The sequence below is a fragment of the Primulina eburnea genome, chromosome 5 (genome assembly GCF_022965805.1).
Source record: "Primulina eburnea isolate SZY01 chromosome 5, ASM2296580v1, whole genome shotgun sequence".
NCBI classification, from domain to species: Eukaryota; Viridiplantae; Streptophyta; class Magnoliopsida; order Lamiales; family Gesneriaceae; genus Primulina; species Primulina eburnea.
The window spans coordinates 27,797,626-27,863,939 of record NC_133105.1 but is presented as its reverse complement, the minus strand read 5'-3'; the positions used below and the strand labels follow the sequence as shown (position 1 = coordinate 27,863,939).

Below are 66,314 nucleotides of genomic sequence, written 5' to 3'. Positions count from 1 at the left end.
TTGCTTTTGGTTAAGCCTATTTTGGGTCCCTGGCTGATTGGTGGCGACTCTAATGTCGTCAGGGATGTGTCTGAGTGCTTGGGCTCCCGTGTGGTAGGTTGCTACCCATGGAGGAGTTCAACAGTGGCCTGATCGATGCTGGTTTTGAGGGGTCTTCGTTCACTTGGACGAATAAGACCATTTGGAAGCGGTTGGACAGGGTCTTGGTTTCTGTTGATTGGGGAGATCATTTCAGCTCGATTCGGGTTGAACATCTCGCTCGTACTGTCTCGGATCACTGTCCGTTTTTGGTTACCGCTCCTATTTTTTCCCGTGGGCCGAGCTCGCTTCGCTTCCAGCGTATGTGGGTTAGGCACCATGGTTTTTTGCAGACTGTGAGGCATAATTGGAATCTGCCTTGCAGTCTGAGCGGCATGCCTCGGCTTTTTGCCAAGATGAAACGTCTCAAGCATCAACTCCGGTGGTGGAATCGGGATGTTTTTGGTAACATCTTTGATGGACTCACTGAGGCTGAGAGAGCTGTTCGTTCAGCTGAGGCTGTCCGTGAGGCCGACCCTTCTGACGCGAATTGGATTTCGCTGTCCGATCGCAATGAGGATCTGGCCCGTATCACCGCCATGGAGGCGGATTTTTGGAAACAGAAAGCGGCTTGCCATTGGCTTGAGGATGGTGAGCGGACACCAAACTCTTACATAATATGGTGAGGAAAAAGCGCGTGGCGAATAAGATTTTCCGCATATGGGAGAATGGGGTCTGCCTGACGTCTCAGGATCTGATTCAGCAGTCGGGAGCCTTATTTTTCCAGGATCTTCTTACCGGGGAACCCTCTGCGCTCGATTGCCCTGATTTTTTGCGTTTTCCCTCGGTTATCTCCACTGTGGAGAATGATGGTATTGCTGCGATTCCCTCTTTGGAGGAGGTCAGCGCGACCGTCTTCTTCATTCACCCTGATAGCGTTGCTGGCCCTGATGGCTTTTCTTCGGCGTTCTTTCAGCATTACTGGGAGATTGTCCATCAGGATGTTTTTGGTGCTGTTCTTGATTTTTTCCAGGGTTCTCCTATGCATCAGGGTTTTAACGCCACCACGATCACTCTGATTCCCAAAGTTGAGGGTGCACGGGCTTGGTCAGACTTCCGTCCGATCAGTCTGTGTAATGTCACGAACAAGATCATCTCGAAGTTTTTGTACCCTCGGATGAGGGATGTGATGGAGAGACTTGTTTCTCCGAATCAGAGTGGCTTCGTTCCGGGTCGGATGATATCTGATAATATTATCCTCGCCCAGGAGCTCACTCACTGCATTACTCTTCCCACTCATGGTGGTAATGTCATCTTGAAGTTGGATATGGCCAAGGCCTATGATAGGGTCCATTGGCATTTCCTATTTGACGTTTTGAGACATTTTCGTTTTTTAGAGCGTGTTTTTGGCTTTGGTCTCGGCCCGTATTTCCCATTGTCATTTCTCGTGAACTTCAATGGTTCTCTATCGGGGTTTTTTGGTTCCACCAGAGGCCTCTGGCAGGGCGATCCATGGTCTCCCCTTCTCTTCATTTTGGGGGCGGAGTATCTTTCTCGTGGCCTTGACCGCCTCTACCTGCAGCATCCTGTGCTTAGGTATCGTTCTGATTGTGATATTTTGATTTCCCATCTGGCTTACGCAGATGATGTCATTATTTTTGCCAGTGGTGGGTCTCGTGGTATACAACGCCTTGTAGATTTTCTGTATCACTACGAGAACTGTTCGGGGCACCGTGTGAATGCTGCCAAGATTTCTTTGATTTTGCCTCCGAGGTACTCTGGGCGCCTCCGCTCCAGGATTTTGCGCATCACCGGGTTCGCCGAGGGTCGTCTGCCCCTCAAGTACCTCGGAGTTCCCCTTTATCGGGGTAATCGGACATGCTCCCTTTTTGAGTCCCCTCCCACAATCTGTTCGTAGGAAGTTAGAGGGCTGGGAGACTCGGACCCTCTCCCTGGGTAGCCGCATGACCCTTGATACGCAGCGTGCTCCTCTCCATGCCGATTTATCTGTTTCAGGTGGTTCAGCCACCTCTGGCTGTCATGGAGAAGCTTGAGCTGGCATTCCATGCCTTCTCTGGGGATCGAGACCCTTGGAAAGGAAGTGGTATTGGGCCCGGTGGTCCCGGGCTTGCCTTCCCGTGCTTGAGGGGGGCCTTGGATTCCGCAGATTGAAAGATCTCGTGGAATGTTTTTCTATAAAATTGTAGGTTCAGATTTCGGCAGGGCTCCTCTCTTTGGGCGAGATTCTTTTTTCGGAAGTATTTCCGGCTGGATGCTCCTGCTTGTGTTCCTGCCTGTGGTTCTATATCCCCCATTTGGCGTCGTCTCCTTAGGATCCGCCCTCGTGCGGAGCCTAGCATTTGCTGGCGCGTTGGTCTTGGAGATGTATCCATTTCGGATGACACTTGGTTCGGGGACGTTCCTTTGTCCTCCCGGTGTGTGGTCCGTGGGGGCCGTGATGTCCGGGTATCTCATTTTTTGTCTAAGAGGGTCCTGGGATTTTGATCGCCTTTGTGCGGTATTTGCTCCTTCATTGCCGAGGAGATTGTTTTGATTCCTGTTCTTTTGGGAGAGCCTGACCTAGCACGCTGGATCCATAGCTTTGATGGTGCTTTTTCAGCGAGATCTGCTTGGGAGCTGATCCGTCAGCGTGCTCCGTCATCTGATATCTTCCGCCCGTGTTGGGGGAGCTGGTTGAGGCCTACCATGTCGTTCTTCCTCTGGAGATTCTGGCATCAGTGGCTCCAAGTTGATGAGGTGCTCCAGCGCCGGGGTTTTGCGTTAGCTTCGAGATGTCATTGTTGTGATATGTATGAGACATTCACACACATATTCCTTCGCAGCCCGGTAGCTCGGTCTGTATGGCGTTTCTTTGGCACCGTTTTTCGGGTCCGTATTCCCGACACTGAGGATTTCAGTTTGTTCTTCAGTGCGTGGAAGAGGGACTTGGTCTGGTCCCAGGAGGGCCATGTCCGTGAGTTTCTCTCCTGCATTGTTCTGTGGTTCCTCTGGTCTGCGTGATGATGCTAAGCACCGTCATCTCCACGTCTCTGGGAGACGGTGAAATACCAGATTTTGTCTTACCCACATCTCGCCCACTCTGCGCGTACTGTCAAGCCCAAAAATTGGCTGGGTGTGTTTCATGTGGCGAGATCGATGGGTATTTCGGTTGCTCTCCACAGATTACATAGGACGGCGATTGTTCGCTGGCTGCGACCGCCGTCCGGGTGCTTCAAGCTTCATGTGGATGGGAGCTCGCGTGGTACATCTGGTGACTTTGCTGCTGGTGGCGTTGTTCGGGATGATTCCGGGAGGGTTGTGCTCTCATTCACCGAGTTCATTGGAGCTGGGTCTTCTCTCCGGACTGAGCTTTGGGCGGTTTGGAGGGGGTCTCTCCTTTGTTCCGATCATTCTTTTCCCTCTTGGATCGAGCTTGATTCTCTGACTTCTATTTCAGCTCAGTTCGTTCCCGTCGATGTTGCTGGAGTCTTGACCACATTGTATCCAGGATTCTGGTCCTTTTAAGGGGGCGGTCTGTTCATATTTCGCAATATAGTTCCGGGAGGTTAATATTCGGTGGTTGATCTTGGCGCGAGGCCATACCCTAAGCCTTACCTAGGTTAGGTCTTCCTACTAGTACTGCTCGCATACTCCGGGCTTCCTCTGAGATTAGATAGCTGTTCCGTGGATCCATTCTTCTGTCTTTATTGTAATGTATATTTTCTTTGAGTACTGTTTTAGGGGGTGTTCTTTTCCCCCGTTTTGCTAGTCTGGTGTGAGTGGGTTCAGACACTCGCACACTACATGTTTGGTCTCCTCGGGATTGGGTGGCCTCTTGCACTCACCCTATTGGTGCTTTTCTTTGGTCCTCTCATATTCCTTGGAGGGCGTCTTCGTTAGGATTTTACATTCACATATATACATACTTGTTTCGCACGTTGGCCGAATGTTATGGTCGCTCTGGATGACATGTCTCAGTGCTTATATTGGCCAAAGCTACATTCATGTTGGGTTTTACAGGATCTAAACTTTTGCGGTGTGTGTTTGTTCCCCTGGACGCAATCTGCCTAACCCCCACCCCCCCCCCCCCCGCATCCGATGGTGTTTTCCGGGGAAAAAAAACCCTAAACCCTAACCCTAAACCATAAACCCTAAACCATACCCCAGTTGCAAAAATGCTCTCAACCCCAAAAACCCGAAAAACCCCCTAAAAATCTCCCAAACTTGCTGTCACCGCCGCCATGCCGCCGCTCCGACTGAAATCCCGGAATTTACGGCCATTCTCGCGCCGGCGGTCTCCGCCGGCCCTTTTGCCGTCGCACCTAATCAATCGATTCACCTCTTCAAGGCGACCATGGTGTCCAAAAATCATGCAATTTGGTGTCCATTTGTCCACCTAATTCCGACATGGAAATTTATCCGTCACTGTTCACGCCGAGCTCGGTCGCGTTTTCTTCGATTCCGGCCACCTCCGGCCATGTTAATTTGATCGAAGGCCCGATCTTGAATCCCCTAGCTGAGACGATCTTAATTTCACTGGCCCCGTCCCAAACAAATGTCATCTCCGATCAGAATTTCGGATCTACCGATTTTCCTCCACAAACCCTAGGTGTGTCGCACTTAAACTCCAATTACTCCGGCATTGTAGCTCCAAATTTAAATTCCTTTCAGCCGTGTAATGCCCATACCATGGGTAATTGTTTGCCTCAATCAATTGCCAGAAATACTCCGGTGGTCGGAAACGCCCAATTTGTGGGTTTTCCATCCAACTCGCCTCCTTCAATCGTTCAATTGAACCCTCATCCGTCCGATTCTGCTGAATTGAAGCCCAGGTTTTGAGCTCCCCTTGATGTCACTGTCGATCGCTGCTGCTCAGGCCGGTGACTCGTGGGTTGACTCGGCCGTTCCCCTCGGGCCAACTCGGTAGTACACTCTTTGCCACAAGGTTAATTCTGTCCCGCCTACGATGTCTTTTCGAGACGTCTTATGACCACCGTCTCCTCGCACGGTGAAGAAAAGCTTTGAAGACCTGCGCAACTCTATGGATGCGATGCCTCCGCTGTCTCTTCGGGATGGTATGCCGGGTATCCGATTCCCGGATGAGGTAATCTCTTCTTTGATTGAACCCTTTAAATTTTCTTTGGTTGGTAATATCTCGGGCAATAGATCACTAGTTCCCAATTCTCAGATTTCTGTGGCTTTTTCCAAGATGGGACTAGTGCGGTCTTTTGATTTAAAATTCTTGCCCCGAGGTTTTCTTATTCTTTCCCTATCTTGTGAAGAGGATTATGCGCGCATCTGGGCACGGGGAATATGTATGTGGGGCCACTGGGGATTAGATTCTCTAAGTGAACCCCTGAATTTAAGTTGAATGAGGAATCTCCTGTTGCTCCAGTCTGGATCTGTTTCCCAGATTTACCCTTGCATTTGTTTGATAAGCGTATTCATTTTGCTCTCGCTAAAATTGTGGGTAAGCCGGTGAAAATGGGTGACCACACAGCCAATGCTTCTAGATGTGCTTTTGCTAGAGTTTGTGTGGAGATTAATGTTTTGGAGCCCCTTATTCAAAAGGTTTGGGTTGGTTGGGGAGAACACACCCAGGAGATTGATGTTATATATGAGAAAATCCCCGCGTATTGGATTGATTGCAAGATGCTGGGACATGCGACTAGCGTGTGTTATTCTCATGGGAAGAACCCCAGGCCTTCTAGACCTAAGCAGGCTGATCCTCTGCATCAGTAGTCTGCTGCTCCTTCAGTCCAAACACCCCAAGGGGGTGCCACTCCTGTATTCCATCCGGGACCCCAGCCCCAGCTTCAAGAAATTGGTGACGGTCCCAGACGAAGAAGGAGGAGGCGGTCAGTGCGTCGGGGTCCTCCAGCTGGAGTTCCCCCGTCAGGTCCTTCTGGTTCACATCCTCTTGCTTCGAACTCTTTTGGAGTTCTTTCCTATTTGCAGGAGACAGAGGTAGGCTCTGAGGAGCTTGGATTAGGTGTTCCTGATCCCTCTCTCGGTTTGAGTTCTCATTAGAAGGCCCCTATTTCTGACCGCCCTGAGGTCACGGTGGCTGAGGACGATGAGGTGTTCCTTATTTGGATTGCGTGGATGACCTTGGATCTACACGCCCGGATGTGGTGATTGTGTTTGTCACCCCGGAGGTTTGTATTGAAAATCATAGCAGTCACTCGGTCCCATCCTTTCCTGCATCCCCTGCTGATGCCACTTCTATACTGGACTGAGTTGATTGCTCGACAGAGACCCTCCATTCTTGAGATGATTCCCAGTCACATGTCGGCTGATGATTCTGATCAGGAATTTGATCGACATTTTGTGTCTGGAGTTAGCTGTGGGTCGGAGTGTAGTATTCTGGACACTGACATGTCCAATCCCGTGAAAAGAACTTAGGATGATTGTCGGCGATCGCGTAAAAAGCGATCGGATCCTTCTTCCACCTGTTCCCCATGAATTGCTTAATCGGGAATATCCGGGGACTTCGGGGTTCGGAGTCCCAGCAGAGGCTTCATGCCTTTGTGAAGGAGAAACATATTAAGGTTTTGGCTGTTTTGGAGCCCATGATTGATCTGGATCAGAGATACATGACTCGCCGTTTGGGGTTTTCTGGAGTCATCTCTAATCTCTCCGGTCATATCTGGGTATTTTTTGCTGCTGATGTGAGGGCGGAGTGTGCTTTTGATCATGCTCAGTTCCTTCACATCAGAGTCTCTGCCTGTTTCTTGCCGACAGAGATATTTTGTTCTTTTGTCTATACTATATGTGATTATGTTCAGCATAGGGATCTTTGGGCTTCTTTGCTTTTGGTTAAGCCTGTTTTGGGCCCCTGGCTGGTTGGGGGCGACTTTAATGTCATCAGGGATGTGTCTGAGTGCTTGGGCTCCCGTGGTGGTAGGTTGCTACCCATGGAGGAGTTTAAAACTTTTATTCTTGATTCTGGCCTGATCGATGCAGGTTTTGAGGGGTCTTCGTTCACTTGGACGAATAAGACCATTTGGAAGCGGTTGGACAGAGTCTTGGTTTCTGTTGATTGGGGAGATCATTTCAGCTCGATTCGGGTTGAACTTCTCGCTCGTCCTGTTTCGAATCACTGTCCGCTTTTGGTTACCGCTCATGTTTTTCTCCCGTGGGCCGAGCTCGTTTCACTTCAAGCGTACGTGGGTTAGGCACCATGGTTTTTTGCAGACTGTGAGGCTTAATTGGAATCTACTTTGCCGTCTGAGCGGCATGCCTCGGCTTTTTCCCAAGATGAAGCGTCTCAAGCATCACCTCCGTTGGTGGAATCGGGATGTTTTTGGTAACATCTTTGATAGACTCACTGAGGCTGAGATGCCTAGTTCGTTCAGCTGAGGATGTCTGTGAGGCCGATCATTCTGACGCGAATTGGACTTCACTGTCTGATCGCAATGAGGATCTGGCCCATATCACCGCTATGGAGGCGGATTTTTAAAAACAGAAAGCGGCTTGCCATTGGCTTGAAGATGGTGAGCGGAACACCAGACTCTTCCATAATATGGTGAGGAAAAAGCGCGTGGCGAATAAAATTTTCCGCATATGGGAGAACGTGGTCTGCCTGACGTCTCAGGATTGATTTAGCAGTCTGGAGCCTTGTTTTTCCAGGATCTTCTTACCGGGGAGCCCTCTGCGCTCGATTGCCTTGATTTTTCGGGCTTTCCCTTGGTTATCTCTGCCGTGGAGAATGATGGCATTGCTCTGATTCCCTCTTTGGAGGAGGTCCGCGCCACCGTCTTCTCCATTCACCCTGATAGCGTTGCTGGTCCTGATGGTTTTTCTTCGGCGTTCTTTCAGCATTGCTGGGAGATTGTCCATCAGGATGTTTTTGGTGCTGTTCTTGATTTTTTCCAGGGTTCTCCTATGCCTCAGGGCTTTACCGCCACCACGATCACTCTGATTCCCAAAGTCGAGGGTGCACGTGCTTGGTCGGACTTCCATCCGATCAGTCTGTGCAATGTCACGAACAAAATCATCTTTAAGCTGTTGTACTCTCGGTTGAGGGATGTGGTGGAGAGACTTGTTTCCCCGAATCAGAGTGGCTTCGTTCCGGGTCGGATGATCTCTGATAATATTCTCCTTGCCCAGGAGCTCACTCACAGCATTACTCTCCCCACTCGTGGTGGTAATGTCATCTTGAAGTTGGATATGGCCAAGGCCTATAATAGGATCCAGTGGCATTTCCTCTTTGACGTTTTGAGACATTTTGGTTTTTCAGAGCATGTTGTGGCTTTGGTCTCGGCCTGTATTTCCCATTGTTATTTCTCTGTGAACATCAATGGCTCTCTATCATGGTTTTTTTGTTCCACTAGAGGCCTCTGGCAGGGCGATCCATTGTCTCCCCTTCTCGTCATTTTGGGGGCGGAGTATTTTTCTCGTGACCTTGACCGCCTCTACCTGCAGCATCATGCACTGAGGTATCGTTCTGATTGTTGTATTTTGATTTCCCACCTGGCTTACGCTGATGATGTCATTATTTTTGCCAGTGGTGGGTTTCGTGGTATGCAGCGCCTTGTTGATTTTCTGCATCACTACGAGAACTGTTCGGGGCAGCGTGTGAATGCTGCCAAGAGCTCTTTGATTTTGCCTCCGAGGTGCTCTGGGCGCCTCCGCTCCCGGCTTTTGAGCATCACCGGGTTCGCCTAGGGTCATCTGCCCCTCAAGTACCTCGGAGTTCCCCTTTATCGGGGTAATCGCACATGCTCCCTTTGTGAGCTTCTCCTACAGTCTGTTTGTAGGAAGTTAGAGGGTTGGGAGATTCGGACCCTCTCCCAGGGTAGCCGCATGACCCTGATACGTAGCGTGCTCCTCTCGATGACGATTTTTCTGTTTCAGGTGGTTCAGCTACCTCTGGCTGTCATGGAGAATCTTGATCGGGCCTTCAATGCCTTCCTCAGGGGTCGAGACCCTTAGAAAGGAAGTGGCACTGGGCTCGGTGGTCCCGGGCTTGCCTCCCCGTGCTTGAGGGGGGCCTTGGATTCCGCAGATTGAAAGATCTCGTGGAATGTTTTTCTATAAAATTATGGTTCAGATTTCGGCAGGGCTCCTCTCTATGGACGAGATTCCTTTTCCGGAAGTATTGCCGGCTAGATGCTCTTGCATGTGTCCTCGCCCTTGGTTCCATTTGGCATCGTCTCCTTAGGATCCGCACTCGTGCAGAGCCTGGCATTCGCTGGCGCGTTGGTCTTGGAGATGTATCCTTTTGGGATGACACTTGGCTCGGGTACGGTCCCTGTCCTCCCGGTGGGCGGTCCGCGAGGGCCGTGATGTCCGGATATCTCATTTTTTGTCTGAGGGGTCCTGGGATTTCTCCTTCGATTTCCGAGGAGATCATTTTGATTCCTGTTCTTTCGGGAGAGCCCGATATGGCACGCTGGCTCCATAGCTCTGATGGTGCTTTTTCAGCAAGATCTGTTTAGGAGCTGATCTCTCAACGTGCTTCGTCTTCTGATATCTTCCGCCCGTGTTGGGGGAGCTGGTTGAGGCCTACCATGTCGTTCTTCCTCTGGAGATTCTGGCATCAATGGCTCCCAGTTGATGAGGTCCTCCAGCGCTGGGGTTTTGCGTTAGCTCCGAGATGTCAGTGTTTTGATATGTACGAGACATTCACACACATATTCCTTCGCAGCCCGGTAGCTCGGTCTTTTTGGCGTTTCTTTGGCGCCGTTTTTCGGGTCCGTATTCCCGACACTAAGGATATCAGTTTGTTCCTCAGTGCGTGGAAAAGAGACTTGGTCTGGTCCCAGGATGGCCATGTGCGGGAGTTTCTCCCCTGCATCGTTCTGTGGTTCCTCTAGACCGCGGACGATGCTAGTACCGTCTTCTTCCCATATCTGGGGAGACGGTGAAGTACCGGATTTTGTCTTACCTGCGTCTCGCCTACTCTGCGCGTACTGTCAAGCCCAGAAATTGGCTTGGGTGTGTTTCATGTGGCGAGAACGATGGGTATTTTGGTTGCTCTCCACAAATTACATAGGACGGCGATTGTTCGCTGGCTGCGACCGCCGTCCTGGTGCTTCAAGCTTAATGTGGATGGGAGCTCGCGTGGTATATCTGGGGACTCTGCTGCTGGTTACGTTGTTCGGGATGATTCTGGGAGGGTTGTGCTCTCATTCAGCTGAGTTCGAGCTGGGTCTTCTCTCCGGGCTGAGCTTTGGGCGGTTTGGAGGGGTCTTCTCCTTTGTTCCGATCATTCTTTTTTCCCTCTTTGGATCGAGATTGATTCTCTGAATTCTATTCAGCTCATTCGTTCCCGTCGATGTTGCTGGGGTCTTGATCACATTGTATCCAGAATTCTGGTCCTTTTGAGGGGGCGGTCTGTTCATATTTCGCATATATTCCGAGAGGGTAATTCGGTGACAGATGCGTTGGCGACGAGGGCCCATACCCTTAGGCACTTTACCTTAGAGTTAGGTCCTTCCCTCCCTAGGCACATTTCCATACTTGCTCGCTCGGATACCTCTGGGCTTCCCTACCTAAGATATAGATGTTCTTAGCTGTTTGCAGCCCTTCATTTAACCTGGATCCATTTCTTCGGTCTTTCTATATGTATATGTATATTTTTTTCTTTGCAGGTACTGCTATTTAGGGGGTTTCTCTTTTTCCCCGTTTTGCTCGTCTGGTGTGAGTGGGCTCAGACACTCGCACACTACATGTTTGGTCTTCTCGGGATTGGGTGGGCTCTTGCACTCACCCTATTGGTGCTTTTATTTGGTCCTCTCATATTCCCTGGAGGGCATCTTCGTCAGGATTTCACATACATATATCTACATACTGGTTTCGCACTTTGGCCGAATGTTATGGTCGCTCTGGATGACATGTCTCTGTGCTTATATTGGCCAGAGCTCCATTCATGTTGGGCTTTACATGATCTATATTTTGCGGTGTGTGTTTGTTCCCCGGGACGCAACATCCTCGCAGCTTGTTTCTTCAGGGTTCTATTCACATTAGGGCTTTTGACTTGGGCTGGATCGCGGTCTCCATTTTGTGTTTTGACTGCATTTGCATAGTGGCTTTCCAGTCGGACAATATTTTGTTCATGGGTTCTTGTACAGTTGGCAGAATCCTAATTTTGACAGATTGGACTTACCAGGGTGATGACAGATTGGGTTTACCAGGGTGATGGCTATGGGATGAGAATTTCTGCTTGGCTTCTATTTTCATCTCGCAGTCATCATTTTGTCTTCCTCAGCATGTGGGGTCATTAGCGCTGCTTATCTTTGTTTAGTTTTTGGCGCTCATTAGTAGTATTTTAGGGTTAGTTTTGCCTTTGTATTTACTTCCCTAGATTGCTTTGTTTTTACGTTTCTACTGCTTTAGCCTTTTTGAGGAGGTTTTGGTCTTATCCACCTCCTCTTTTAGGTTTTTTTCTGTATTTTGTTACTGTTTATTTTGGGGGTATATACAGGTAGGGGTCTGCCTAACCCTTCCCTACACCCCCCCCCCGCCCCCCCCCCCCCCCCCCCCCCGCATCCGGCGGTGTTTTCCGGAAAAAAAAACCCTAAACCCAAAAACCCTAAACCCTAACCCCTATACCCGAAACCCTGAAACCCCAAACCCTTTAACATCAAGGGTTCTGTCAAATGGAGGGGGAAGATAATTCATGTCTATAATTGATGATTACTCACGGAGGGTATGGATTTATATCTTGAAAAACAAAAATGAAGCACTTGAAAGATTCAAGCAGTGGCTGGTTTTGGTTGAGAACTAGTCAAACAAAAGGCTAAAGAAACTCAGAACAGACAATGGCTTAGAGTTTTGCTCAAAAGAATTCAATGACTTTTGCAAACACAAAGGTATATCAAGGCACTATACCGTCCCATACACCCCTCAGCAAAATGGACTGGCCGAGAAAATGAATAAAACTATCCTTGAAAGGGTAAGATGCATATTGGCACACTCAAGAGTTCCAAATAGTTTCTGGGCAGAAGCAGCAACCACGGTGTGTTATCTGATCAATAAGTCTCCCTCTGTCCCATTAGGATTCTTAACACCCATGGAAAAGTGGTCTCATGAACCGTCACTACTGGATGATCTAAGAGTCTTTGGTTGTGCTGCATATGCACATGTAAAGCAAGGAAAGCTAGAACCAAGAGCAATCAAATGAATCTTTCTAGGATATCCTGAAGGTGTCAAAGGCTACAAACTTTGGTCTATAGAACCAGGAAACCAAAGGACCATAATCAGTCGAGATTTTACTTTCAAAGAAGACAATTTTCCTTACAAAGATGCAACTCAAACTGATGAGTCCTTAGTAAGACAAGACTATCCAAATAACACAAAGTTTGAGGTGGAGCTATCTGATAATCCTCAACTGACCTCTTTAAAGGACACATCTGTTGACACTGAATTAGAAGGATACATGACACAGATAACCTGGAGCACTATCAGCTGGCAAGGGACAGAAGCAGGAGGGTCATTAAACCACCAAAAAGGTTAGGACATGCAGATCTTGTCTCCTATGAATTCTCAGTTGCATCACAAATAGGTGATGATGATCCAGCAAACTTAAAAGAAGCCATGAGTTCTGATGATAAAGAAAATTAGTACCAAGCTATGAAGATGGAAATGGACTCTTTGAAGAAGAACCATACCTGGGAATTGGTTACAAAACCTTACAACCAAAGGATAGTTGGATGTAAATGGATATTCAAAAGAAAGGAAGGTATACTTGGAGTTGAAAAACCAAGATACAAGGCTAGATTGGTTGCCAAGGGCTTTTCTCAGGTAGAAGGAATAGACTTTCAAGAAGTCTTTTCACCTGTGGTCAAACATAGATCGATAAGGACTTTACTGTCCCTAGCAGCTAAGGAAGACATGGAGCTTGAACAATTAGATGTAACTACAGCCTTCTTTCATGGTGAAATTGAGGAATAGATATACATGCAACAACCACCTATGTTTGAAGTCAAAAGGGAACCTCAACTTGTATGTATGTTAAAGAAATCACTCTATGGGCTTAAGCAAGCACCAAGGCAGTGGTACAAACGACTCGATGACTTCATGATAAGCCAAAATTCTCCAGAAACAATCATGACTGGTGCGTATATCACAAGATGCTAAAGTCACGAAGTACAATGTTCCTATTGCTCTATGTGGACGACATGATAATTGCTTGCTCAGACATGGAGGAAATCCTAGCACTAAAGGCAGATCTAAGTAGCGAATTTGAGATGAAAGATCTTGGACAAGCTAACTTGGCATGTAAATCAAAAGAAATAGACAGTCGAAGGAATTGGTCTTAATGCAACAAACATATGTGCTAAAAGTGCTGAATAGATTTGAAATGCAAAATGCCAAACCAGTGGCAGGCCCAATGGCTCTACATTTCAAACTATCATCACACCAAGCACCAAACTCGGAAGAGGATAGAGAATACATGGAAAAGGTCCTTATTCCAGTGCAGTAGGTAGCTTAATGTACCTAATGGTGTGCACTAGACCTGACCTTGCTTACGCAGTAAGTTTGGTAATTATATTTATGGCAAATCCTGGTGAAGAACACTGGAAATCAGTCACATGGATTTTAAGGTATCTTAACTCAGATTATGCTAGGAGTATTGACACTCGGAAGTCTCTAACATGCTACATATTCACCATCAATGGCACAACAATAAGTTGGAAAGCTAACTTACAGACAGTAGTAGCCCTTTCAACCACAGAAGATGAATATGTGGCAGTCACTGAAGCATTCAAAGAAGCTAAGTGGATGAAAGGTTTCATGGAAGAGCTTGGATACAAGCAAAAGACAGTAACTGTGTTCTGTGACAACCAGAGTGCCATACACCTCTCAAAGCATCAAGTTTTTCATGAGAAAACAAAGCATATAGATGTAAGGCTACATTTTGTGCGAAATGTGATTGAGTCTGGAGATGTTCAAGTCCTCAAGATTAGCACAAATGACAACCCGTCTGATATGTGCACCAAAGTCATAGGGACAAATAAATTTGAAACATGCAAAGATCTGGTCAATGTAACCAGATGCAAGCTGACTTAAGACAACAAGGCAGAAGGAGGTGCGTACACTGAAATTCTTGATTGCAGATAAGGTGGAGAATTGTAATATATCAGCAATCAAAAAAAATCCTTTTATAAAGCGGTTGGGAAAATCGGTTAAAACAACTATAAGTAGTTGGATAAGGGTGAAGGTTGAAGGCTTGCACTTGATCACCGAATATATTCTGGAACAAGCAGGTATAAAAGGGTGGAGTCATGCAAGGAAGATAGACACACATTATTCACCAGAAGAAATCGAACAAGGAGCAAGAAGCCATTCACACAAGGCACGAGAGTTTTTCTTTGAAATCCATAGAAGAGAATGGCTATGGATTGAGTGGTGATATTGTACTTAAAACTTGTTCATTTGTATACTGATTTAGATATAGTGGAAACACCTCCCGTGGATGTAGATCAGTTCTTGATAGAACCACGTAAATCTTGCGTGTCATTTCTCGTTCTTATTTTTGTTGGTTCGAAGCTACGGTTCTTAATTCAATTCCATTCAATCGTGAAGCTAATATACAAAGTACATTTAAGTTTTAAATAAAAGATTACAACAGAGGCAATTTGGAATCTCAGCTACCAGGATAGTTGATAGTACAAGCTCTGGGCATATCCTCCAAAATCTGGATAACTCTCTCTGATTGACCGTGGCTCTGGGGATGATATGCTGTACTGAATGCTAACCGTGTACGCAAGGCTCTGTGTAAACTCTTCCAAAATTTTGAAGTAAATCTAGGGTGACGATCAGACACAATCGACACAGGAACATCATGAAGTCTAACAATCTCTGCTATGTACTCTTCGACATACTGGTTCACGGAATACGTTGTCATGACTGGGAGAAAATGCGCTGACTTGGTCAACCGATCAACGATAACCCAAATAGAGTTATAGCCTTTCTGCGTTCTGGGAAGACCAATCACAAAGTCCATTGTAATGTGCTCCCATTTCCATTGAGGAATCGGCAATAACTGTAATGTCCTAGCAGGTTTCTGGTGTCGATTTTCAACTGCTGACAAGTTAGACACTGAGAAATAAACATGGAAATATCCTTCTTCATACCTGGCCACCAATAGAGTCTTCGAAGATCCTGATACATCTTGGTACTACCTGGATGTATCGAGTATGGCGCGGTATGTGCCTCTGTCAAGACGTCTCGCCGAATATCATCACCAGTAGGAATGCATATAAGGCCTCTGAATGTCATCAAACCATCTCTATTCATCCCAAACTCTGAATTACCTCTCTCCTCTACTTCTGTCTCTCATATCTGTTAACTGTGCATCATTGTCCTGCTCTCTACGGATCATGTCCATCAATGTAGCCCAAATGATCAATGCTAAAAAGCGAGCAATGGTTCCCGGTACTACCAAAGATATCTCCTCTCATTGCAAGTCTAACAACAATGGCTTTTGGATCATAGAACTCAAAGAAGAACTTGACTTACGGCTCAATGCATCCGCTACAATATTCGCCTTCCTAGGGTGGTAACTAATCGTCACATCATAATCCTTGACAAGCTCTAACCACCGTCTCTGCCGCATACTGAGTTCTTTCTGGGAAAACAAATACCTTAAACTCTTGTGGTCCGTGAAAATTTCACATTTTTCGCCATATAAATAGTGTCTTCAGATTTTCAGGGCGAAAACCACAACTGCCAGTTCCAGATCATGCATATGATAATTTTTCTCGTATTCTTTCAACTGACGAGAAGCATAAGCTATAACCTTTCCACGTTGCATCAGCACTGCACCAAGTCCCTTCTTCGACGTATCGATATAAATAACAAAGTCTTCTGTACCACTGGGTAGTGCAAGTACAGGAGCTGTCGACAACCTATCTTTCAACTCCTGGAATCTCCTTTGGCATTCATTGGACCACTCAAACTTCACAGTCTTCCTTGTCAGATTTGTTAACGGCATGACAATTTTGAAAAAGTCTGAAATAAAACGACGATAAAAACCCGCCAAACCAAGAAAACTGTGTACCTCTGATACAGTGATAGGAATAGGCCACTTCTGAATCGCCTCGATCTTTGCTGGATCAACAGCTAAACCATCCTTCGAGACAACATGGCCTAAGAAAGAAATCTGCTCAAACCAAAACTCACGTTTCTTCAACTTAGCATACAGCCTTTTCTCTCTCAACAACTGAAGAACAACTCTGAGGTGCTCTGCATGAAGCTCTCTGGTCTTGGAATAAATCAATATATCATCGATGAAAACAATGACAAAGCCATCCAAATACGGCTTGAACACCCGGTTCATAAGATCCATGAAGACTTGAGGAGCATTAGTCAGACCGAACGACAAAACAAGAAATTCGTAATGACCATACCTGGTCCGAAACACCGTCTTAGGGATATCAGACTCCCTAACTTTCAACTGGTAAAAGCCAGATCGCAGATCAATCTTTGAAAACATTGTAGCCCCCTGCAGTTGGTTAAAAAGGTTATCTATCCGTGGCAACGGATATTTATTCTTGATTGTCACTTTATTGATTTCCCTGTAATCAATACACAACCGCAAAGACCCGTCTTTCTTTTTGACGAAAAGAACCGGAGCTCCCCAAGGATGAAAAACTCAGCAAAATAAAGCCTTTATCTAATAAATCCTGCAACTACGTCTTCAATTCTTTCATTTCTGTCGGGGCCATTCTGTACGGAGCTTTGGAAATAGGAACCGTTCCGGGGGCTAGATCAATCACAAACTCTACATCTCTATCCGGCGGTAAACTCGGCACATCATCCTCAAATACATTAGGGAACTCTATCACAACATCAATATCATCAATATTCAACTTCACAATTTTATCCATATCAACAATCGAAGTCAAAAACCCATCACAACCTCTAAACAACAACTTCTTAGCCTCAAGACATTAAATAAAAGGAAGGACCAGCGAAGTACCTGCACTGGCGAGCAAACCTTCTTTATTTTCATCCTCTGCAAATTTCACCGTCTTGGCAACACAATCAATCACTGCACGGTAAGTTGATAGCCAATCCATACCAAGTATAATATCAAACGCAACCATCGGAATGACAATCAAATGGACATAAACCACTCGCTCATCAATTTGAACAGAACACGCATACAAAATAGACGTCGGGCATAACTGGAGGGGAAGAACAGAGGGAACTAAACCCAAAGATCTCAAAAATAGTTCAGACATAAAAGAATGAGTAGCACCTATATCAATCAATGTCGTAGCTACTCTGCTTGAAATTAAGATAGTGCTAGAGATCACAGAAGAATCAGGGTTTATACAATCCTTCGTCATGGTAAAGATGCGACCCTGCACCTTCTCTTTACTCGATCCTCTCGGACAGTCCTTGGCTATATGGCATGCAGTACCACATCTGTAACACGTATGAGTACCAAATCTGCACTCTCCCCTATGATGCCTACTGGACTTGGGACACAACGGCTTCTCTGGATCAGATGGAACAGTCGGTGCTTAAGAACTCGTCTCCATCTTGCCTTTCCCCTTGTAACTGTCCTTTCCTCTTTGGCTCGAACCTTGATCTCTTTGAGCAACAGCCTGCTGCCTCGCTTGTCTTTCTCTAGCAATATCTTTTTCATCTTGCTCGGCTAACAATGCTTTAGCCACAATCTCTTTAAATGTCACCGCCTTAGACATATTGATGTCCCTCCTGATCTCTGCTCAAAGTCCTCTAATAAAATGAACACCCTTGTCTTTGTCATTTGAGGCAATATATGGGGCAAACAGACAGCCCTATTGAAACTTCAAGATGTACTCGTCAACATTCATACTTCCCTGACGAAGCTCTAAAAACTCAGTCACCTTCCGAGCTCGAAGTGCATCTGGGAAATACTTGTCGTAGAAAAGATCCGTGAAATCTTGCCACTTCAATGCCGGAACATCAATACCTACCTTGGTAGCATTCCACCAAATATGTACAGCTTTGACTAGCATGAATACTGCAAAACCAACTCTGTCCTTGTCTTCATACTTGAAATGATCAAATATCGCCTCAAGTGCTTTAATCCACTCTACAGCCACCAATGGATCAGTGCTTCCTGCAAACTCAGGCAGATCCATCCTCTTAAAAGCTGTAAAGATGCCATCAGTCCCAACTGATTGAACCACTTGGTCTCTTCCTTGGCCTCTACCTTGACTTGAACCTTGCAAACGAAGCAACTGTTGAATCTGTTCACTGTGAACCTCGGCTTTCTCTTTCAGTAATTTGTCGAACTCGTCGACAACTCTCAATGAGGAACTATCCTCACCCTCTGAAGCTTTTCTGTTAGGAGGCATTAAATCCTACAATGTGCTCACATAATACGTATCAACTAATAACAATAAATAGATAAAGAAGAAGACATACCCGGACCGTTGAGAGTAGACGAAGTCATATGTATTGGTCCGAAGAACGTTGCTCTGATACCACTAAATGTAACACCCTCGACCGATTTCATAAAATAGCAGCGGAAATTTAAAAATTTTCTTAAAGGAAAGAAGGATTTAAATTTTCTTGACATAAATATAATTTCAATATATACAATCAAAAGTATATACATGATCAATAAAGTGTTGCACCAAAATACAAAATATCATTTTTGTATTGATCATGTCAAAATGCTAACAAAATATCTTCCTTCCATCTCTTGTACATATGACTTCGGCCCCAATCAATGTCTCGGCTCGTCACTCTTATCTGCATCACAAGAAATAACTGAAATGAGTATAAAACTCAGCAAGTGGAACTCTTACATAGCAATGTACATATATCATACTCTGTAAAACATAACTTTGAAACCATTAAATACCATCAAACTCTTGAAACATGGAATAACATAGTATAACATAATCCTAAAGATGGTATTTCTCTTTTCTCTTGTGGATTGATATTTAAATAGTATCTCTGTTTCTGTACCTATATCCCATCGATATAAATCGATTACTCTGTCGGGATATAAGCCTATGGTCGTTGATCAACTAATTGCATGCAATCTCTGACTATCTATTTATCAATCAAATAAAACATTTGAACTCTCTCTTGGGCATTAAAACAAACACTTTGAATACTCTTTTCTCTTGCATTTCCTTTTATACAATTGAGACATATAAAAGCCTCTAATATACAACAAAGTGTATCCATACATAACATAGATCAAATGGAAGGGAATAGCATAGTAAAACCATTGAAATATAATACATATACTTTCATGTGAGCACAAGAAATGAATTCCACTTACAACCAATGGAAAGCTTGATTCTAATCTGTTGGTACAATTCCTACAAAAATAAGCCATGTATTTCACCATCAACAACTCAATAATCCAACAACCATACCTTAAAATCCCTAAAACAACACAATCAAACATTCCATAAATTTCCCCAACACCACAATCCAACAATAACTAAACCACAAGCTTACCTTAGCACTTTAAACTCAAAATGATCTTGTTCTCACTTCAAAAACCCAACAAGAAGCTTGAATCAAAGGAACAAAGGAAATAAAATGAGAACCCTAGCTTCCCTTGAGCTGAAGAACCAAGAAGTGAAAGGAAAGAATGAGAGAAATGAGCCAAACCCTTGTATTATATCACTTAAACTCCAAAACACGACTTTACTGATCACGCACCACAGGTGTGCTACTCTTCTTACCGCGGGTGCGCTAGGCAGTCTGTACCACTTCCAAAAATTCGAAGAAAACGACCGCGGTTGCGCTGCATAATGGACCGCTGGTGCGGCATTGCTTCTACCCAACCACCGTGGGTGCGGTGTATTTCCTACCGCGGGTACGATCATCCTTCTGTCCAAACACCGTGGGTGCAGTCTCTTTCATGGCGCGGGTGCAGTGTCTCCTGAAGCCAACAATACTTTTTGCATCTAAAAAAATCGAATCGCAACGTCACTTCTCCTCATAATTTGGCAACGCTCTCAACAAGAAAGTTGCACCTCTATGTCTTATCTAACCACTCCAATTGGTCTCATACCAATCGGCTCAACATACAATTTATCATTAATTAAATCGCAACGACGCTACAACAAACTACACATCATCTATAACCAACAATACTATAAATCATAAATCGCCATTCTTAACATCAAAACTATGCTTAAACTTAACCAAGTAGTCAATAAACACAATTAATCTTAAATCATACCGTTCACCAAGATTGGATATTACACGACATTCTTATTTACTCGAAGAGTCATGAGGAGCAGAGTCAGGATTTGGGTACAGTTTTGCATGTCTTGCAAAGTCATAAGTAGTTTGAAAAATTCAGTAAGTGTGAATTCTGGTTGAAGAAAGTAGCATTTTTGGGACATATTATATCAAGCAGTGGCATTGAGATGGATCCAGCTAAAGTGGACGCAGTAAAAGAATGGGTTGAGCCGAAGAATGCATCATAGATTCGTAGTTTCCTAGGCTTGGCAGGACTACTACAGGAAATTTATTCAAGAGTTTTCCTCGATTGCAGTGCTACACACTTCATTGACCTAAAAAAATGCCAAATTTGTGTGGATTGAAGAATGTCAGAAGAGCTTTGATACTTTGAAGCAACCTCTTATCACAGCGCCAGTTTTTACCATGCCATCAGGGCAAGGCAATTTTGTGTTATACACCGATGCTTCTTAGTTCGGTTTAGGCGCAGTAGTGATGCAGCATGGTCAGCTTATAGCATATGCCTCCAGACAATTGAAATTGCATGAGAAGAACTACCGGACTCACGACCTCAAGTTAGTTGTCGTTGTCTTTGCGTTGAAGATATGGAGACATGAAATGCCAGATATTCACTGATCACCAGAGTGTCAAGTACTTCTTTACACAGAAAGAGTTGAACATGAGACAAAGACGATGGTTAGAGTTAGTAAAAGACTACGATTGTGAAATTAGCTACCATCCGGGGAAAGCTGATGTTGTGGCAGAAGCTTTGAGCAGGAAAGTAGCAGTCATAGCGCAGCTGTCAGCGCAGAGATCTCTTCAGTCAGAGATTCAGAGGTTTGGCCTAGAAGTTTATCCTAAGGGCAGATCTCCCAAGTTGTCTAATCTGACAGTCAATTCTTCTTTGCTATACCGAATCCGTATAGGTCAACCTTCAGATAAACAGTTACATAAATGGAGACTGAGGGATGAATCCAAAGGCAGTGTACTCTACGCAGTGTCCGATGGTATTGTGAGGTATAGAGGAAGGATGTGGGTGCCTAGTGTTGATTCAATCAGAGAGGATATTTTGACAGAGGCACATACGTCTCTGTATTCCATCCATCCAGTAGGTACCAAGATGTACAAGAACTTTTAGATGTTGTATTGGTGGTCAGGGATGAAGCGGAACATTCGTCGATTTGTATCTGAATGCCTTGCTTGTTAGCAAGTGAAAGCAGAGCATCAGAAGCCAGGAGGGATGCCTTAAGCCGCTCCATATCCCCGAGTGAAAATGAGAGAACATCACCATGGATTTTGTTGTTGGATTGCCGAGGTCAGCTAGAGGATCTAATGCCATTTGGGTTATAATGGATCGACTTAATTAATCGGCACACTTCTTGCACGGGATCCCAGCTTCTATTGTGTCTGACAGGGACCCGAGATTCACATCGTTCTTTTGGAAGAGTTTACATGCAGCTATAGGGACGAAGTTGCTATTCAATACAGCATTTCACCCTCAGACAGATGTCCAGTCTGAGCGAGTGATTCAGATATTGGAAGATTTTTTGCGAGCTTGTGTGATCGATTTCCATGAGAATTCGGAATCGAAACTACCCCTAGTGGAGTTTACCTACAACAACATTCAATCATCTATAGGTATGGCTCCCTACGAAGAACCGTATGGAAGGGAGTGCAGATCACCGATTCATTGGGACGAAGTAGGTGAGAGATCAGAAATTGGCCCAGAGATTGTTCAGCAGACTGCAGACGTGGTGGTCAAGATCCGAAACAGGATGAAGACTGCCCAGAGTCGCCAAAAGGGTTATGCTGAGAAGAGGAGAAGGGATCTCGAATTTTCCGTAGGAGATCACATATTCATGAAGATAGCACCTATGGAGGGTGTTATGAGGTTTGTGAAGAGAGGCAAGCTGAGTCCGATATTTACTGGGCCATTCAAAATTCTTGACAGAGTTGGGACACTTGCTTATTGTGTAGCTCTACCGCCGAATCTAGCTGGAGTACACAATGTATTCCATGTTTCGATGTTTAGGAAGTATATGGAAAATTCTTCTCATGTTTTGAGCTATGAGCCGTTGTATCTTACTCCAGATCTGTCATATGAAGAAAGACATGTCCGAATTGTAGACAGACAGGAGCGGAGACTTCGGAACAAAATGGCCAAGTTGGTCAAGTCCAGTGGCTGAATCAATCAGTGGAGCAGGCCCCTTGGGAGGCCGAAGCAAATATGAGAAGTCGCTACTCGGAATTGTTGGTAAGATTTAATTTCGAGGACGAAATTTATTTAAGTAGTGGAAGAATTGTAGAGCCCAAAATCAGTACACGTAAACCCATGCATTTATTAAATTGTTAAATTATTCATTTAATTTTAAAATGACCATTAACGATGTATGATTTATGATTTTGTATTATTTTAAATTATTACATGTTTATTTGATACACGTTAAAATGTTTTCTTGAGTTTTATGTTTCAGGCGAGTATTCGATACGGGATAGGAATAGGAGACCGGAGACGATTTAGGCGATGTATGAATAATGTGGTAATTTATTTCAAGTCAAGAAAATTAGTATTTTATTTATGAAATTTTAAACATTTTAAAACCTAATTTAATTTATTAGATGATTCTAACATTTATTTAACTATGTATTTTCAAATTAAAAAAATACTAATTTGAATTTACGGAATTTTAATCTTGAAATTTGGTACTTAATTATTTTATTAAATCTTTGAGTGAGATTAAATAACTATATTAGTATTATTTTATCACTAATTATTTAACTAAGCATGTCTTTAGCCCCTAATTAGTTAATTAAGTAATTTTTTTTACCTAAACTATTACACACTCCCACACACACACAACACACACACGTGTTGAATTTGAAGGCGCAAGGCTAGGGTTCTTGAGCCTTCTTTCAGCAGCCACCATTCCTTGCAAATTCATGTAGATTCACGTCCCTTTTCCGAGCAAGAATCGTGTATCAAGCATCTCCCGGACATCTCCCGCAATCCACCACGTCGGTATTCGTTATCTTCGAGCGTTAGACACAAAGGCATGTATAGTATTTCATTTTTGCATCGATCTTGTCGTAGTAAATATTTTGATTCATAATGCGTGCAAAAATCCGTATAAGTTATGCAAAGTTTGAGCGAAAATGTTTGAAACGATGTTGAACATGTTTTTAGATCTCAAAAACCGAATCTGATGTCATTTCGAATTCTAAGAATTTTCGGCCGGTTTTCTGGAAAACCTTTCAACATTTAAAATGTATTATTTTTTGATATATTCGATTTGACAGTAAATTCGTCATTTTCGGACAAGATACGAGTGAGTTATGATTTTTCTCGTGTGACTGCTCAAACTGTGTCAAAAATAGGTTCTTCTTGAGGGTATTCGAGTTGCAGGCTTCGTTGGAACTGGGCGGCGCCCGAGCAGTAAGATCTTACTGCCCAAGCGCCAGGCCTTCTGGACGGGTGGCGCTCGAACGATAAGATATTGTCGTCCGAGCGCCAGGCATTCTAGAAATTAAAAATATTTTGTTTTAGCATGTGCAGTAGTCGTCCAAGTGGGATGCATCGAAGCCCTCAACCCTTTGTAAGTATGTTCGTACGTGCAAAAAGAAAATGTTTTATGTTTTTGAGTTATTTGATTTGTCTTGTGACTAATTATGAACGGGTGTGGAACCCAGAAAACGTGTCCGGGGACCTCTCCACCCCGGTAAAGCATGACCGGGTTATGATAAAGATTGGGAAGCTGTAAAGCATGAACAGGGACCAATACACCCGGTAAAGCATAATCGTGGATCCTATGTATGTGGAAGTAGACGTTTGATCGAAAGGCTGTGTTGATCCCTGTCACCCCAGTACTGTGGTTTAGTCTGATCAGGCGCATTATGTTATGGGTCACTTGCTTTGAAACATATATCTACGCAAAATGATGATGATTATGTATGTTTAAGTATGTATGTTGCAAGCACGTTTATGAAAAATTTTATGAAATGATGGCATGTCTATATCTATGTAAGTATGCTCACAGTTTAAATATATATATTGGACTACTTTAAAATGCATGTGGATTTAATATTTATTACTTGTTATTCTAAGTTTATACATGTTGAGTCTTTAGACTCACTAGATTTGATCGATGCAGGTGAGGACGAGTTTGAGGAGAGGAGATGCGGAGACCAGTGAGATGGCTCGGACTGGGCGGATGACTAACTCGAGGACCGCTTGAGTTTTAAGGATTTTTATGCATGTTGAACTCATTTACTCTGATTTTTAACGAATTAATTTATGTCGTTTTAAACAAATACTTGTTGCAAGTTCGTTTACAATTCAAGTATTTAAACATGCATTTTATTTACAAGTGTATTTTGAGAGGTTGTTAATTAATTAGTTGAAGGATCGTTTGCTGGGCACTTTGAGGTGCATCAAACAAAGTTTCTCCAATGAGCTGCAATAGCTTGTGTTCTAATAATGTTAACACCGATGAATTAAATCGAATTTGGTTTTATAAAACCAAGCGGAAGAAACTCAAAGTAATCATTCGTGAAGAAAGTTGTTATATTTGAAAGCTTTTTAACTTATGTAAACTGAATAACTGAAAAGCATATGATCAATTCTCGGATGTATCAGTTCAGTTATGGTAAGGACTGAACTGATAACACCTCGAACTAATCAAATCAGTTTGAAAAAATAGTTAATTAGTTAAGTACACAAGATATGTTTATGGATGTTCGGAGACTTCAAATGCTCCTACGTCACCACATCTACCACCTCGGGTAAGATCCACTAGAATATTTTGATCTATACAACACCTTGTACAAACTCACTCAGCTTAGGACTTACACTACTGTCTAATCTGAACTCCTAGCCTAGACTGAAGGCAACACCTTTCAGCCAACACTTCTTTAACGTCTGTGTGTCAAAGACTATATCCACAAGTTTAATATCTTTGTCCAAGACTGTATTTGAGTGGTGGTGTGTGTGCGTGTGTGAGAACTGAACAAGAAATGCACCATGAAGGTGTTCTCAAACACTAAGGGAAGTAAGCTTCTAAACTAAGATGATATGACTTGAGTATTCTCTTTGGGCTGATTGCTTCTAAAAGCTGATAAGCAAATAAGCGAGCCCTTTCTTTTTCCACACTCTTGTGTATTATATTTGCGGATGGTCTTGAGCTTGTATTTATAAAGGCATTGAGACCGTACTTTAAGACTCATCACATGTGATCGTTGCAGCTTGAATGCGTTCCTTGATATATGTATCTCGACTTTTCTGACATGCCTCCAGGAATCTCTCGACTTTAATCTTTCCTGCAACGTCCATTATTGTACCTTTGATCGTACAGATTCTTTTGCATCTTTGTGCGTAACTGGAATCCATTTAGATAAGCTTGTCTTGATTTGCAACTGATTGATTCCTTACTGATGCTCTTAACTGGTCATCTAAACTGATCTTCAGTTGGGCTAGCGAAATCAGTTGACTTGTCGGTCGAATTGATTTCACTCTTTCAGTTGAACCGGTCAGCTGGGCTCTTCATCAGTTGAATACTTCATCAGCTGATCGAGCTTCTGGAGTTCTACTGCTGAACCACCTATCAGCTGGACAATCAGTTGAACTGTTCTTTGATAAATCAGTTGAGCTGATTCAGTTTGGTCGATCAGTTGGTGTTTTCATTCTATGTCTTGATAGCTTCAGTTTTGGTTCGTTTAACTGATCATTTCGAAGCTTGATCAGTTCCATCTTCCTGCGCACTTAGGTAGATCATTAGAAACAAAGTAACAAATTTTGTTAACATTAAAATTAAGATTGAGAACATAAAATATTCCAATAATTAAGAAAAAAATTTATTTTTCGCAAATTTTAAGTATGTTCAAAAGTACGGTACGTTAAAGTCATCCTCCAAACTGATATTTGTTAAGCAGTTGGCTTACCAGTTAGTACAGTTTCATCAAAGACAACATGCATTGATTCTTCAACATTAAGTGTGCTCTTATTAAATACTCTATAAGCTTTACTAACTGATGAATATCCAAGAAATATTCATTCATCTTATTTAACATCAAAGGCAGTTAAGTGTTTTTTACCATTATTAGTTAACTGATAATCATCTGGGCAGTCCAAGGGAGGGTTGTTCTGTGACGCCCGGGGCCGAAGAGGGCGGGGCGTGATTGCCGGTGCCATGAAGTTGCACGGACAATGAGAGGCTCCTGGCAGGCTTCTAGGCGGAGGGAACATGGATGAACCGATCTTACACCGGAAGGAGAGGGATTCTAAAACTGTTAAGGTATGGGACTGTACGGTTGAAGAGGGTTTAAAAGATTTGATAAATACTACTCGTATCAAGAAGGTGCATCTTCTTTTCGGTAGCTCATCACATAAGAACTCGAAAGTTAAGTGTGCTTGACTTGGAGAAATTTTGGGATGGGTGACCCCCTGGTAAGTTTCCTATGGTGCGTGTGAGTGAGGACATAAGCACGCTGGAAAGACCCGTCTTGATATAGTGAGGACATTTGTCAAATATGGGGCGTTATATGTTCAGTGCACCATCATATGATCATCCATTTTTATGAATAGACATCTTCATGTCCATACCAATTAAATATGGCGTTTACATCACATATGTTAGTTTCAAACTCAATCTCATGCGAAATTTATCCATATTTTAGGGGCTTATTCGACTAAGAACCTGTTTAGAATACACAATACACTTCCTAATGAGTTTCATGATATTACATTTAGAGATAAACCTCATAGTACCTTTTGTATTTTCAAAGGCTTTACATATGTAGCTTGCATGAGTATACATATAAAGTAATTGTCCTAATTGAATAAAACCGTAAAATATTATTAAAATGAAAATTGTTTTACATAGAAGTCAATAAAACTCAAACGACAATGGCTCGCTGGACACCTTCTAACTATTGATATGTTCAGGGAGTCTAATTTGCTATACGAGACTCCAAATATTTGGATGGATTCTGATTTAGAAAGGCTTTGGACGCCACCGTTGCTGAATCAACTGAGGATGGATGTTGATGCGAGCTATAACGGAGATTAGAATATCTACAGTATTGAGGAAATGGTAAGAAATTCATTTGGCCAAGTTGTGGGTGCAAAAGCTTGTGTGATTCGTAATCCTAGTTCAGAGAAAGAGCGAAATTGGTTGCTCTTTATACGAGTATGGATTTCTATCTTCGTCAAGGTCTTACCAACATTTAAATTGGTTGCTCTTTATACGAGTATGGATTTCTATCTTCGTCAAGGTCTTACCAACATTTGCATTTACTCTGGCGTGATTATGGTGGCTCGAGAGGTGATGAGTAAAGCTGAAGATTGTGGTCCAATTGTTCAGTTGTGTTGGAGATTCAACCGATTATGGAAAAAACCAACTTTTCTTTCCTTAAAAATTATGAGAAGATCGGCCAATAATATTGCTGATCAGTTGCCTCATAAAGCTATTACATCGTAATCAAATCTTGAATAGATTAATTAGGATTGTCCTCTTAACATAGCACAACGATAAAATTATAAATATCAGAAGTCGGCATGAAAATATTTTTTTTTTAAGCATAAATACAATTCCTCCTATTATTATCAGTTTTTGGAATCAACGTTCTCGCTAGGCAGTTAACTCATTCTTGCGTAGTGCACCTTGCACCGATCATCATATAACGGATGTATGAACGTGGCATACGTTCGTAGAGTATCACATAGAAATGCACGTTATTTGGTCTGCCGTAACTAATAACTAGGAAATCATATTCTGCAAAACTTCTTTTTTCTTTTTTCTTTTTCCTTTTTGGAACTAAAAAACCAAATATTCCAAGAGGAGTGATCCGCAATATGATATATATTCCTACAATTGGTCTGAGAATAAATCACAAGACTCGACGACAAGTATCAACTGCAGAACCAGTTAAAACAGGCATGTCAACTTCAGACTTACAACATCCGTGCCTAGTTAATATAATAACCCACAGAAAAAAATTGCAGGAAAAGTGCAACGTAAAGGAAGACTAATAAGGCACTTCATCTCCTTCGCTTTTTTGCAGCCTTGGTTTCACTTTCTTGAGACTTCGCAGTATCTGGTGATTTCCCTATGATGGATTCTTGTGATTTTGCCGAGTCAGTGGTTTTTCCCTTAATGTGATCAGTTTCTTTCAACTTTGACGAACTAGCTTTTGCTGTCCCTGTTCCGTTGTCACTACTGGATCTGCCACTTTGTGGAGTATTACCTTTAGAATTGACATTTCGGAGGCGGTCTGGTTTCGAGTGGCTCGAAGTTTTGGCAACATCATCTCTAGATCTACCAGATGTCTTAGCAGAATCTTCATGAGATTTACCCCTGTGTTTCTGAGAAGGGTTTTTATCCTTGACAGAATCTGCTATAGATTTCCCACTGGATTTTGAGTTACTTTTGGACTTCAACTCTGCTTTGCCACCATTCTTAAATTTGCTTCCAGATTTCCCACCAGACTTTACATCATTCGGCTTACCAGATGTGGACTTGCTACAAGCCATTGATTATTAGTATAATTTGACCTTTAATTTTAAACAAAAAATGTACGGGGAAACTGGGAATTATAAGAACCACCTTTTAAGTGAACCATCCATCTTCCTCTGCTTGCTTGACAATTCAGAAATGGGATAACCTGTCTTATTCCTGCGCCTGGTAAAAAGAAAGAAATAATCAGTATAAACATTCACTGAATGATTCCAAAAATAATTTCTCCATCAAAATTCTCCCCACTAAGGAAATTTCACGAATTTTAGCAAGGTTTCCCTGCAAATCTAGGAATTTGTTTTGGGATTGGAGAATTTGTTTAAGGATATGCCACTATACGCTTTTGATGGCTTTAAACCATTCACCTTCTTTCAAGATTTTACAAGTCCAAGTGAATGGAAAAAGTACTTGAACATTATCAACGGACAGTTGCTAAAGTTCAATGGATAGTTGCAACTTGAGAGAAAAAGCATGTGTTTTCCCGTTGAGTGAATCATCATCATCATCATCATCATCATCATCATCATCATCTATAGATTGACTAAGGAAACTGGTTTCAGGATGAAAACACAATTCAAACGGGGAAATGCAGATGATCCAGGGATCTTCCCATTAATCCTCAACTAAAAATGTAAATCTCATCCCTTAATCCCAGACAATAGTTCAACGATGGATACCCAGCTAACATAAATTGACACAGTAGTTATAGCTGCAAGCCTTCAAAGTTGAAGATAAATACCTTAATTCTAATGAAGGGGTACTAGGAAGTAATAAAACATGGAAGAGGTAGCAACTGGAGAATAAACTTACATGTCTGAGGATGCATCAGGACTTGAATGCTCAATAGATTTGCCCTAGTCACACAAATTGTCAAATATATCATATATATGAGGTCTTAATAGGAATTAGAAACCAGCAAATTTCTAATTCTAACCATGGCAGCAAAAGAATCATCGCCAACCAATTCCCATCGCTCCCTTCCTAGATTTAGGACTTCTTTGTCGCCATCATTATACAACACCTATTTCAGATGGAAGCCAGTTTACACTGAAACAAGTTTTCAATGCAAATCAAAGTAATTAATGAAAGGAAGAAAGATATCTTTTCCTCACCATATGCTTCTTCTTGACAGAATCAAAAGAAGAAATAACACCTTCATAAAACCTGACAGCGATGAAAGCATCATAAAAAAAGTAATTTTGTTCATAAACACTTTTATGTACAGAGTGGAATGTAAGGAGGACTTACATCTGATCTTTTGGCCACCAGACCTTAACTTTTGAGCCAAGCAATTCCTCCCCGTACTCTTTAGTCTCAGATGTCTGACACCAAATAACAATGAACTGAACTGAACTGACTTATATTGTTGAAAGTTTGGTTGTGCACTTTCTCTAAATGCCAGTGCAACAAAGCAATTTTACACGTGTTTCAAAAGAATATTTCAAGCGCAAAAACAGTATTATTACATGTGATGCATCCTTTTTTTAAAAGGAAAAATAAGAAACAAACTATCAAAAAAGGGAGATGGACATTCACCACTTCCTATGATGTCCTTGCACTTGATGAGGAACCGACCTAAATTTTCTCATCATCCAAAATCTCTTGAACATTTTTTCAAAAAAATAAAAAAGAAGCAACTGGAAATCTCTCTGACCAAGCATAAATAAGAGAGATAATAATGTCCTCGATATGACCGATATCCAAACTAAACATAAGGAATACAGGTGCAAGGAACCTACGGTTCTATAGTAGGATATGAAAGTCACGATAAAAGAAAAAAAATTATGACGCACTTTCTGTGTGCCTGGAGATCGTTTTCTCTTATTACTCATCCTTTTAGTTTCATCCACACTGTCCTCATTTTTTGATGATTTTAAAGGAGTCCTTGGTGAGGCAACCATGTCCTACAGATGAAAAAGAGAAGCATGTTTTGAAACAAAAAAATATATCAGTCAGGAAAAGTAACTGAAAAAAAATTAAAATAATTAAATAAATAATCAAGAGAAAATATGATTACTTGTCCATGATCTTCTTTGGAAGAAAATTTCAAACTATCAGGCTTCTTTTGTGCACCCTTTTTCCCTACTTTCTTTGACAAAGAGGATCCATCCTCCACCTTGTTACTTGCATCCCTCAACTTTTCAGTTGGATCCACTGATCTTGCCTCTGAATCACTGGTACTCATACGATCATTCTTGGACAAAACTTCTTCCGTTAAAACTTTATCCTTGTCAATTGTCTTGTCAGATTTCTTTTTCAATGAGCGACGCTGTTTTGCTTTTAAAATATCTGTTCCTTCAAGTGCCTTCTTAGTCTCTTTTGTACCCAAGTTCTCCTTCCTGTTTGCTCGACCAGCCTTCTTAGATCGACTATCGGCAGGTATGCCAGGGCTTTGAGTTGAAGATGCTAAATTTACATCCTCTTTCTCAAGTGCTTTTAATTGCGGAGGATGAATACTAATATCATTAACATTGTCCAAAGATAAGTCAGCTTCAACAGGGAGAATCTCATCAGGTGAACCATCTTTAGCTGCAATGTCTTGGTGACATGGCACTTGTTTATTTTGTTTCTGATCATCAAGAAGATCTGTAGACACTGCTAAATTATTCTCAGGTTTAAACCGTCTTCCCTTTCTCTTAGCATCGGTTTCCACTTTAAGCCCCGAGATCTTTGGTTTTCGAGCACCCAAATCATTAGATACAGTTTTGGACATTGATTTGTCCTCGACATTTTGGCTAGAATCTGCCATGTTTGAATAATGTGCATCAGGAATTGTTTCTTCAGTCATGATCTCATTGATACTGCTAATTGACTTGGGTGATCTTGTCACAGGGGCATCTTTATCCAGCACAGGGGTCTCAGCTGAACCCTCTTTAGCCACCTGTTCAAAACCAATGAGATCAAACAATCACTTTTAAAGCAAATAGGAATAATGCCTTTCCCAACCGAGAGTGTGGCTGGTGAATATTCACAATCCACCAACTCGATTAGTCGAATGTGATCCTACTGCCCCTTTCGGTGAAAAGAAATTCTGACTAACAAATATATTTTCAAATTGAGGCTACCCCTGGTCTCTCGGTGTCCAGAATTATCCTTACTTCATTTGGTTTCAAGAATCAGTACATTGTTTGGCGAAAGAAAAGCCGTGTAACACTGGCTAGCAAGGCACATCATTGTTACCACGACAAATTATGCTAGCAAGATTTTAACCCTTGTCAGACTTCACAATAACACTCGTGAGAAATTTATTACAGGAATGGCCCCGGAGAAATAGACAAGGTGGTCTTGAGCAATGAACATATTTTAAATCATAATAGCAAAATAAGAAAATGCGGGGTTGCATCAGCAAGAAAAAAAATTCGATTTACAGTCATACACTTACAACCGAATGAGAGTTTTTGCCCATAAAAAATTCTTGGCTTTCAAAGCTGGTGCAAGTTAGAAAGAAAAAATATATTAATATATCGTCACTAGTATCCCAAAATATATGAAAGAATCAACAACTTCCTTTACAATTTTATCATATTATTTGACTTGAACATTTACAAAAACAGAACAGTAAAAGGGCGAGAACTAGATGGGGAAATTATTTCAAAGTGATGATTGCAAGCCAGAATTGACAAATATAATGAACCCCTTTGGAAAGGCGTTATAACATAAAAAAGAACGTTTAAGCGTAATAAATTTTTCAACATAAAACAATGATAAACTTATAAATGTCAAAAGTGGGGTGAGAATAAACTTTTGAAGCGTATCTGTGTTCTCGCTCCGCAATCAACTCAGTTTTATGTAACGCGCATTGCATCAATATTCATATAACGAATGAATGAACATGAATGTTCTAAAACTCGGGCTAGGCGACCGCCTAGCGCCGCTTGACCGCACCGAAAAGGTTATAGGCGGCCAGCATATGCGGCAAAGGCGACTAGGCGCTCTTAGGCGGGCCGAGGCTGTTCAAGGCGGGCCTAGGGGTTTAAAGTTATTTTGGGAAATTTTTTTTTGGTTTTTAATTTTTGAAAGCTGAATTAAACTAGAACATGACATAAGAAAGAATTATAGGCCCGTGCTTTTAATTTTTTGGGATTAAAAGCCCAATTAAAACCACGATTTGTTGACTTGCACTTGCCCTAACACGCCACTCTCATCTTCTTTGTCTATTTGCTTCTGCACACATAAGAAAATCGAACCACAACCTAAAGGTACTTTTTTTCTTTATTTTGATCTCTTGTGCATTGCCTATTATTCTGATCCGTCTTCAGCAGGAGGAATGAACCAAGTGTACAATTGGATTTTAATAAAGTTTGGGCTGAAATTTAGTTTAAGAACCATTACAAGTCTCTTGATACCGGATTTATTCTGCAAAACTTGTTTTTTTTCACTTTCAACCTGTTACGACTAAGAAATGCACATTATTTTCTTTTTGGAATTAAAAACCAAATATTCTAATAAACTAGCTTATCTGATTAAAGCCTCGCTAATAGAGGCAAAACATGTAAGTTTATAAAAAAAATAGAGGTAATACAAGCAAGTTTTTTAAAAAATAAATGCAATACATGCATTAAAAGGAGCTGAAAAACAGAATCTAACAAATCAATTAACTAAAATTCCTGAGCACCATTCCTCAAAAGTAAGGTATGCTAAGACTTAATAGCAAAGATCTCAAATTAAATCCTTAAGGACAATAACAAAACACAAAAATGCAACAACATGACATATAGATATAGTACTTACCTAAATGTTTGAATTTGGAAGAAAGTAAAACTGAGATCACAAGTAGACCCTGTGGCTTACCAAACCAGAAAGCAAGAACACATAGGTAAGATGATTTGCAATAGAACAGAAACCATACCTTCTGGTATTTGGAGATGTTTTCATTACTGTTCCCAACAGTACTAGCATTTGGCTCGCATGTGGAAGCTACAACTCCGCTATAATCATCAAAATTAGTATCTGAAGTTTTTAATGCTAGTGTTAAATAAGGTCTAAGCTTCTGTGCACAATTCTGAATAACTTTCTCAGCTAATTTCTTTGCGATTGGAAGAACCTCCTGTCAAGCATCTATTAATTAGCAAAGAAATAAAGGAGGGTTCAAAGTTTGAATAAAAGTCTAAAAAATTAACCTTATTGTTCCTTTTCAAGGTATCTAAAATGGGATTGAGTAGGTCTGAAGAGATATCTTCACTTTCTTCTATGACCAGTGTCATAACGGTCTCCATGGATGCAAAAATGATTTCTGAATGATGAACTCTGGAAGTATCACATTAACAGTACTTAAGCAGTTCAGACTGAACATTGTCATAAAATAGCATAGCTTTCATGGTTAATCGTTACACAGTCCAAAATCCAACAAGTATTAATTGCCATCCCTTTTCAAATATGATGCAGTAGAGTGTAAAGTTGTGTAGATTACCCACCTAAAACTCCGAACTTTGAAGGCAAACTAGATATTCCTAAAGACTCTCAAAATTCATTTGCTAATTAATTCTTTCAATAAATCCAACATCAAGTTCCCTTCATCAATACATTGCGCAATTATTAATCTCAGTTTCATCTCTTCAGTTGAAATTTTCATCAATTTAATTGAGTATCTCATGATTAATAATGCCTGATGTCACCAGAAAAGGACTTAGGCTCGAGGTACAAACCACAAGGCATGAGCAGCAAAAACTCAGCCGTGTGCCATATCTAAGAAAGGTGCCTAAAACATACTATTTAAAGTTAGGTAGGTAATGTCAACAAGTAGAGCAACGGAAAATGATAAATATTTCTGTGCATATCAACTAATTATCAAATTTCTGTTTTTGAATAATTGAAAAGGAAAAATATTGCAAATTTCAAAATTGCCTAGTTTCACATATACTTACTTCAGTACTTCACTTCATCCTTCACGTGTTACCAAAACTCTTACTCAAGTACCTCTATTGTTTCTTTTCTAGATAGTTTCTATAGCTTTACTGAATTTTGTAAGATTTTGATCAAGTTTTTGAAATATTTATCAAAAGATTTCATATACTTACAGAACTCAAATTTGGCCGTACAACGAGGAAAAATCAGTAGAAAGTTGGCTAATATGGACTTGAAGGAATGTGAAGCAAATAAACCTTGTCAAAGGCTAGACATAAAACAACACTCAATCGATACACGCCCAACCTGTACCTTATAGCTTTAAGAAAGTGCTGAAACATCTCAACGATCATCTGATCACATTCTAAATCCAACATGATAACACAAGACCTGACTTTTGCCACAGTTTCAAGAATAGAGGCCCTCTTATGATGAGATCTGCTAGATGTGTCCGATAAATCCTCAAAAGATGATACAATCAAGTGAAAAACATCCTGTATTATGCCCATATGAAAAGTTATGAAAACATCCCAGGGGAAAACACCCATGTAGCAAGAGGTGGGGTAAGAATCACCTTCATTTTGTCATCATCATATGGAGCATCTGGGGCAGTAATTCGGGTGATCTCACCGACACAAGAAGCCACACCTACTTTTACATCAACATCAGAATGCTTTAGAAAATATTCTGTAATCAACGCATCCATTAGCGGTGAAAGGGCAGTTAGCATGGATTTGGTAGGTGACTGCTCCACTTTTGAAAGAAGTTCCTCAATTCGCTTAAATCAAGTCAAAAGAACAAAAAATATAAGAGACTGTATACCAAGAGAATTAATTAGCTAGCATAAACAAATTGGTAATGAATTTTTTCACCTTAATGAATTTAAGGATTGTTACCCCCAATTAAAGCATTTGGTGGCTAATGAATCTTCTTTAGTATTCCATCAGTAAAGATGTAATGTGTAGAAATAGAGTTATATTCTTCTCAAAAATATGCATTCCCCTCCCTTTTTTTTCAAATAAGAGGGATATACTCATACAAGTGATAACAGAAACAAGGATCAAGTGGCTCCAACAAAAAAAAATGTATATAGTTACATGGATAAAAATAATTGATTTCTCGTACAAAATAAAGGTAATTATTTAAAAAAGCACCTTGTGATGTTTATAATTTTTCTATACTCAGTTTACAAATTCCGAACGATGGTTCCAGTAACCGAGTGTCACGCCTTCCAGTAAAAAAATTGCATATGAAACAACACAATTCAAGAGATTAGTTTGGAGGGAGAGAGATAGCTTACATCGAGGAGACGCAGAACCTCATCGAGAGAAGAGGGGGGCTGAAAAAGAGCGTTCCCAGCTGCTGTGAGCCTTTCTTCCAACTCCATATCTGAAAGCGTCGGCATAATTTTCTAATAACAGATCGTTCTACACAAATAAACAATTTGCAGCTCGATTCAACAGCATCGAATAACCGACTCAGGAACCCTAAGAACGACGGGGTAGGGAGAAAATTTAGCTATTTTATTTTCAAAAAATATATAATATTCATATTTTGTATATATTTCATATTTGAAAAACCTAGAATAACCCAGATCGAACATCTATTATTCTTTTTTTTAAATATACAAGAGAATTTTTTTTTCTTTAAAACTTTCGACCATATAATATATATATATATATATATATATATTTTCCATCATTTAAAATAACTCAACCAACTATTTTACTCAAAAATCACAACGCAAACATAAAATCGTCAAGCCAAACTTAAATTTAACATTTTTTCAAAAATAACACAAACTCTTAAATCCTCTCAAAAGCATTAAAGTCATAAAATTTTTAAAAGTACGGTAAAATCATAATCGTGTGGAAAAACTAGCAATGGTTATCGGGTTATGAGCACTATCAGTTTAGCCAGTTCAACCATCAAGTCCTCAAATATCATCATAAACATTGTCACATGCATAATTCACACCTAGTGAGCTAATGACTCGGCAAACCCCAACTGTGATAACAAGTAATACTGTAGAACCCGTAATTAGACTGCGTATAAGCCATGCATAATTCTAGTATTTTAAATTTAATTGACTTCATTGCATGAGTATTTAAGTGTTTTCTTTGAACTTAATTATTTTATCCAGTAGTTTAGATTTTATTCTTTTCAGTTAATTCGGTGAGGCCGGACCGGAGTTGGAGTAAAGAGATAAAATTTACTAGTAAGAAAACATTTTCTAAAATTTAAGATAAATAATGATTAAATTTATTGTAAAATAAGGTTTAAGGAATTATTTGAATAAGTGGAGATGAGTAGTAAATAGAGTCCAATAATTAATTCATTAATTCTTTTAAATATTTAATGAGTAGATAAAACACTAAAGAGTTAAAATACAATATTCAAGAAATATTTTCCCTCCTCTTTTATTATAATTTTCGGCCCTTTTTATTCAATTTAAAATTTGTTAACAACTCAATTCCTTGATCCCTTCATTATCTATTTTTGGGAGATGAATTCCTCACCATTTTTCATCCACATTTAATTGATAACTAAGCAATATTCCATTTCATTTGTTTGATAAGAAAATCGGCCCTCTCCCCATTTTAAAAGATTTAGTTGTGATTATTCAACTCATTCCTTAATTATCCCCCTTAATTTTTCTAGATAGATATATCCTCCCCAACTTTTAAATCACTACCAAATAATTTAATTAAGCAAAATCTTTCTTGACCCTAGACCAAACCATCGACCAATACATTCAGCATATCCCTCAAAATCTTTTTGGTAGCAAATCATTTCCATCAGTATCTCAACTCAAGGATAGAAAAGATTAATCCCTTCCATTTATCTTGTATCTTCCCATTTAATTCCTAGACATCTCTCCCTCACCCTACCACCGAAAATCAGAGGAAAACCATAGAGAAAAATCGTGCAATAACCGTGAGAAAATTTGAGAGAAAGTCGAGAGAAAACAAGGTAGAGAAGCAACTCCGTCTCCTCCGCGCCGAGTCATCGTATTCTTTCGTTTTTCATTCAAACGAAACAAAGGCATGTCTTTATTTCTTTCAAATCCTCAATCAAGTCCTATTATCATTTATTTAACATTACATGATCATCTTTTATATGCAAAAACCGAAACACACCAAGAAATTTCAAAAAAAAAATAATGTACATGCAGATTTCGGCCCTTCATTGTACAATTCACGGTTTTCTCTTGTTTTGTGGTTTCAGGTGGATGGTTCGACTCCAGGCTCACTAGGCTACATATAGACACATACTAGGGTGTGTCAAGACCGTGATGGTCCATTTAAACAACCCCCATGCATGACAGAAATCGAAAATAACAGCAACTTCTCTTCCTTGCCATTTGTGTTTCGAAATTCTGTGTGTGCTGTCAAAGGAGAAAGGATATGATCTTGGCTGCTCCAAGGGCCTATAGCCATGGTTAGATCACTTCCCTAGCATGTATAAGACGTGACTAAGTCGCCCTTTTGGTGGCTTGGTCCACGGTGCAGCCGGTTTTAAATCAAATGCAAGAACAGCCCTCCCCTCTCGGCCCCTTCGTTTTTTTTACAGCAGCTTGTGTTTTCGATTTTGTGGAATGGTATGGATCTTGGTTGGCCTAGGGCCCCTAGCCACGGTTCATACCATGCCCCTAGATGTCTAGATTGTGCCATGGTCAATCAAATGGCCACTGGAACGACACGAGACAGCAATCAAAACAAAACACTACACACGCATGTACGTGTGTTCTCGGTTGGAGTTTCTGATGTTTGCTGGAATGGTGCGAACTGTGGCTGGCCTAGGGCCCTTAGCCATGGTTCAAATCATTCCTTGGGATGTTGTTGAGAGGCTCTGGTCGGTGGTTCAAGCCCCAATGGCCAAAAGTCTCGCAAACGACGCGATGCAAGCAAAGTTGCTGCTGCTGGAATTTGACAGCAACTTGCTTTGTCGGTTCGGAGGCTCGTTTGAGTTCTCGGTTGGCTTTTAGCCTATGGCCTTGGACTGTACAGTGCCTCATGGAGTTAGGAAGGTCGTGTTTTTGACCGTTCATGATTCGGATCATTTTTGAGGTCGTACGAGAATTTACGGTGCGATGTGCCAAGTTGACTCTCGAAAGAGCGTTTCATGTTTTGGCCTCCATTCACCTAGATTTCGACCCTCACTATATTAGGATCATAAAATCATAATTTCAAGCGTATTTTAATCATGACTATACGTTGGTCCAGTGTTGGTTCGGGTTGGTTCAGAGTCATGATTAAATACGAAGTCGTCGAGCGTCATTGTCGTATTTTTTGGAACTTAATTGCATAGTTAGTCAAGTAAAAGCTATTGCATATTTTCATGGCATATTTAGGTCGCAGCGAGCCTGAGGACGATCCAATCCAGTCGGTAAAATAATTTAGGATATTACTTTATGCCATTTAATTTTATTACGTGAAAAAAAATAGAAAATACTTATTTTTGAGATTTATGCGATATTGCTTGTGGTCAATTCACTATCATGGGAGTATTATTTTACACAGATCGCCAGTGACCGATCAGTTCAGTTTGGTACCACCCGGTTGCCAGTGACTGATCAGTTCAGTTTGGTACCCCGGTCGCCAGTGATCGGACAGTTCAGTTCAGTACAGAGGCCACATGCGTAGACCATAATCTCAACAGAAAATTATTACAAATTATTTCAGTACAGGGCTCCAAGGAGCAAACCCTTTTTCTATGATTATCCAATTCAAGTTATGCACGTATTATAATTGCTCAGTATAAGTTATTTTCAGTATGCCTCATGACATGATATTTTACCCCATGCAAATTTTAATATAGTATTTACTCGCTATCTACGATATATGCATGCTGAGTGTTTAGGCTCACTAGACTTGATAATTGTAGGTATTGATGAGCATGGGGCCGAGGGCGGGGACCAGTGAGCCAGCTTGGGTCGACAATAGTGGCACCCGAGGACCTCATTTCAGCACTTACCATTTTATGCAAACATTTTTATCCGTTGTTGAATATTTTTAACTTGTTATTTTTGCAAACAAATATTTACTTCCGCTGCCATTTTGAATATCAAACTTTGTTTATCGGTTTAGTTATGAATGAGGCATTTAAGAAAGAAAATTTTTAATTTTCTGCAAATTTTCAAGCGAGGATTTTCGGGCCTTCACAAATACGTATACATCCAAATGCAACACTAAAATTATTTTTAATAAAATAGCTTTAACATGAATATGCATAGACTTAATTTTTTTTCCTTTCATCATACATGTATATGTTTCTCTTTATTGAATTCAGATTATTAATTGTGATTTTCTTATCAGTTGTTGGTCAATTGATCAATCTTACGTATTACCATATTACCAAGTGGCTGGGACATATGCGACACTCTCACCCGTCAACAGAGCATCAGACTTACATGTTATCATATCATTTTGTATTCGTATTAATATTAGTCACAATTAAATCACCTCCTCCAAAACCTTTTTTATAATATTAATCACTTATAAAAATTCATATATAGATATCATTTTTCTTTTAAACCAAGCATGCAACACATCTTTTAGCATTTATCGTTTTCCATCATAAAATTCCATAATCTTTTAAAATAAACATTTTTAACATTTGTTATTGCATTCAGGGCACTGCCAGCGCTCATAACATTTTTCATGTGTAAAATGACTTTTTTGTCCGTGAAACCCTAACTTTCCCAATTAACCCTAGGACCTTAAAACGACGACCCGAATTCATCCAAACTTACCATAACACCTTAAAATACACCCATAAATATTTTTTAAACAGTAAACTTAAGCTCCTCGACTAAATTTGTTGGAACTTTTCAAGTTCGCAATCTAGATTTTGATGATAACAAAACTTGTTAATTTGTGTTACTAATAATCTACCTTAGTGAGTAGAAGCTGGGATCATTCACGAGTTGTTTACATCGCAAGATGAAGAGCCCAACTGATCACACAAATTGAATCAGTCTAACTGTTACGTCAATTGAGCAGTCCAGCTGATTGTCCAGTTGATAGGTGGTTCAGCAGGAGAACCTCTAAAGCCTGGCCAGCCGAAGAGTGTTCAACTGATGAAGAAACCCAGCTGATCAGTACAACTGAACGAGAGTGAAATCAGTTCAACTGATGAGTCAACTGATTTCACCAGCCCAACTGAAGATCAGTTTAGCTGACTAGTTCGAAAGCATCAGTCAGAATCTTTCAGTGTAGATCAAGACAAGCTCTTTCTAGTGGATTCCAGCTATACACAAATGTACAAAGTAATTGTCCAGTCAAATGACAATAATGGACGTTGCATCAGAACATTAAAGACAAACTTTTCAGAAGGGCAGTCGAAAAGTCGAGACACAAAGTCCAAGAAACGAATTCAAGATGCAATGGATACAATAAATGAGTCTCACTGTACGTTCAATTTCTGGCCTATATAAAGAGAAGATCAGTGAAGACTCAACAGGAAGAAGAAGCTGAAGAAAAAGAACGATATACAGAAACAAAAAGCTTCAACACAAACAAGAGAGAAAAGAAAGGGCACGCACATTTCACACCAGCTTTCAGAAGCAATCAGCCCAGATGGACACTTTAATGTGTTATTTGCTTATTTTAGAAGCTTATTTCCCTCAGTGTGTGAGAACGTCCTTGTTCAGTTCTCACACACAAACACTCTCGACCACTCAAATACAGTCTTGCACAAAGACATTAAACTTGTATATGTAGTCTTTGACACATAGACGTTAAAGAAGTGTTGACTGGAAGGTGCTGCCTTCTGTCGTAGCTAGGAGTTCAGTTTATGCAGTAGTGTAAGTCCTAGCTGAGTGGGTTTGTACAAAGTGTTGTATAACTCAAAGTCTTCTAGTGGATCATATGCGAGGCGGTAGAAGGGTGACGTAGGAGCAGTTGAAGTCTCCAAACATCCATAAACATATCTTGTGTATTTAACTAATTAACTGATGTTTTCAAACTGTTTGGATAGTTAGAGTATCCATCAGTTCATTTGTCACCATAACTGAACTGATGAATGCAAAAACCAATCTATCGTTTTTCGGTTATTCAGTTTACATAAGTTAAAATGTTTTCAAATATAACAATCTTCTTCACGAATAATTACTTCGAGTTTCTTCCACTTGATTTTAAACAAAAATCGATTTAATTCATCGGTGTTAATATTCTTAGAACACGAGCTATTGCAGCTCATTGGAGAATATAGTGTTTGAAATGCCTTCGAAGGCACTAACACACTCGGTCCTTCAAAATTCATCATTTGTTTTAAAACTTGAACAGAAGTCCCGGTTTTAACCCGAATCAACTCCAAACTTTACTAAACTTTAACCATAGCTTACTAACACCTAACTAACCATGTTTCAACCCAATTCAAACCATTTAGAACCCATAGAGAAGCCTAGATAGTCTACTGAATTTTCTTCCTTTATAATCGAAACCCTAGCCTTAACAATTCAAGATTTCCTTCAATCATAGACACTAACCGAGTGGACCAGACCCTGACCAACCCTCCTAGGACCTAGACCGAACCCTTATCAAGTTGTTGTACCAGACCTAACTAGCAATGCTCTTGCAGCCCTCACCCGCGCCTCTACAAGGCTTGCGTGACCAAGCCTCACGATTCCAGCCCTAGCCCTTGCACCAGTCGCCCCTTCATCCATCTATGACCATGTCTCAGGCCTCTTAGGACCCCTGGACGCGACCCAAATTCTGCACGCAGCCTGCACCTGTAAGAACCCAAAAATCATGCCCCACAACCCATAAAAACCTTAGGTTTTGTGCACCTCTCTTCCCCTCCTCTACAGCCCTTAACCATGCTTCTATGGACCCTTAAACCTATTGAAATCCGGCTCACTTCATAGCCCTATCTTGATAGCCCCTTTATGCATCAATAACATGAATTTAAAATCATGAAAATCATAGTTTGATCATGTATAGGGAATAAAAACGAAAATATAAGAAGGATATCTAATTTTTCATACAAGAACACTTAATCACACATAATAAGGTATGGACGATGATTTTAGGATCGGTTGGGTGAGTGAAAATGTTTAGAAGGGAGGGGTTGAATAAACACCTTACGATTTTCGAATCTTTTCGATATGGTGAATATTTTTAGTTATAAACTGAATTCGATAATCTTGTTGTCGATGTCAATCAGTTAACTTAAATTGTGGAAACAAACTGAAAGACAGATTGAATACTTTTAAAATAAGGACAAAAAGATTTATGGATGTTTGGAGACATCAAATGCTCATACGTCCTGTCTCAAGTATATGATTTTCACTAAAAGACTTTGATTAGTTACAGTAGATGTAATAACCCACTTCAGTTTGGTCTTAAACACTGCCAAACTGAAACTCTTAGTATCTCTACACTTTTATCAGTAAGCAACTGATATATTTTTCTAAGCACAACTTATCTAAAAAGATCGAATATTGTAACAATAAGTGCTTGTGCTAGTGCTCGAAATATAGCCTGAAAGCTATGAATATATCTGATAAAGGGTGAACTTTTTGTAACTGAGAACTATTTGCTTCTTCTTGTTCTTGCTATCTGTTTCTCTTCGTTATTGCTCTAGAACTCTCTTCTCAGTCGATTTTCTCGGCTATTTATAGGATTTGCTCCCAACGGTAATATTGAATGCGTTTAAATGTCATATATCTGTTGACTTTTCCTGGGTAGACATGTCATCATTCTTCTGACAATCGTACACTGTGGCATTCTGATATGCGGTGCTCCCACTACAAGTTGCAGTATGCTCTTGTAAAAAAATTTGGGTTGTTGGCTACGCTCTTTAACTAATGACGTGTCCAGCTGATTTATCAGTTGAATTTATAGCTGAATTGATGAACTGACTGTATAACTGATCAGTCTTAACTGATAGTTCAGTTCATTGTACAGCTTCAGTTAGCTTTAATCAGTTCAGTTGCCTTCGAATTTTTAGCGCATTAATTATCAGTCAGCAACTTCAGTTCATAACATTTCAGTTATTATGTTAAGTTGCGTTGATGAGTTATGTAATCTTCAAACACTCAATTTGTCAAACTGTGAAATTTTGATTCCAACAATTTCTCACTTTTTGGTGTTTGACAAAACTTAGAATTGAAGAACTGATATGATCTTAACCTTGTAGATAAAATAATCTTTCAATTGCAAATAATCTTTCACTGTACAGATTCGTACAAATAATGAAAGAATTAAATAAAAGAATGAAAGAATGCAAATAATCTCTCACTGTACAGATTCGTACAAAGAATGAAGAACCTTCAAACTGATATTCTGCCAAATCAAAGAATAAACTGATGAGACCGTCTTCTAACTGATATTTATTTCTTAGCTCTTTTATCAGCCGGTTCTTGATCAGTTGGTTGAATTGGTCTCTTCTTTGATTGTTGTTGTTGTTCTTCTTTCCCCTGTTTGTCAACACCACCAACTCACTTGGATAAAATGCGGACTTCTGAAGTGACTTGGGACATAGCATTTAACAACTGTTCCTGCATCAAATCCATTCTCTTTGTCATGATTGTTTGTATGAAATCAATCCTATTGATAATCATGTCTTGAGTTTGGAAAAGAGCTGGCACTGTCACTCTATCCTTTTTCAACCGATCTACTAGGAGAAACAAGGAAATAATATCTTTAGTAAACTGATGTAGGCTCTTCATAGTATTCTCCTTCATAGAATCAATCTTTAATGTATGCAGTATTTAGGTTGACTTTATATTAGTAACAGTTGAAATAAGATTGTGCAAGCTGGACTATATTTCTTCAATCATAATATCAGCAGCCACAGGGATCTTAGGAGACAAGGTTTTAGGTGTATATGGATCTTTTTCCTTGTCTTCTTCATTGAAAATAACCATGGCCAACTGTGGTGCTTCAGTCTCAGCTTGAGCTATTTCAGTAGTAGTTTCTTCAACTGGTTCCTGATGGGTGGAAGTTTGAACGCCAGTTGAGCTGGTTGGTCTTCAATTGGCACTTGCACATCTTCTATTTGGTCTGAGTTCAACTGAGCCATTTCAGCTGGATTGTGAGGCTCGAGATTATTAATCCTCATTAACGTGGAACTCGGAAGGTATGAGAATGCATGACGTGCAATGAGGGGAGAAAAGACATGAGAAATTAGAGTTTTTGAGTACAAGAGAGACCGCACCCGCGCTTAGAACACGAGTACACCCGCGGTCATTAAAATGAAATTATGAAGGGAAGGCCGAAACATCACCGCACCCGTGGTGCTAGAAGGACCGCACTCGCGGTGCAGCTACAGTAGGGTGACCGCACCCGCGGTACGAACAAGACCGCACCCGCGGTCGTCGAATTTCAGAAAAATGAAATTGGTGCCGAGAGCACAGCGTACCCGCGGTGCAACGTGCAGCTTGAAAAATAAGCCACGTTTCCTGGTGTTGCATGCAATATATATAAGAATGACACGTTTTTCCCTCGGAAATTCAGAAAAAGAGGCCGAGCTTTGGAGAGAATTTTCCTTACGCCTTTTAGATTTGCGATTGTGAAAGATCCGTCCATCAGAATTCAAATCCGACTGCAGTTCTGAGTTCATCTTGCTACGAGCTACACAAGGACGTAAGTTTTATTACGTTTAGACAAGATTTGAATTTATGAGATTGTCAGAATTGAATATGAATCAGATATGGTGTTTCTGTTACAGTAGACATTGTATAATTGAAGTCATATTAAAGAACAGACTGTTTCTGTAATTGTTATGATTTTTGGTGTTGATTTGACTGAGATTCGATATCAGATTTGTGTTATCGTTGAGATTACGAGTTATACAGTATTGATTATGAGTTCTAATATTATATTTGTGATGTTGAGATTGACGTGGTTATTCAGATTGTATTGTTATGCCGTCGAAACATCATCAGACTGACATCTGATCAGATTTGATATTGATTGAGATTGCATTGTTATGTCATTGATATTGATCAGATTATGTATTGAGTTGAGGATTAATCAGAACAAACTTTGAACTGAGTTATATACTGATATTGTATTCATATGATTGTTATTGCCAAACTGGGTATGGACAGATTGGAATACCAAGCTTCTTCTTCGTCAGACCAGGAAGACAAAGGTATAATTCATGTTTTGTTTGGGGAGATACAACTCAAATGAGATCTAATTTGAGTTCCAACCAAAATCACATACTAGAATGATTATTTATATTATGATTTGTTTATAGAATTTGTATTCAAATCTTTTGAGATGTTTATTCTTTGTTTATAGATTGATATGCATTGCATTTAAGATAGGAGAGTCTTGACAGAACAGTCAGACTTCTAGACGTTCGGTGATATCGCAGCTTAGGGGAAGATCACCTCTCCTATTGTAGATGTCGATACAGATCAGACCGAAGTCTAGGAATAAGACGTACAGTCACCCCGATTGAGAAGGTAGGTGACATCCATTGACGTCTTATTCACACCGGGATCCCTAGAGTTAGAATCGAGTCGAGTCGAGTCAAGACATCGAGTCAAGACATGATTTGATTTGACTAGCATGTTTAGATAGATTGGTTCCTAGATCAGGGAATCCATTGTTATTACTTGCATGCTTATGTTATTGTGAGTTCAGAGAATTTGGGAACCATTGTCATTGCATACTTATCTGATTTAGTTTCACAGACCATGGAACATATTGTTATTGATGTTATGCATGATAGTATGCTTTATGATTTATATGGCGTTCATGCATGCTTATCATGTTTTATACTGGGATATCTATATCTCACCGGAGTATCCGGCTGTTGTCTTGTTTTGTATGTGTGCATGACAACAGGTGGGACAAGATCGGGGTCAAGAAGATGATGAGAGAAGACGAGTTTAGCGTGGTGATTTCGGACTTATTGTAGACTTGGTTTAATACTTGAAATTTAGTAGTTAAACCCTAGATTAGTTTGAGTGAATAATGTACATTATTGTACTTTTATACTGAGATGTATATTAGATTGATGCCATTACCTTCCGCACTTGTACTTTAAAAAAAAAATTTAGACCCTTGTTTTATCTTAATTGATAAATAAATCCCAAAGATGATTAAGAAAATGATTAGCGTCTGGGTCCCACAACAGGTGGTATCAGCCATAGATCCTTTAGATTGAGATAGTCAGAGTTGATAGAACCTTTAGATGAGCGGGGTAGATTAAATTTCCTATTCCTTGCATGTGATTGCTAGCATGTGATTCATTATCGTGTTGACTTACATGTGTGCTAGCATGAGAGTTTGTGTTACTGCTTTGAGATACATGTTTACCTGATTATTTGATTGGAATTGGTATTATGTATCACTGAATATTAATCAGATTTGATTCTTGATTACCAGTAAGATGATCAGAGAAAGATTGAAACAGATTTGTTGTATTGGGTTACTAATGTTTTTGGTAATCAAATGTACCTCTCCGAAGAATTCCGGAAAGAGGTAGTACTTCGTATGAACAGACAGATATGTCCGAAACTCAGATGGAAACACAATTGAAGAGCAACCGCCGATTCTGAAGGGTACTGAGACGTCAGCAGATTGTGAGAATTGGCTTGAGGACACAGAAATGTTATTTGACTTTCTTGATTTCACAGATGATTGTAGAATCAAGTTGATTGAGAACCAGTTGCAAGAGACTGCAAGAAGATGGTGGTTACTAACCAAAGGAGCCTTAGAACAGAGTCGTTCAGTGATTACGTGGAAAATTTTCAAGGTTGAATTCTATCAAAGATTTTTCCCGGTATCATATAGACAGGACAAAAGTGCAGAGTTTGCAGATTTGAGACAGGGTCAGATGAGTATTGATGAGTATTTGGCTCAGTTCTTCACCTTACTACGTTTTGCCCCTCTTGTGGCTAGAAATGATGATGCTATATATAGTCAGTTCATTAAGGGATTGAATCCAGAGATACGTACATTGGTGAATGTGAAACGATCGATTAGTTTTGCTGATACATTGAATAGGGCCAAAAGAGCAGAAACAGTTCTGAGGGGACAACAAGGAGCATCGTATGATCTTCCAGCACCAAATCCACAGCAACTGCATTCTAGAGTTGAGATTGACAGCAGCAGTGGTAAAAAGAAAGAACCATTGAAAATTCAAAAGAAACAGTTGAAGAAGTTAGGAAGTGGCTCGTCTAGCTCCAGTGGTTCCAGCCCGAGCTATACCGGGGTATATTGCAGGACTTGTGGAGGGAGACATTCCACAGAGCAATGCCAGGGAGTTACTGGTAGATGCAATATTTGTAAACAACCGGGACACTTTGCTAGAGTCTGCCCCCAGAAAGGTTCCCGAAGATTTTAGGGAACAGAATTGTCTGAGGACAACGACTGAGGAATAGACCCAAGTGACACTTGATGATACCGTGGCAGGTACTATTAGTTTATGATTAGATTGCACATGTATTGATATATACTAATGCATTCTCTACGATTATCTTTGACTGAGTTGCATTGATATATATGGTACCTGTTGGGTCTGTATTGCTGTGGTATTAATCTTAGTACCTTTTGGGAAAGAAAGATTGATATTGGAGATTTCTGTAAATATTGTACACTACAGTAAAATGAGAATGAGATCGAGCTAGATTATGATGTACTTGTGTTTCTGATTTGACCGCATTATTGATATTAATATGCTAAACAAGTACAGAACTATTATAGATTCTTTTCAAGAGAATGTAAGATTCAGACCAGATAGGGCTGATGAGTACAGTAAGGATTCTAGATTCAGAATTCCTTTGATATTTGTGTTGTCTAGGGACTCGATTAATACAGAAAGGAACAGATGGTATCCTTATGTATTCAGTAGATGTACTGAAATCGAGCCTAACATTGACATATTTGCCAATGATGTGCGAATTGGCTGATGTTGCCAGATAAGATTTTAGAATTGCTTTATATCAGAAAGATAGATTTCAGAATTGAATTTAGGTCAGATACTGATTGTTGTTTTAGAATTCAGTACAAAATAATATTGAATGTACAGAATGATACATAATGAATTGAAAGATCAATAGAAGAGTACCGACCAGGAGTTACATCTGATTTAGTGTTGCTCTTTGGCATGTGTCAGTATATTCAGAGATGTTCTGATGATTTTATGCTCATTGTATCTATGAGATTTTGATATAATTGCAGCATTTGATTGATCGAATCGAATATCTGAAGATTTTATTGAATATTTTGAGAACTGTGATGATTGTATACAGAAATTATTCAGATAAGAATCCTGCTTGAAACAGATTGTATTCAAAGTATGCGATATCTGAAGTTAGTATACCTATTGATTTTGACACAGTTGAGATTGTGATCAGGGGCTGATAACGATATCGATATCAGAAAGATCAGAAATTTCAGAGATGTCAGAAATGTCAGAAATTTATTTTTGTCTGAATTGGCAGATTATCTGATCTGATTGTGCTTTGAACTGCTTGAGAGTTGTTTGCTTCTAGATAAGTATTGATACAGATTGTATTGTTTGGGGCATATTATATTTGCAGAGGATATAGCAGTTGATATAGACAGTCAGAAAATGTGATCAGTTAATCAGAATTGATATTATTGTCAGAAATTGCAGTTTTATAAGTTTATTGAATCTACTAGATTAGTATATATTATTTATTGTCTGAATCTGATTTGATATTACGGTTATTTTGAATCAGTGTTTGATACAGATTTTTGTGAACCGTTGAGATTATATACAGTTAAAACCGAATCAGAGCTGAATTTGAGAATTACAGCAGTTCAGAAATTTGATCAGAATGTTTAGAACTTGAATTCGATAATCAGAGCAGAACATCGATCAGAGTAACAGATATGTGATTTGTACTGTATAAGAATGATTATCTTGTGATGTCAGGTGTTTCAGAATGATACAGCAGAATTTGATATTGATAGTCAGAGTCGAATACCAGGTAGGTATTTTGTAATGCCCGAGAATTTAATTACCGTAATCTGAAATGAATTGAGTATGATTACCGTAATTGATAATTAATCTGGAATGATTATTGAAGTAATTGAGATAATTATAGACGGAACGGATCGGACCAGAACACATAAGAAAGGTGTAAATTATGTGTGCAAATTTATGTGTTAGCGCACATGCGCGATCAAGAGTGGCGCACATGCACGAGAATCACAGTAAGGTTGGCGCACATGCGCGAAGACATGCGCGCATATGCGCGACACCTCCAGAAGCCTTGGCGCATATGCGCGAGATTAGTGGCGCATATGCGCGGAAGGTCCAGAAGGATTGGTGCATATGCGCGACTTAAATGGCGTATATGCGCGGGTTAGGCAGAATGATTGACGCATATGCACGAGTTGGCAAAATGCTGGTGTGAGCTACCGGCGCATATGCGCGACATTGTTGGCGCATATGCGCGAAACGTGCTGAACATGCACGATGCCACTTGCTCTCTTGCATGTCATGGATATATATATATATATATATTTATATATATATATATATATATATACAAGCAAAATCCTTCAGAATTCCGAAGAAAGAAACGAGAGTTATTCTCCAAATTCTATCGAAGCTTCAAATTGTGATTTAGCAAGATTTGAGTATACGATTTTAAATCCGGCTTCAGTACCGTGTTCATAGTAACGACAGCTACAATTGGACGTAAGTTTTAATACGTTTAGACATGTTTTGAAAATATAATGTTGTCAGAATTGAATAGGATTCAGATATGGTGTTTCTACTACTGAAGATATTGTAGAATCGAAGTCAGATTTATAAACGGACTGTTTATGGAATTATTATGATTTTTTAGAAGTGATTGGATTAAGATTCGACATCAGAGTTGTGTTATTATTGATTCAGATTATACAGATGTTGAGATTATCAATTGTACTGAGATTGATTATAAATTCTGAGATAATTTATGTGGTGTTGAGACTGACGGGGTATTGCGACTGCGTTGTTATGCTGTTGAGACATCAGTTAAATAGATTGATCAGATTCAGATATGAATTAGATTATATCGTGATATTGTTGATATGATCAGATTGTATTTCGTTCAGATATTGATCAGAACAGATTGTGACTTAAGCTACACATTGATACAGTGTATTTGATAAAGTCATTTCATACTGAAGATGGACATACAGGACTTCGAAACTTCGTCTTCCTCAGACGGGGACGACAAAGGTATAATTCATGTGATATACGGGAAGACATAACTCAAATAAGATCCTATTTGAGTTTCCCAACAAAATCACATACTAGATTATTGTTATATTTTGATATGAATATGCTTTGTTTATATGCTGATATGTTAATGCTTTGTTCATAGATTTATATTCATTGCATTTAAGATAGGAAAGTCTTGACAGATCAGCGAGACTTCTAGACGTTCGGTGATATCACAGCTTAGGGGAAGATTCACTCTCCTATTGTAAATGTGGATACAGATCAGACCGAAGTCTAGGAATAAGACGTACATCACCTCGATTGGTAGGGTAGGTGACAGCCAGTGACGTCTTATTCACACCGGGATCCCTAGAGTTATAGATTGGGTCGAGTCTAGATATGATTTGATTAGCACTGCATGCCTACATGGATGTGGCTCCTAGATCATGGGACCCATCGTTATTGCTTTCAGTTGTGCTAGCATGTTTTTATGAGTTAGATGGTTTATATGCATGTTTATCTGATTTGAGTTGCATGCTTAATTTCATAGATTATGAAATATATTGTGTTTCTACATGACAGCATGTTTTATGAATTAGTTTATTTATATACATGCTTACCATGTTTTATACTGGGATTTATTCTCACCGAAGTTATCCGGCTGTTGTCTTGTTTTGTATGTGTGCATGACAACAGGTGGGACAAGATCGGGGTCAGAAGATGAGGAGAGAAGATGAGTTTAGCGTGGTGATTGTAGTATCCCGATGCCTAATTTGAGTTAATTATTGGATTAATTTTATTTCAGTGAGATCGGAAGGACCGAACAGGGTTCGGATCGTCCGATCAGGGTTCGGATCGTCCGAGACAGGTGGCTGGACACGTGGAAGACATGCAGGATTCGGATCGTCCGATCAGGGTTCGGATCGTCCGAGACAGGTGGCTGGACACGTGGAAGACATGCAAGGTTCGGATCGTCCGATTTGGGTTCGGAAGGTCCGAAGTGTGCCGGATCGGATCGTCCGAAGTGGATCGGATCTACCGATCGTTGTCTATAAATAGAGGCGCGAGGCTTCACTTTTTACTCGCCAATTCCGAGTGTTCCAGAGCGTTTTAGTCGTTTCTGATGGGTTTCTAGTCTTTTCCCGAGGTTTAGGCACTAGCGGGGAGCTACTGGTTTTGTAGCGGAGCTGTGCTCTAGTTGGGAGCTAGCGGCATCAGGGGGCTGACTACGGACGCAGGCTTGATTCTAGGGCTGATTTCTAGGATCTACTGGTTTGAGGTACGAAAGTACTATCCGAGATAGCAGGATTGAGTATGCTTTACTATGTGTTGCATGTTTATATGTTGCATTATTATCTGTCATATGATGCATGGTTTATTATGCGGCATTTGCATAATCATGTTGAGCCTGACTATTTTTGAGATAGCCTGTTGAGAGGGTGCTCAGCCCTCGTTTATTGTGGATGGTTGGACCCCGTTGGCCGACGGTGGTCAGGTCACCGGTATATCCACAGGTTTATTTTGGTATGGGAGCCACCTCCTGGTGCGACGGCGCAGAGTGCTACATACCTTGACGTCATTTACCTGAGCAGTATTTCGTTATACCCAGATCCTGGTATCCAGTACATTTTGCATACATGCATGTCATAGTCTTGTATACTCATGCTTTCGGTGCTGAGCGTTTTATGCTCACATCCTCGGTTTATCTCTGTTTTGGACACCCTATTCGATGGGGCAGGTCTCAGGTTGGACGGTCCAGGAGGGAGTGGACAGGGAGCTGGCAGAGGTTGACCTGTAGTTGTTGGTATTTGTTCTTGGTATTTAGTTCGATCTGGTTGTTTAAGTATTTTGTACTTACAGATTCGATTGGGTTGTATTACTGTTTTTCCGCTGTTTACCTGATTCAGTTTTGAATGTTAATTTTGCATGCTTAAGTTCTGATTAGTAGGTGATTCTGGAACGGGTCACTACATTTATGGTATCAGAGCATGCATTAAGATTTTGGGATTAGAAACTGTTCTTTTGGGTTTAATCTCTGGTAACTTTTGTAGCTAGAGATGTCTGGTTTTGACGACGATGCTAGTAGTCATGGCAGCATTGGACGCTGGGGAGACCGCGACGATCGGGAGCGTCGCCGAGAGCATCGAGAACGTCGTCAACACCGTCGTGATGAGCCTCGGAGTTTTAGTATGCATCGGTTCTTGCAGATGGGGCCGAAACCTCTTTCGGGCGGTGAGACTCCGGATGTTGCGGAGAACTGGCTTGAGAGGATGGAGAGCTGCTTCAAGACTTTTCAATGCTCGGCGGAGCAGCAGATTGATACCCTTGATTTCTTGCTGGAGGGTGGTGCGCGTAAGTGGTGGAGGTCTACCTCTGCACCGATGGTTCAGCGACAGGGTCGAGTTCTTTGGGCCGATTTCCGAGCCGCTTTCATGCTGCTTTACTTTCCGCCAGCTCTTCTGCAGACCAAGGAGATTGAGTTGATCAATCTGAAGCAGGGAAGTTTGTCTGTTGAAGAGTATCAGCAGAAGTTCTTTGAGTTGCTTCCGTATGTTCCGCATGTCAGTGACAATGCTAGGGCCAAGTATAACCATTTTCTTCAGGGCCTCAATCAGGAGATTTATGATCGGGTCGTTGTCTGTGATGATCCGACATCGTATGAGGGCCTTGTGAACCGTTGTCGCCAGGCTGAGGGCAGTTTGCTGAGAGGTCGAGCCATGCAGTCTGCTCGTCCTACTAGTTCTTTGGGTCCCCACGCCCAAGCATTTAAGAAGGCTGGATCCACTTCTTCTTCCTCTGGATCTGGAGGAGTTCACCATTTTGGGAAGAAGAAGGGCCCGTGTCAGCATTGCGGGAAGGATCATCCGACGGAGCGTTGTCGCAAGGTTGCGGGTGCTTGTTACAAGTGCGGTGAGATGGGCCACATGAAGAGAGATTGTCCACAGACGGGCGGAGGATCAGGATCTGGTTCTCAGGCTTCAGTTCATCAGAGGCCACAGCAGGGACAGTCTACTCAGGGTTCTAACCTCCGACCGCGTACTCAAGGGCAGGTCTTTGCTCTTAACCAGGATCAGGCTGCTGAGGAGAACGAGAGAGTTATCGCAGGTGCTTTTTTATTATGTGGATTACCTGCTTACGTTCTCATTGATACTGGTGCATCACATTCATTCTTATCTGCGAGATTTGCTAAGCGTCATGCATTACCCTTCACTTCTTTGGGCGTTGTGGTATCTGTTTCCACACCGATGGGTCATTCGGTGCTAGCTAAACGTCTAGTTTTGGGTTGTCCTCTAGAGTTTGAGGGTAATGTTTTAACTGCTAATTTGATGATTCTTGCGATGGAAGATTTTGATTGCATTCTGGGAATAGATGTGCTGACTGTGTTTAGAGCTACTGTGGACTGTTATCAGAAGTTTGTGCAGTTTCGTCCAGTTGAGGGCGACAGTTGGTTTTTCTATGGAGAGGGAGCGCGACCCCCGATGCCCGTGGTTTCTGCTCTGAAAGCCTGTCGTGCTTTAGAGTCGGGCGGGGAAGGCTACCTTATCTATGCTATTGATTCGTCCGCAGATAGTGTCGGTATCAGTGACATTCCAGTGGTTTGCGATATTCCGGATGTTTTTCCCGAGGAGATTCCTGGTTTTCCTCCCGTTCGGGAAGTGGATTTCGGCATTGATTTAGTGCCAGGCACGGCACCAATCTCTAGAGCTCCTTATCGTTTAGCTCCATCGGAGATGCAAGAATTGAAACAGCAGTTGCAGGATCTTCTTGACAAGGGGTATATTCGACCCAGTGTGTCCCCGTGGGGAGCACCAGTTCTTTTTGTCAAAAAGAAGGATGGTTCTATGCGGCTCTGCATAGATTATCGGCAGTTGAATCGTGCTACGATAAAGAATAAGTATCCGTTGCCACGGATTGATGATTTATTTGATCAACTGCAAGGTACCTCTGTGTATTCCAAGATTGATTTAAGGTCTGGTTATCATCAGCTTCGAGTTCATCAGGGAGATATATCGAAGACTGCATTCAGGACCCGGTATGGGCATTATGAGTTTCTGGTTATGCCTTTTGGGGTGACGAATGCACCAGCAGTTTTTATGGATCTGATGAATCGGGTATTTCGGGATTTCTTGGATAAGTTTGTTGTGGTGTTTATAGATGATATTTTAATCTATTCGCATGATCAACAAGAGCACGTACAACACTTAAGGATTATTTTACAGACACTTCGCGAGAATCAGCTTTATGCGAAGTTGAGTAAATGTGAGTTTTGGATTGACAGGGTTGTATTCCTTGGTCATGTCATTTCTAGCAAGGGAGTTTCAGTTGACCCAAGTAAGGTGGAAGCGGTATTGAACTGGTCGCGTCCGACGACAGTAGCCGAGATCCGCAGTTTTCTAGGATTGGCTGGGTATTATCGCCGTTTCATTGTCAACTTCTCTCAGATTGCTAAGCCACTCACTCAGCTCACTCGGAAAGATGTTTCATTTGAGTGGACATCAGAGTGCGAAGAGATTTTCTTGGAACTTCGCAGACGTTTGACATCTGCGCCTGTTCTGGCTTTACCGTCTGGATCTGGTGGTTTCAGTGTCTACACCGATGCCTCTTTACAGGGACTGGGGTGTGTTCTGATGCAGAATGAGCACGTGATTGCTTATGCGTCGAGACAGTTGAAGCCTCATGAGGAAAACTATCCTGTTCATGATCTGGAATTAGCAGCGATCGTTTTTGCTTTGAAAATCTGGCGCCATTATCTGTATGGTGAGCGATTTGAGATTTTCACTGATCATAAGAGTTTGAAGTATCTGTTCACTCAGGCTGAGTTGAACATGCGTCAGCGTCGTTGGATGGATCTACTCAAGGATTACGATTGTGAGATCAAGTATCATCCAGGATCTGCGAATCTCACGGCCGATGCTCTTAGTCGCAAGGTGAGATTCTCTGCTCTTCAGACTTGTGCTGTACCTGGGATTATTCAGGATTTCTGTTCGATGGAATTCAATTGTAAGCATCGGAAGGGAACAGAGAGCATCCGTGTAGCTACTATTTTGTCTGAGCCGGTTTTGTATTCTCGGATTAGAGATGCTCAGATGTCTGATTCTAAGGTTCAGAAATTAGCTCGGTTGGCTGATGGAGATAATACTTCTGGATTCCACTATCAGTCCGAGGGTCTTTTGTGCTTATCTGGTCGTCTGGTTGTACCGGAAGATGACACTTTGAGGGAGGAGATTTTGTCCCAGGCTCATCGTAGCAAGTTGAGTGTTCATCCGGGGAGCAACAAGATGTATAAGGATTTGAGGACTCGATTTTGGTGGAAGGGTATGAAACGTAATGTTTATCAGTATGTCTCCAAGTGCCTTGTCTGTCAGCAGGTGAAGGCTGAGTATCGACGACCTGGAGGTTTGTTGCAGAATCTTCCTATTCCGGAGTGGAAGTGGGAGCATATCACGATGGACTTCGTGACTCACTTGCCTATGTCTGTGGGGAATAGAGATGCTATCTGGGTGGTAGTGGATCGACTTACTAAGTCTGCCCATTTTCTTCCGTATAACAGAGATTTCACTTTCGATCGGATGGCACGGTTGTACATTCAGGAGATTGTACGGTTTCATGGTGTGCCCGTGAGTATCGTTAGTGACAGAGATCCTCGATTTACATCTAGATTTTGGGGCAGCTTTCAGCAAGCTTTGGGCACTACCTTGAGTTTGAGTACTGCATATCACCCAGAGACTGGCGGTCAGTCAGAGAGGACTATTCGTACTGTTGAGGATATGTTGAGATCTTGTGTGATGGATTTCGGGCCAGCTTGGCAGGATCATCTGCCACTGATAGAGTTTGCATACAACAACAGTTTTCATAGGAGTATTGGTATGTCTCCGTTTGAAGCATTGTATGGTCGACGTTGTCGTACTCCTCTGTTCTTGGAGGAAGTCGGAGAACGACAGGTCGAGGGTCCAGAATTGATTCAGCAGGCCATGGACAAAGTTCTTGTGATCAAACAGCGGATTAAGACTGCTCAGGATCGGCAAGCGAGTTATGCGAACACCAAGCGCAGACCTCTTCATTTTGATGCAGGCGAGAAAGTGTTTCTCAAGGTATCACCTTTTCGGAGGATTCTGAGATTTGGACTCAAGGGTAAGCTATCTCCGAGATTCATTGGTCCTTTTGAGATCTTAGAATGTGTGGGAGATTTGGCCTATAGATTAGCTTTGCCACCGTATCTGTCTAGTGTTCACAATGTGTTTCATGTGTCCTTGTTGAGACGATACGTAGCGGATGAGTCTCATGTTTTGCATCCGACAGAAGTTCAGCTGAATCCGGATTTGTCTTTTGTGGAAAGACCGGTTTCGATCTTAGACCGGAAGGATAAGGTACTGCGGAATAAGACTATTCCTCTTGTCTTAGTGCAGTGGCAGCGCCGAGGTACTGAAGAAGCTACTTGGGAACTAGAGAGTCGCATGCGGTCAGAGCATCCAGAGTTGTTCTAGTTGTAGTATTTTCAGTTATGATTGTAATTTTAGTTGTACTTTCAGTTGTAATTCATTCTTAAGTTGAATGTATTGTTGTTCAGAATTGTCATTCTTCAGACTCGATTTCGCGGACGAAATCCTTTTTAGAGGGGGAGAATGTAGTATCCCGATGCCTAATTTGAGTTAATTATTGGATTAATTTTATTTCAGTGAGATCGGAAGGACCGAACAGGGTTCGGATCGTCCGATCAGGGTTCGGATCGTCCGATCAGGGTTCGGATCGTCCGAGACAGGTGGCTGGACACGTGGAAGACATGCAGGATTCGGATCGTCCGATCAGGGTTCGGATCGTCCGAGACAGGTGGCTGGACACGTGGAAGACATGCAAGGTTCGGATCGTCCGATTTGGGTTCGGAAGGTCCGAAGTGTGCCGGATCGGATCGTCCGAAGTGGATCGGATCTACCGATCGTTGTCTATAAATAGAGGCGCGAGGCTTCACTTTTTACTCGCCAATTCCGAGTGTTCCAGAGCGTTTTAGTCGTTTCTGATGGGTTTCTAGTCTTTTCCCGAGGTTTAGGCACTAGCGGGGAGCTACTGGTTTTGTAGCGGAGCTGTGCTCTAGTTGGGAGCTAGCGGCATCAGGGGGCTGACTACGGACGCAGGCTTGATTCTAGGGCTGATTTCTAGGATCTACTGGTTTGAGGTACGAAAGTACTATCCGAGATAGCAGGATTGAGTATGCTTTACTATGTGTTGCATGTTTATATGTTGCATTATTATCTGTCATATGATGCATGGTTTATTATGCGGCATTTGCATAATCATGTTGAGCCTGACTATTTTTGAGATAGCCTGTTGAGAGGGTGCTCAGCCCTCGTTTATTGTGGATGGTTGGACCCCGTTGGCCGACGGTGGTCAGGTCACCGGTATATCCACAGGTTTATTTTGGTATGGGAGCCACCTCCTGGTGCGACGGCGCAGAGTGCTACATACCTTGACGTCATTTACCTGAGCAGTATTTCGTTATACCCAGATCCTGCTATCCAGTACATTTTGCATACATGCATGTCATAGTCTTGTATACTCATGCTTTCGGTGCTGAGCGTTTTATGCTCACGTCCTCGGTTTATCTCTGTTTTGGACACCCTATTCGATGGGGCAGGTCTCAGGTTGGACGGTCCAGGAGGGAGTGGACAGGGAGCTGGCAGAGGTTGACCTGTAGTTGTTGGTATTTGTTCTTGGTATTTAGTTCGATCTGGTTGTTTAAGTATTTTGTATTTACAGATTCAATTGGGTTGTATTACTGTTTTTCCGCTGTTTACCTGATTCAGTTTTGAATGTTAATTTTGCATGCTTAAGTTCTGATTAGTAGGTGATTCTGGAACGGGTCACTACAGTGATTCCGGACTAGGATATAGATTGGTTTTATTACTAGAACTTTAGTAGTTGAACCTTAGATTAATTGAAAGACTGTTGTACATTATTGTACTTTTATACAGATATGTATATTATTTAGATGCCATTACCTTCCGCACTTATATTTTAAAAGAAAAATTTTTAGACCCTGTTTTATCTTAATTGATAATTAAATCCCAAAGATGATTAAGAAGAAAGATCAGCGTCCGGGTCCCCACAACAGGTGGTATCAGAGCCGAGGATTCTTTAGATTGAGATAGTCAGAACTAATAGATCTTTTAGATTGAATTAGATTGAGATAGAAAAGATTGAGCGGGGTAGATGAATTTTCTTTCCTTGCATGTGTGTGCTAGCATGAGATTGATTCTAATGTTGATTGACATTGTGTGCTAGCCTGAGACTATGTGTTACTGCTTTATGATACATGGCTACCTGACTATTTGATTTAAATTGGTATTATGTATTCTTGAGTATGAATCAGATCGGATTCATGATCAGCAGTAAGATGATCATGATCAGAAAAAGATTGGCACAGATTTGCAGTATTGGGTTACTAATGTTTTTGGTAATCAGATATACCTCCTCGAAGAATTCCAGAAAGGGGCAGTACTTCATATGATCAGACAGGTAGGTCAGAACCTAAGATAGATGTGGTAGAGATTCAGATGGAAACACAGTTACGGAGGTTTCAGTCGTTTCAGCCGTCGGTTCTGAAGGGAAATGAGACGCCAGCAGATTGTGAGAAGTGGCTTGAAGAAATAGAAATGTTATTTGAATTCCTAAATTTCACAGATGAGTGTAGAATTAGGCTTATTGAGAACCAATTGCATGAGGCTGCCAGAAGATGGTGGTTACTCACCAAAGGAGCTTTAGAGCAGAGTCGTCCAGTGATTGCGTGGAAGATTTTCAAGTTTGAGTTTTATCAAAGATTTTTCCCCGTGTCATATAGAGAGGACAAAAGTGCAGAATTTGCAAACCTGAGGCAAGGTCAGATGAGTATTGATGAATACTTGGCACAGTTCTTCACCTTGTTACGTTTTGCCCCTCTTATGGCTAGAAATGATTATGCTATTTCTAGTCAGTTCATTCAAGGATTGAATCCAGAAATACGTACGTTGGTGAATGTGAAGCAATCAAGTAATTTTGCGGATACCTTGAATAGAGCTAAAAGAGCATAAACGGTTCTGATAGGACAACAGGGAGCATCGTATGTTCTTCCAGAACAGACTGCACAACAATTGCCTTCTAGAGTAGAGATTGGCAGTCGTGGTGGTAAGGAAAAAGAACCATTGAGAATTCAAAAGAAACAGTTCAAGAAGTTAGGAAGTGATTCCTCTAGTTCCAGCAGTCCTGGTCCGAGCTATACCGGAGTGTATTGCAGGACTTGTGGAGGGAGACACTCCACAGAACAATGTCAGGGAGTGCTTGGGAAGTGCAATACCTGTAAGCAGACGGGACACTTTGCTAAAGTTTGTCCTCAGAAACATTTTCGAAGATCTTAAAGAGCAAAGTCATTGGTGGTAATGACAGAAGAACAGACCCAGAATTTACAACAGGTACTACTATTTTATGATTATATTGCATACGTATTGATGTGTACTAATGCATTCTTCATGAGTATCTGTGATTGAATAGCATGGTGATATGCTATATTTGTGGGGTCTGTGTATACTGTAGTATTGATTCCTTGGTTGTTGAGGAATATGTTGATATCAGAGATCTCTGTGACATGTTATATACTACAGTGAGATGAACCCGGGATTGGGTTAGATTATGATGTACTTGTGTTATATGATTTCGATTTCATTATTGACATGTAATGCTAAACAAGTACAGAAATATCGTAGAATGTGTCCCAGAAACGGTAAGATTCAGACCAGATCTGGCTGATAAACGGAGATTTTCCGATAAGGATTCTAGATTCAGAATTCCTTTAATAATTGTATTCTTGATGACTCGATTAATTACAGAAAGGAACAGATGATATCCTTATGTATTCAGTAGATCTACTGAAATCGAGTTTAGCAACTACGGATTTGATAGTTACGTAAGGATTGATTGATATTTGCCTAGATAAGATTTTAGATGTGTTTGATATCAGAAAGGTAGATTTCAGAATTTAATCGATACCAGGTAATGGTTATATACTAGAATTCAGTACAGAATGATATTGAAGATTAATAGAAGGGTACAGATTGCTAACTCTTATGTTCAGAGATATTCTGATGATTTTATGCTTGTTATATCTATGATATTTGATATGTTAACATCATCTGATTGGTTGAATTGAATATTTGAAGATTTTATGGAATATTCAGAGAACCGTGATTATTGTATACAGAAATTAGTCAGGTATGAATCATAATTGAAACAGATTGTATTCAGAATATGTGATATCTGCAATTTATATACCGATTTATTTGCACAGTTGAGACAGAAATCAGCGACTGTAAACGACACAGGTAACAAATATGTCAGAATTAGCAGAAATGTCAGGAAGTCAGAATTGATGAGTTTTACAGATTTTCTTATTCTCTTATTCCCTTATTATGTTATATCTGCTTGCGTATTGTGATTGATCTAAATCAGTACTTGAGACATCTTATATTGTTTGGAAGCATATTCTATTTGCAGATGAGGTATGGCAGATGATTTAGGCACTGTGAAGATTGATCAGTAGTCAAAATTATCAGTATTGCCAGCAATCGTTGTTTATGAGTTTTCTTAAACTCACTAGATCTGTATAGGTTGTTTGTATTCCGAATCTGATTGATATTACTGTGGTTTGCATGTATGTTTGATACAGAATATTGTAAACAGTTGAGAGTGGCAACAGTTCAGAAATGTGATCAGAATGCTCAGAGTTGTATTTCAATAATCAGAACAGAGTTGCGATCAGAGCAACCGATATGTGATTTGTGTTTGTAGCAGAGTGATTATCTTGTGATATCAGAATGTTTCAGAATTGTATAACATAATTTGATATCTATAGTCAGAGCCGAATGCCAGGTAGGTATCTCTTCTTTATTTTATATTATTAACTGATTGTTTATACAGGATAGTTCAAATCTGAAATCACAGATAGTGTCAGAAAGGCATAGTAATGGATTCAGTTTTCATTCAGGTGATTGTGAATGTATGATATTTGAACAGACAGGTATGATATAAACAGATTAGATCGGTTATAACAGAATTTGTACAGAAATGTTGGCAGACATTGTACTGATAAGTCTGAATTGCTAACAGAAGAAGCCAAAAAGATAGAAATCAGAAGATTATTACAGAATTTGTATATTTCTGAATAGAAATGAGAGTACATTTCTATGGTTTTCGTAATGACATTACCGCCATTGTCTTTAGATTTTGATATGACATGATTATGATTGACAGATTACTCAATCTATATCTATCAGTTTGTACCAGATTACGTACAAACAAAATCAGATGACGGAAATCGCTGTCAAAGAAATAGTCAGATTGGCTAGAATGTTGAATTAGATGATATTAAGTGGTGATTTTGATGAAGTTGTACTTGTGATAGATTATATCATAAACTCTCTTGTACAGATTATTACAAACTGACAGGTAGTCAGAGTGTATTACCAGATATTGACAGATATTTGTAGAGCTTTAGTACTGGATGTTAGTACTAGTTTATATAGATTATTGTCATTGTGTGACTTACTGTATGACAATAGTTATTGAGATAGTTCAGAATGGACAAATTTAAGAAACCAATGTCGGATGATGACGATTGGTATTGGAAGATGAAGATTGATTATGTCCTAGATTGGGATAAACCGATGGGATAACAACTACAGGTGGTGTTGTTTGGTTATAGACTGCAGATTGGCATATACGGATGTTGTATAGCCAGTAATGCGGGATTGATTCGGCTAGAACGAGTTGAAAAAGGATAATGATATTATAATTCTTGAATTTTGAGTTCAGATTAGAATCAGAGATTGACCAAAGAAAGACACCACAGAATGATATTAGTGAGATGAGTTTGGATGTTAAACTCTGTTATACATTTTTTCTGATAAATTTGGATTGATTGCTTGTGAGTTCGAGGACGAACTCAGATCTAAGAGGGGGAGAAATGTAATGCCCGAGAATTTAATTACCGTAATCTGAAATGAATTGAGTATGATTACCGTAATTGATAATTAATCTGGAATGATTATTGAAGTAATTGAGATAATTATAGACGAAACGGATCGGACCAGAACACATAAGAAAGGTGTAAATTATGTGTGCAAATTTATGTTTTAGCGCACATGCACGATCAAGAGTGGCGCACATGCGCGAGAATCACAGTAAGGTTGGCGCACATACGCGAAGACATGCGCGACACCTCCAGAAGCCTTGGCGCATATGCGCGAGATTAGTGGCGCATATGCGCGGAAGGTCCAGAAGGATTGGCGCATATGCGCGGGTTAGGCAGAATGATTGGCGCATATGCGCGACATAAATGGCGCATATGCACGAGTTGGCAAAATGCTGGTGTGAGCTACCGGCGCATATGCGCGACATTGTTGGCGCATATGAGCGAAACGTGCTGAACATGCACGATGCCACTTGCTCTCTTGCATGTCATGGATATATATATATATATACAAGCAAAATCCTTCAGAATTCAGAAGAAAGAAACGAGAGTTATTCTCCAAATTCTATCGAAGCTTCAAATTTGTGATTTAGCAAGATTTGAGTATACGATTTTAAATCCGGCTTCAGTACCGTGTTCCTAGTAACGACAGCTACAATTGGACGTAAGTTTTATTACGTTTAGACATGTTTTGAAAATATAATGTTGTCAGAATTGAATAGGATTCAGATATGGTGTTTCTACTACTGTAGATATTGTAGAATCGAAGTCAGATTTATAAACGGACTGTTTATGGAATTATTATGATTTTTATAAGTGATTGGATTAAGATTCGACATCAGAGTTGTGTTATTATTGATTCAGATTATACAGATGTTGAGATTATCAATTGTACTGAGATTGATTATGAATTCTGAGATAATTTATGTGGTGTTGAGACTGACGGGGTATCGCGACTGCGTTGTTATGCCGTTGAGACATCAGTTAAATTAGATTGATCAGATTCAGATATGAATTAGATTATATCGTGATATTGTTGATATGATCAGATTGTATTTCGTTCAGATATTGATCAGAACAGATTGCGACTTAAGCTACACATTGATACAGTGTATTTGATATTGTCATTTCAGACTGAAGATGGACAGACAGGACTTCGAAACTTCGTCTTCCTCAGACGGGGACGACAAAGGTATAATTCATGTGATATACGGGAAGACATAACTCAAATAAGATCCTATTTGAGTTTCCCAACAAAATCACATACTAGATTATTGTTATATTTTGATATGAATATGCTTTGTTTATATGCTGATATGTTAATGCTTTGTTCATAGATTTATATTCATTGCATTTAAGATAGGAAAGTCTTGACAGATCAGCGAGACTTCTAGACGTTCGGTGATATCACAGCTTAGGGGAAGATTCACTCTCCTATTGTAGATGTGGATACAGATCAGACCGAAGTCTAGGAATAAGACGTACAACACCTCGATTGGTAGGGTAGGTGACAGCCAGTGATGTCTTATTCACACCGGGATCCCTAGAGTTATAGATTGGGTCGAGTCTAGATATGATTTGATTAGCACTGCATGCCTACATGGATGTGGCTCCTAGATCATGGGACCCATCGTTATTGCTTTCAGTTGTGCTAGCATGTTTTTATGAGTTAGATGGTTTATATGCATGTTTATCTGATTTGAGTTGCATGCTTAATTTCATAGATTATGAAATATATTGTGTTTCTACATGACAGCATGTTTTATGAATTAGTTTATTTATATACATGCTTACCATGTTTTATACTGGGATTTATTCTCACCGGAGTTATCCGGCTGTTGTCTTGTTTTGTATGTGTGCATGACAACAGGTGGGACAAGATCGGGGTCAGAAGATGAGGAGAGAAGATGAGTTTAGCGTGGTGATTCCGGACTAGGATATAGATAGGTTTTATTACTAGAACTTTAGTAGTTGAACCTTAGATTAATTGAAAGACTGTTGTACATTATTGTACTTTTATACAGATATGTATATTATTTAGATGCCATTACCTTCCGCACTTATATTTTAAAAGAAAAATTTTTAGACCCTGTTTTATCTTAATTGATAATTAAATCTCAAAGATGATTAAGAAGAAAGATCAGCGTCCGGGTCCCCACATATTTTTTCTTTAATTTTATTATTAACTAATTTGTTTGTATCAATAGTTCGGATCTGAAATGACAGATAGGGTCAGAAACATACAGTAATGAATTCAGTTTTCATTTTTGATAACTGAGAATGTACGATATTCGAACAGATAGTTTTGATATAGACAGATTAAATCAGTTGTGACAGAATTTGTACTGTAAAGTTGGCAGAATTTGTACTGAAACGTCTGAATCGCCAATAAATGAAGATAGAAAGATAGAGATCAGAAGATTTATTACAGAATTTGTATATTTTAATTTGACACGGGGAGTATATTTCGATGAATTTCGTAATAAGATCACTATAATACTTTCCAGATTGTGATATAATATGATTGTGATTGACAGATTGTTCAATCTATATCTATTAGTTTGTACCAGATAACGTACAAACATGACCAAATGACACAGATCGATGTCAGAGAAGTGGTCAGAGTAATCAGAATGCCACGATAGATTATATCAGATGGTGATTTTGTAATTGTGGCAGAATATACTATGAACTCATTCACATATTATCCACATACAGATAGATAGTCAGAGCGTATTTTCCAGATATTGGAAGATATTTATGGAGCTATAGTGCTGGATGCTATCACTGATTGATATGATATACAGTCGCTGTGTGAATTATTGTATTCAGATTATCAGATGGATAATGAAATAGTTACAGATGACACATTATACAGTGAGTACTGCAGAGATTCTTTGGTATAAGAATCGTGTCTCGAAGATATTTGAAACAGGATCTGATACGGTCAGAGATATGACAAAGAAAATGTAGCTAAATTCAGAAGAGAATGAAAATAGCTCAGACTAGATAGACTTAATATGCCAAAGTCGGACGATGACTGTTAGTATTTGATACCGAAGAATTCATATATCCTTGAATGTGATAAACAGATTTGATAACAGCTGATGGTATTGATATGTTATGAGCTGTAGATTGGCATATACGAATGTTGTATAGACAGTAATGCGAGATAGATTCTGTCAAAAGGATTTGGAGAAGTATTATGATATTATACTTAGTGAATTCTTATTCCAGACTGGAATCAGATATTTGAGTTTTGATTTAAACGCTATTATACAATTCTTCTAGTATATCTGAATTGATTACTTATGAGTTCGAGGATGAATTCAGATCTAAGAGGGGGAGAAATGTAAGGCTCGAGATTATTGATCCTCATTAACGTGGAACTTGGAAGGTATGAGAATGCATGACGTGCAATGAGGGGAGAAAAGACATGAGAAATTAGAGTTTTTGAGTACAAGAGAGACCGCACCCGTGCTTAGAACATGAGTGCACCCGCGGTCATTAAAATGAAATTATGAAGGGAAGGCCGAAACATCACCACACCCACGGTGCTAGAAAGATCGCACCCGCGGTGCAGCTACAGTAGGGTGACCGCACCCGCGGTACGAACAAGACCGCACCCGCGGTCGTCGAAT

The 66,314-nt window shown here is 40.5% G+C and overlaps 2 protein-coding genes across 5 annotated transcripts; one reads left to right on the top strand and one right to left on the bottom strand.

The window, feature by feature from the left end:
* Positions 1-6,479: 6,479 nt before the first annotated feature.
* LOC140831475 (uncharacterized) lies at positions 6,480-7,196 on the top strand. The gene has a single exon (XM_073195230.1). It carries the CDS (start codon positions 6,480-6,482, stop codon positions 7,194-7,196), a length of 717 nt encoding a protein of 238 aa, XP_073051331.1.
* A 20,747-nt stretch (positions 7,197-27,943) lies between these two features.
* LOC140833159 (sister chromatid cohesion protein PDS5 homolog C-like) lies at positions 27,944-36,052 on the bottom strand. 4 transcript variants are annotated; one of them, XM_073197626.1, is made up of 13 exons: positions 35,833-36,052; positions 35,107-35,310; positions 34,845-35,026; positions 33,809-33,935; positions 33,538-33,735; positions 30,706-31,569; positions 30,482-30,592; positions 29,937-30,010; positions 29,801-29,852; positions 29,623-29,709; positions 29,499-29,542; positions 28,776-28,853; positions 27,944-28,694 (listed from the first exon to the last, which is right to left on the bottom strand). In XM_073197626.1, the coding sequence occupies exons 1-13, from the start codon at positions 35,935-35,937 to the stop codon at positions 28,214-28,216; spliced, it is 2,607 nt and encodes an 868-aa protein (XP_073053727.1). In that variant the 5' UTR covers positions 35,938-36,052; the 3' UTR covers positions 27,944-28,213. The 4 variants fall into 4 exon arrangements, with proteins under 4 accessions (XP_073053727.1, XP_073053728.1, XP_073053729.1 ...); XM_073197627.1 differs by having other exon boundaries at positions 28,779-28,853; XM_073197628.1 differs by having other exon boundaries at positions 28,776-28,847.
* Positions 36,053-66,314: the final 30,262 nt, after the last annotated feature.

What these genes read in the sequence shown, in the direction of transcription:
- LOC140831475 (XM_073195230.1), top strand. Translation starts at nt 6,480, where the DNA reads ATGAATTGCTTAATCGGGAATATCCGGGGACTTCGGGGTTCGGAGTCC.
- LOC140833159 (XM_073197626.1), bottom strand. Translation starts at nt 35,937, where the DNA reads ATGCCGACGCTTTCAGATATGGAGTTGGAAGAAAGGCTCACAGCAGCT. An exon ending in ATGATGATGACAAAATGAAG is followed by an intron (nt 35,027 to 35,106) that starts GTGATTCTTACC and finishes GGCATAATACAG; the next exon opens with GATGTTTTTCACTTGATTGT. An exon ending in CTGTCAAGAAGAAGCATATG is followed by an intron (nt 29,710 to 29,800) that starts GTGAGGAAAAGA and finishes CATCTGAAATAG; the next exon opens with GTGTTGTATAATGATGGCGA.